The 72,089-nt window shown below is 45.1% G+C and overlaps 1 long non-coding RNA gene across 6 annotated transcripts; it reads left to right on the top strand.

Moving 5' to 3' along the window:
- The first annotated feature begins 22,682 nt into the window (after positions 1–22,682).
- On the top strand, positions 22,683–61,220 carry LOC122233662. 6 transcript variants are annotated; one of them, XR_006211322.1, is made up of 6 exons: positions 22,683–23,169; positions 24,019–24,094; positions 25,561–25,746; positions 30,937–30,997; positions 53,133–53,204; positions 60,959–61,220. It is a non-coding gene; the product is annotated as an uncharacterized LOC122233662 (long non-coding RNA). The 6 variants fall into 6 exon arrangements; XR_006211325.1 differs by lacking the exons at positions 53,133–53,204; positions 60,959–61,220 and adding an exon at positions 43,009–43,605; XR_006211323.1 differs by lacking the exons at positions 53,133–53,204; positions 60,959–61,220 and adding an exon at positions 41,785–42,235.
- The last annotated feature ends 10,869 nt before the right edge of the window (positions 61,221–72,089 follow it).

The raw sequence follows: 72,089 nt of genomic DNA, 5'->3' as shown, positions 1-72,089 counted from the left end.
GGAGCAAAACTGACTACAGCTCATAACTTCTGGAAACTCCCCCTTCCGGCCCCCCACCCCAGTGCCTCCCCTGATGGGGTCGTAAGCTAATAGTTTCTCCTGTGATTTGCCACAGGTTGGGACCTCACGATGCTCGGTTGAATCCAATAGCAAAGAACAAAGACTAATATCTAAAATTGTGCCTCTTTTGGCCCCACATTTGGGCCAGTTCCTTTGTTGTTTTACTGTGGAGCATTGTGCTGACTCCCAGAATCTTCAATGGAGCTGTCTGTGGAAGACAGTTGGGTCCACGCTCTTTCCCCCACACCCAACCCCCAATCCCAAACTAAGACTTTGCTGGCTCACCGTAATAGGTCTCATGGGCCTGCTGGCTGGGTTGTCACTAACAGGACTCCTTGCGTCCCCCGGGCCCCTTGGCTTCATCTGGCTCCATCTGGGGAGGGTAATAGGGTTGAGGACCAAGTGCCCAGGAGGGTCTTAGCTGGAGAAAGAAGCCCACGTTCTGGATTTGGATGGAGATTTGGATCCTTCCAGGGCCCTGGACCACAGCAGGACGGGACTTACAGGGAGGCCGCAGCACAAAGACTGGACGGCCAGCCGGATAGGAGAACGCCGACAAACATTGAGGTGGCTGTCTAAATACAAGAAGGTGACTTTCAGGAGGACCCGAGGGGTCTGGGAGACTCTAGGAGCACCATAGGTCCAGGATTAAAGGCAGACTCAACCCCAGAAGTTAGCTGGGACAAGACGTGTCACACAGGGCACCATGTGCCCGGGGCCAGCAAGATGCCAAGTTCACGCCAGGAGCAACAATGGGTGGGACCACTGAGTCAGAATCAAGTCCGTGGCTCTTTTCCCCATGAGCTCAAGGAAGGCTGGGGAGGAGACAGCAGTGTCTGCTAAGGTGACACAGCCGAGCACTCTTGGCATCTGTGACCCAACAGTCAGGGCAGGTGCCCAAGAAGGTAAGACTAGAAAGGGAAGGAAGCCAGCTACGGGTGCTGATTGGAGAAAGCAGCATTTCCAGCTCTGAGGTCAGGACACAGAGTTGAGGCTGGGGGCAAGGGCGTGGTGAGCCGTGGGGTCCAGGGCGGCTGGAGAAGGACAGTCTCCTGGTCAGTGATGGAACAGCACACAACTTTCAGTATGTAAAGTACTGATGGTTAGATAACGTGCCCGATCAGAATGAAGCCAGAGATAAAAGTCAGGAAAGAGCCTAGACCTTTCTCGTCCCCAGTTTCCTTACGTAGCTTTCTGAATGGACTTTCATGGATGGCGCGTCAGGACAGGGACACGTTCCAAAGACTAATTTTCTCAAAAGCACGCCGGTTGACAGAGTAGAAGAAGGAAGGGGGTTTGGTTAGATTAAGGCAAAGACAGATGAGTATAAATTATGTGGTGGGTAGTTGATCAGTTGGAGTGGGAGAATTAATCTATGGCATGCGTGTCTCTGGATGCGCGTGGTGATATAATTCAGAAATGACAGTGAGGCAGCATTAAGGTTGAGAAATGGTACAATTAGAAGAGCCAAGAATCACCTCTGTGAAGGCTCCTGCATCGTCATTAATTCAGCCACATTACCTTCCGCAAACACTGCACAAGGTCCTGTTTGCAAGCCTTCCAATGACTCACAGAGGAAGGCTGGCTGCCAGTGGCATTTCTGGGGCTCCTTGGGGGAAATTAGCGATTTTCCTACTTGACCAGCCTCTAGAGTTAACCAAGTCCTGCCCGGAACAGATGCAGACGGCATGTGTTTAAGCACTGCAACCCTGGATGAGCTGGCAGGGTGGGGTGGGAGGGGTGGGGGCGGTAAGAAAAATGAGAAGGTGATTAGCTACCTAGTGGTAGCCGGCGTTTCTGTTTCTGTAGATCTGGGCTGGGGCCTGAGATTCTGCATCTTTAACAAGCTCCCAGGGGTGCTGACGCTGCTGGTCCCAGGACCGCCTTTGAGTAGTGAGGGTCTAGATGCTCTGGATGAGAGGCACGGGCGTCACCTGGGAGCCTGTTAAAAATGCAGACCGCAAGTCCCACCCCCCAGCCCCCTGAATCAGGGTCTGCGTTCAGACCTGCTTTAGAGGACCTCCTTGGTTTCCTTAGAAAGATCTGGGACACCCCTAAAATGGTATGCAAAATTGCCCCGACACGCTTGTGCGTGTTTAGGCCACAGATGGCGCTCCAGTCCTTGAACCCTGCAGTGCATTTCTCCTCCCTCCTGGGTTCTCGACTGAAGGAGAGGTAGTGACGGAAAAATAGCCAAATAGAGAACTCAATACAGAAAAAAAAGAAAGAAAGAAAGAAAGAAAAAAGGCTGTAAACCAGAGCCTCTGAGCCAGTGTTTGGTGTGTCCCAATGTGCCAGTTCTCTACCAGTACAGGCAGGCGTATAAGCCCAAAGAGACCAGCAGGATTTCCTTGTCTGGTAGAAATGCTCTCCTGTCCCCTCCACCACAAGAACAAAGGTGGCCAGTCTGCTTCCCCCTCCCAGGTGCAGGCGGAGACACGCAGGTTCTGGCCAGTCAGCCCAGAAAGGCAGATGGGACCTTATGCATGCTTGACCTCATGGGGAGAGGGCTTGTGTGTGTGTGTGTGTGTGTGTGTGTGTGTCTGGGGCAGGGAGGTGGGACTCCAAAAGTAAAAGAAGAAAATGATCTTGGTTGCTGTCACTATAGTCATTAAACACATCCAGATGTGGGACAGTCAGATTAGTAATTCATTGCTCTTGTGACAAGTCTCTAAGTGGGTTTGGCAGAGAGATGAAGTTCCTCTACCCAGCCCTACCCATCATGGGTAGAGGGAATAGAAGTTTCCATTCCCTGTGGGGTGAAGAAGAGATACTGGGAGGGAAGCTACCACTGTAAAAATGGGGAAAGAGTCTATATGCCCAAAGAGACCCATGCAGGAGAAAAGCTTCAGATGCCCCCATCCAGAGCCTGCCTTGGCTACCACTTGAAGCCTGGAATAAAGAGGTACCAGGGTCTTGAGAGATGCCCTCAGCCAGCTCAGGCTGCCGGTGGGGGGGGGGGGGGGGCAGACTCCTGAGCAGAGATGTCCAACCAGTTCAGTATGTGACCAGCTGGGGTGGGGACAGCTCACCACAGCCTCCTCCCCACGGCCCAGGGATGTTCCGGAGGTAAGAGGAAGGGTAATTAACCCCTCTGACACACCCTCTTCCCTACAATCCACTGGCAACCAACCTATCAATGTCTGTACATCTCCTGAGAAGCCAATGGGTGCTTAGCCTCCAGGGCCCCCTCCCCTTCAGAGACCTCAAATGCTGGGAGCCATTGAGGGTTGTGGAGTATTCCAGGAGGAGTGGGGACACCAGCTTTGTCATCGGAAATTGTTTCTATTCAATTCAAACTGCAGGATTTGGGGTTTTGAGCAGTTTGGGGGGGGGGTTGTTTGTTTGTTTTGTTTTGTAAATTGAAGAGAGATTTCAAAAGAAAAGTAGTTGAGTTCCCACGGCTCCGGAAATTCATTTTGGCTATTTTCTCATTCTAATATCTGTTCTTCTATCATTTTTTCTTTTTCTTAAAGTGGCCTTCCACCCAGCACTGATACTCTAACGTTGCTGCAATCATGAATAATATAAAGTGGTCTCTCACCACAAAAAGCAGAGAAGGTCGACTCCAGATTCCTCTCCCCCCATTCTTGTTTAAACCAGAATGAGTTTTGTTTTTGTTTTTTTTTTTTTCAGTGCACCTTCACTTCTCGGCCATGATAAGAAGGATAGAAGCCAACAGTGTCCTTAAAGGGCTTTTGGCAGATGCGTTGAAACTCAAGTTCTCCTAGAAGCAATGCAGGTCTGCTCTACCCCCCTGGAACATGTCTAGTTAAAAACAAATCAAAAAGAAAAAAATCAGCACATTCCACTTTATGTTGCTCATGGTTGGAAGACCTAAAGTTTGTTCCACACTCTTTAAAGCTCAAGCATGCAGCTCCCTCCCACCCCTGTCACAGTCACCTGTAAGTCTGTTCCCTTTTACCCATCTCTTTTAAAGCCCCATCTTCCTGCCTTGGTTCCAGATCACATTATCTCCAGGAAGTGGGGGACAGCAACAGTATAGGACTCACTCAGGGCAGTGGGGAAGGACGGTAAGCCTATGACCCCATGATGGGCTTCCCAGATCTGAGAGGGGAAGAGAAATTGCCTTAAGTTGGTTGAGTGAATCTCAGATGGATAAACGTTGGGTATTTGGGTCAAAGGTCTAGGGTAGAGGTCTACCAGTAGAATCGGTAGTCATTAATGCCAGGGTTTTCACCTGGGGATAAGGTCTGGGCAGCTTCTCTCTCTCCCCCACCCTTCTCTCTCTCTCTCTCTCTCTCTCTCTCTCTCTCTCTCTCTCCATCCATCCATCTACCCACCCATCATATCTACCTACTTACCTACTTACCTACCTACCTACCTACTCTATCTATCATCTATCCTTTGTATATCTTAACTGTAACTAATTCACAGCATTGATGTTAAGATTAAGTGAGATTTTGTACATAGAGACTCTTTATAAACCCCAACGGTCTTATATTTACAGGTGTAGCCTACCCCACAATTTGGGGACTTTCTCAATGACAACACGACCTTGGTAGAGAGATTCTGTTATTTTCGGTGTGTTTTCTTCACCATCAACTTCACCATTCTGTCCACTAGACATTCTACATATTTGTCTCAGAAGAAGGTTGGCAAAATGGCTAAGCTTTTGCGATTTGAAACGCAAGGTCTCAGGAAGAAGGGGGGCAGTGCAGGATTATGGCAATAGATTTTGTACAGGCTGCATCAAAGCAAGGCTTCTCTCTACCTCACCACCACCACCAAAGAAAGGAAAGAGAAGTGACAGAGTATGGATGACACCCAGAGGGACCAGGCAGAAAGATATGGAATCAACACAAAGAGCTTCCCAAACTTCACCCTGTGTCAGAAAGAAAGCTTTCAATATTGCCAAGACTCAGGAAAAACGTGGGAGCCAAGTGAGTCCTTGCAGGGGGCATGAGCCCTGTAGAGAAACTCTGTGGCTGTCCCCCATTTTGATGTCAGCCGTGACCAACAGATCATTTGATGATCATCCTACAGAAGTGACACCTATGATGCACACACTTATTTTTGGTTGCCATCTAACTTACTCCATTTGTAAGCCCTCCTTTAAACACTGCAAGACACTTCTAAGACCCATACTCAGAGGATGGGATGAGGACATACTAATGAGCTGGGAAGAGGCATGGAAAGGCATGCCCCTGCACCCATGCCTCAGTCAGACTTCGTAAGAACAATTGGAGATCTTCCTTGGATTGAATACAATGGCAAGAGATGTACCACCACCCCCACCTCAGTGAAAAGAGGAATTAGAGAGTCCCCTCCCCAAAAAACAAGTCCTGGAGAAATACAAAACCCAGGAAAGCAGCAATAGCATGAATTGTCCCGGTAACCAACATGAGTGTGCTTGGTGATTGATCCCCATTCCCTGTATTTCTCTGAAGAATGAAGAAAAATTTTTTTCATCTAACATATTCCTTTTTTTTTTTTCAGATACAGCATACGATTTATACTTCAGTCATCCCTGATCCCATCCATTCTTAACACCTCCACCACTTAACTCTTCAAAACAAATATATTTTGGAGGTAGAGCTGGTAGAACTTGCTGATAGATCACATAGAGATATTGAGGGAAAGGCAGGAGTCAAGAATGACTTCAAGCATGTGGGCCTCAGCAAGTAGCCATGGTGATGTCATCTACTGAGATGTAGAGGGAGGAATAAGTATTGATGCCTGAATTATGTGATTTATCGAGCTTATTACTGCTTTATTTTCTGGTTTTGCTACTAGAGTATAAGCTTCATGAAAACAGGGACTTCGTCTTTTTTTCTTTTTGCCCCATGGACTAGAATAATGCTTGTAATAATGATGACACTCAGTAAACATATGTTGAATGAATACTCCATGCGAATGAAAGGTAAGTCCAATAGCAGTGAGGGAGACAGATGGGCTTGGGATGGGGGAATATGGTTCAGTTTGGGAAATGTTAAGTTCAAGGATCCTTGGAACCGTTGGACTGAAAACATCATATAGGTTGTTGGATGTTGGAGCTTGGTGCTTAAGAAGGGGGTCAAGGCTGAAGAGGAAAATGTCAGGGTCGTCAGCATCCTGTTGGTACTCAACACCGTGCAACTGATGAGGTCACCTAGGATGAGGTCTCTTTGGAGATGAGAGGGAAGATCCCTGAGGGCCACCAATACTTCGAGATCTAGGAGAGCATGAGGAGTCATCAAAGGAGTTCATGATTATGTAGGAGCTAATAGATGGTACTGTCTCCAAAACCAGGAGAGGGAAGGGTTTTAAGAAGGACGAATCACACAGCTGTGTCACAGTCTGCTGAGAAGATGCACGAGGTGGGGTTGTTTCTGCATCTACCATGGAATCACAAGCTCACTGAGAGCCATGATTCTGTTGTTGGGTCACTCTATGCCCCAGATCATGTCATCCCTGCCCATGTTGTGATAAGGTGCACTAGGGAGGCTGATGTACAGAGTACAAAGGGCTACCTCAGGGAAACACGAGAGAGGTGTGGGTCTTGGTCCCGGCTGACGACACTGGCTACCTTTGATGGGGAGGGCTGGGCAGATGGAAGATTATTTTCCAGTTAGTATTCATAGTTCTATATTGTACTTATACTATGTCCATTTCGCACACTTCCCAAAGCCAGGGTGTTGGTCAATACTAGAGAACAATACACCTTACAGTGTGGGGGTTAAGAGGATGGACTTTGGATTCAGACAGACCTGGATTTGATTCCTGATGCTGCTGACAACGAAGTCTCATCTTTCTGGGTCTCAGTTACTATCAGATTGGATTAGAAAAAAAATCACCTTTGTCCCTTTAAATACCGCATCCTATGATCATGGGATTCTCTGAAGGCACAATGCAAAAGGGGTGAGTTTCTGAGGACTTCAACCCATGCTTGACAATTAGTCAATACCCAAAGGTGTATCCTGTCTGTCACCAAACTGTCACCTAGTTGCTTTCCCAAAGTCTGTGCCAAGACAGACGAACTTTTGCTCCTGTCGCTGGCATGACTACTGGGACCAGAGGACCAAGTATGGCCTCATAGTTGTTGCTTGCTTGACAGGTGTTAGGCAGCGCATAAGCTGATGGTGTGGAGGCCAGGCATTTCATTCCTGGTGGCCCAATGCTGAGTCACTGGAGGGGGTGGCTGGGGGAGCAGCATTCCAGAGTCGTCTGCCCTTTTCTGGAAAGACTCTGATATAAACGCATCTGTTTGTTAGGAATGATGACCATATCATCTTGTCATACATTTTAAGGGAGGACAGACAAGTTTGGTCTGGAGTGGAAGGGGCCTGAGGGAGCATCACAACTGCCTGTGGTGTTCCCAATCCACTGAAGGACGTCACGTATGTTCTCTCCAAGGTACGGGGCTGTGAAATGGAAAGGGAGTTGTGCCTCTACTGCTCCAGAGAATGAATGAGGATAGAAGTCACCAGGGAGGTTAGTTTCAGCTTCGCATGAGAGACAAGACAGCAGAGTAGCTGAGAGCATGAACTTTGGAGTCGACAGGTTATACGATCTTAGGCATGCAATTTGACTTTCCTCACATTGATTTTATTGTATATAAAATAGGGAACAAGTATTTAAGGTGTTGAGCATTGTGTCCAGGCCATATTCTCTTTGGTTTCACTAGGATTAGAAAAAGAATTTCAACAGAGTGCTCCAATAGTGGGCAAGGACCACTGTTCAGGGAGCCAGCCTCTGACACTGGAGGGTCTGGGTGAAGCACCGTCTGATGAAGAAGAGAGATCTCAGCATAGAGGCAGGCTCTGTCTCAGTTTGGGACCCAAAGTCTAAGCAATGATTCTATACGTAGCTCATCAGGTCCCCTCTGATTCTGACTTCCAAAATGGAAGTCCGGCTTTGCTTTGCTTTCCTGAAAAGGGCAAGTGAGCTGAAAAATACACCGGAAGTACGAGACATTCTTTTACATGGATTCTCGGGGCAGCAGTTTCCAAGGAATCTGAATGGGAAAAGACAAGAGCAGAATACACTGTCTGTAGGAACATACCTGCCTTAGGCTGAGCGAGGGGGAGCCTCCTGATGCAGTTGTCTGTACTACTGAGTGTCTTGTGACTGTCACTATGGCAACCCATGGCTGAGAGGCCCTGGCTGCCAGATCACAGATGGGCACAGTTAACCTCTCCCTCACCAGTGGCAGAAGACCCAGACACCCCAATAGATGCAAAACCTTGGTCTCCACGCCTTCTGAAATAAAGTATCTGAGGAGATACCGCAGCCTGTTTAACTAACACACACATACACACACACACACACACACACACACACACACACACCCTCTTTTGTTATAGCAGCAGAACCTGTTCTTTGTATATGGAAGCACGTGAAATAGGACAGTTGTCTTAGCTGTTCTGGTCAAGGACAGGATGGAGAGATTGCACATCTTCCCTCTTCTGAGATAGTTCACAAGGTATTTCTTAAAAAATTTTTTTACATGTTTATTCACTTTTGAGAGAGAGAAAGAGACAGAGCATGAGGGGGAAAGGAGCAGAGAGAAAGGGAGACACAGAGTCCAAGGCAGGGTCCAGGCTCTGAGCCATCAGCACAGAGCCTGACGTAAGGCTCAAACTCACAGACCATGAGATCATGACCTGAGCTGAAGTTGGACGCTTAACCGACTGAGCCACCAAGTCTCCCCATTCACAAGGGATTTCTGGAGGACAGGAGGGCTCCAAGACCCCATAAGGAATTATGTTTGAAGTCCCATTGATCTATAGTCTCAGTGTTGTAGGACTTGGAAGAAGAAGACTCCTGAAGACTGGAGAAGTCAAGGAAGGCTTCATGGAAGAAGTAGGATCTGAATTGGTCCTCGAAGGATGGATAGGAGGTGGTAGACAAGATTTCCAAGGCACTGTGTCTGATGGGTCTTCAGAAAGTTCTTTACCCTGGACTTCCCCATCAACTTCCTGTGTCCAGATCATTCTCATTTTCTCCTTGACCCCTCACTCTGTCTCCATTCCTGCTTTAAGGTGATGCTCTTCTGAGCTTCTCTGACAGCTAAGGAGGAAAGAGCCTCCATCTAATCATTCATTCATTGAACACATATTCTTTGAGCACCATCTGTGTGTGACAGATCTGCGTGAGAGAAGCAGAAAGCAAAACTCGGCCTTCAAGGACTGTCAACCTATCAGACGACCCACTCAGGGAAGCACCAGGGTGAGAAAGAGCACATACACATATTTATTAAAAATCGCACTTTTGTGTCTATAAGAATAACATACATTCATGGTGAAAAAGAGTCAAATGATGAAAGAACTAATATTACCATTCAAAAAAATTGTACATATTATTCATATATAAATATTATAGATTTACTTTCAAAAGGATATTGTACTTTTTAAATGTTTATTTGTTTTGAGAGAGAGAGAAAGAGCATGTACATGTGGAGGAGGGGCAGAGAGAGAGAGGGAGAGAGAGAATCCCAAGCAGGCTCCCCACTGCGAGTGCAGAGCCTGATGTGGGGCTTTATCCCACAAACCGTGAAATCATGACCTGAGCCGAAACCAAGAGTCGGATGCTTAACCACCTGAACCCCCAGTGCTCCTATCTAGATTTATAATTTACATCTAATGCATATTATAGAAAACAGCAAAAACTCTGTGGCTTAACTCAACAAAAATCTGTTGTCTGTGCCGCAAGCCCCACTGTTTCGGGAGGTGGTTTATTCCACATAACCACTCCACACTATTTATTATGCCTCTATCTGAACATAATGCTTTAGGTTTTTTGAGAGGAGGAGAAAGCAATGGAAAGTTGGCCACTGGCAGTTAAATGCTCCGCACCTTTATGGAAGTTACACTGGCTCACATTTCCTAGGCCAAAGGTAGTCTTGTATCTGATTTAACATCAAAGTTGGCAGGGAAATACAATCCTTCCTTGTGTCTGAAAGGGGAGGGGGCCCCATACTGGTAAGCAGACTGCCAGGCAGAGTGTTCCAACACGTACATGTGCCATATTTGTCCTACCGATTCCCCTGCCCTTGAAAGAGCTGATGACATAGTTCACAATCTGTGCCAAACCTTAGGGCAGACGTCATACTAGAGGCCACTTGGGTCTGAAATGCCAGAATTGAAACCAGGATCCATAACCAAGGATGGGAAAGCTGGAGTGTTCCCAGAAGTAACAGAGTTCTCAGCTATATCCACACATTCAGGAAGCTGTGCAGGTACAGTGTATTACTAAGAGGTAATTTCACAATCAGGTGACCATGAACTCAACCAGAGTAGAGGTGGTCCCAAACAAACTTGTCTATTGAGTCTCATTTCAGTCCCTAGGGTCTTCACAGAAGGATGTCAGGGGTCCCTTCCTTCCCTGATCTCTCCCAGCTTCTTTTTCTTTCCTCCCTAAATGATCTCCTTACTTTTTGTACACCTCTACTTCTCCTTCCCTAACAGTGTCCCACTCCATCCTGGAGACAAGTCCTGAACATTTCCCCCAAGACAGTCTTGAAGCGTCATGAGCTGTTCTTACGACACATAAGCCCATTGTAGAAGGACTTAGATATTTTTGATTCTTTATAAAATGGAGCACCTTCACCCTTCCTCTTGCTGAATTTGCCCACTCATGAGAAGGCACAGAGGGCATTGTTAAGCGGCACCTGAAAACGGAACTTTCCAGGCTCTTGGATCCAAATCAGAACACAGGTGTTGAGTATGGAAGAGTCACTTCAAAAATCGGATTCCATGGATATGTGATCAGTAGTTAAAGGGTTAAAGTCACATTTGAAAGAAAGGTGACCCTCCTTCTCCTTGCTAATGTAATTGGCCAGAGTCCAAGCCATTGGCCAAGCCATACATGAGTGGGGCCACCTGATTTGAAAAAGGTAAGTAATAATCTCTCTCCTCTCCCGCCTACCCCTCCCATGGGGTAGGATTGATGCGTGAACTCAGAGCCTGCCTCATCAGGCCAGGACTGCCAAGTCTCTCCTTCATCCTACACAAGTGAATGCACTCATCATTGCCATGTTTAAGGGGGCTAAGACCCCAGGACTTGGATTCTGGCTTTAGGAGGAGATAGAAACCCAATTTGGGCTTCAAGTTAAATTTTATAATCTAGTTCTGCTCTTTCTGAGAGCTATACATTGAGGCGTTGAATACAAATGGGATTTTTGTGCCCCATATCACTTCTCTTTGTGTGTACCTCTTTTGGGGAAAAGGTGATGGGTCAGAAGATTGGAATTTGGGCAGGGCACAGACCCTTAGCCAGAACAACATTAAAATCTACTCTTGACCTAACAACGTGCTGTTTGGAGATGGGTGAAGGCATCACAGAAGAGGGCATTGGAGCTGAGTCTTGAAAGATGAATGGAAATCTGACAGGCAGATAAGGGTACTTATGCCTTAGGTTACCTGAAAGGTGCGGAGGAGGGGAGTACCTGGAGCAAAGTTTCCCAGGAGCTTTCCTACAGCCACAAAGGCAGACTCTGCTTCTTTGATGTTCTCACCATCTAATTTGAGTTGTCTAAGTGATGGATGGGCTGGAAGGGTTGTTTCTCGGCGGGTAAAAGATTCTGCATCTGCTGGATCGGCATGTTTTTGGCAGGCTGTCTATCTTGATTTGTTGCTTTGAAGGGCCATTGCTCAGAAAGCCTTTGTTATCAGCAGAGCCTGGGGCTGCTGGGTCATGTCTGTTTCTGTGCTCTAGCTGGCATGCCACGCTTTGTTATCTTTATTATCCAGCCTTTAGTAACTCCAAGCCTGGAGGAAGGACGGATCCAGCTTTCTGCTGGGCAACTCTGTGCATTTGGTGTTTGGTGAGCTGGAGATGCTGAGATGGGTTGGGAATCTTTGTGTTCGCTGCCAGGGACTTGGTGAGTAACCTGTGAACTCAGGGGGAGAATGAGGCACTTTATGGAGACAATAGTGATGGCAAGTAGGGTCGCCATGGATTGTACTCCACTTACGCATTCAATCACTCATGCAGCAAACATTTACCAAGCTCCTATTTTACTCCAGGTGCTGGACACAAGTAAGATATGGCACCTACTCTCCCCAGGAATAAACCAATGAACATAGCATGTGAATGTGCTGTGTCACAGGGAACCTCGGAGGCCCCTTGGAGCATGGAGAAGGGTTTCTGCCTTAGCCTATGGTATGACAGGGTCAAGGAAGACTCAACCTCTAAGCACTTAACACGCCAGATATGATCGTCATGAGGATCACCCAATGACTATTTCAAGGATGCATCAACGCTGTGTAGATGGTAAAGAAAAAAAGATGAACAGAGTTATCTTTATTGTTGCTCTCTATGTCCACAGCACAACAGAATCCTTCAAACAACTGTGGTACCTAAAGATTTGACTCAGGTTGCCTGTGATGTGGGTTCACAGCATTGCTTCCCCTTTCTAGATGCTTTCCTCCCAATCTTCTTCTTTACTCCTCCCCAAACCATATTTTTGTCAACAACCTTGACCTAGCTTCATCTAGAAACCTCTTCTGAGCCTGATGAGTTCAAGGTCCCCTGCCCCCCACCCCACATTGGGTTCCAAACGACTACACCTTCCAACCACACTTTAGGAAGAGATGGCGGGCCAGGAGGAAGGGGATCTTCCCAGGCAGTTCAGAGGCCCGCTACAACTAACATAGCTTTCAAACATTCCTGATGTTGTCCTCAATTTGTTTTGTAAACGGGAATCTTATCTTTCCCACTCTATCACAATCTACTCGAGGGCAAGGCCAATGCCCTTGGATGCTTTTCTTTGCTCTACGTTGGCTGGTATGGTGAGAAGCACTCAGTGTTTGTCATCACTTTATCAGTGAGGCTGATAGAAATGAGGCTGTTAATTTCATCTTTGGGACTTCATTTGCAATTAAATGGATGGTGATGCCTTGGTTATGGCTTAATTAATAAATTCAATAAACATGAATTAAGGATCCATGATGAGTCAGACACTCTGCTAAGCACTGGCTCCACAGAGATGAATGGCAGGTCTCCGCTCTCAAGAATCTCATAGTTTAGTAAGAGACGAACATACGTCAACAGATATTTATAACGCCGGGGGTAATTGCTAGAGAATAGGTTTGCTTAAGGGACTGTGAAAACCCAAAGGAGAGAGCAAGAATCCATGCTTGCTGATTTTAAGGATGCAAACATAATTTCCAAAGAGGCAGAGGAAAGCTCTCCAGGCAGAAGTATTTCGGGCGCAAAGACACAGGAGCATGATGAGTCGGGAAGCCATCCCAGAGCAATGTGTACATCTCAGTGTGTCTGCGATATGGGCTCTGTGGTGGGGAATTGGGTCAGACTGTGAAAGCCCTTTTATACCAGCTCAGGAATTTGGGCTTTATGGGGTACCCACAAGAGCCGGAGGAGAGGGTTTTTTTGTTTTTTGTTTTTTTGTTTCTTACGTTTCATTTATTTTTGAGAGAGACAGAGAGCAAGCAGGGAAGGGTCAGAGAGAGATGGAGACACAGAATCCGAAGCAGGCTCCAGGCTCCGAGCTGTCAGCACAGAGCCCGACGTGGGGCTCGAACTCACGGACCTCGAGATCACGACCTGAGCTGAAGCCGGATGCTTAATGGGCTGAGTCACCCAGGTGCTCCGACCGAAGGAGACTTTTAACACACGGAGTACCACCGTCCTACCTGCCCTTTCAAGAACGTAGCCTTTGGTCTGGGTCTGCCTGGGGTGCCAGGATGGGCTACACAGGAGAGCTTGGGGAATCAAACGGATGGAAAAGAGAAGCTGGGATGCTTTTACTTTTTAAAAGATCTTCTCTATGAAAACAAAAAATACAGATTTTAAATAGCTACACATAAATATCAATTGCACTGGCTGCATATATAAGCAGGAAACCATTTAGAGAGTAAATGGCTTAAGGGTCACTTCTACCTGCTCCATTAATGTTTAACCACATCCTTGCATATTTAACCTGATCTTCTCCTGGGCAAGGGTAGAATTACTCCATGTTAAAACTTTTCTTGCACCAAAACCTGAAGGTTTGTCCACAGCCCATAGTCCACAGTTAACCAACTTCCTGTCTTGGCCGTATTTTCTATGGCATTCGTGACAGTGACCATCGGTGGAGGTGAGGAGGGTGGCATCCCAAGTGTAAAGCATCCCAGGAGGCTTTCCAGGAAGCGCCAATACCCCATTTGGGTCCCCAGAGTCCGAAATCCCATCCCCAGCTTCGCAGATCCCCAAAACTAATTTCCTCGGTGTTCCAGAGTTAATGGAGTTCAGAAAGGCTGAGCTAACAAAATTTTGCCCATTCTTTAATTTGCCCTGAGAAACGTAACTGCCGGGGGGAACAGTTACTCACGTCCTCTAGCCCAGCTGGCACATTTACTCCGTTTTGACATTTGCGCAAGAAGCGAAATCACAGCTTGAAGCCTGCGTGGGGAGATAGATGTATGTGCACGTAACTGATGCACCAGGTATGGCTGCCTGATGCCCCCATGTCCCTCGAAGGAATTTTCCTACCCATATGCCTGGGCAGCCCCCATCTCCCGGTTGCAGTTCAGCCCAGTTGTAGACAAAGCCTTGAGGAGAAACTATGATCTGAGGGGCTCACAGTATTCACCGTAGAAACTGAGAGGTAGTGGGCAATATCAAGCCTCCGAAGTAAATCCGATTGAATCGGTCCGGAGTTCCGACAGGAATCGTTTCACTCTTCAACATGTGTCTGGCGTGTTCGAAGTGCCAGGCGTCACATGCTACATCAATAAACGAGACAAAGACTCTGTCAGGAGACTCAGAATTCGGTAGGAAGCAGACCCATTGGCTTGTGATGACCATGCAGGGTAATGTCTGCTGTGATGGAGGCTTGTTCTAGATATGGTGGGAGCCGGGACCAAGTGCCCTAGTCCTGCCTGGGGGTCCAGAAAAGCTGCACAGAGGCCAAAAAGCTTAAGCTCATTCTACTTCAGTATCTGGTTTTCATAGTGAAAGAAAATGCCATTTTTATGACGACGGTATTACCGAGAATATAATTATTATATAGAAAATTGCTATTAGCCTTGCGGTGTGTTTCTTTTTATGTTTAGGCATTAAGATTTGTGAGATTAAATGTGGAATCCTACAGGGTCGTGCGGATTTCATTTAGCATGGTAACACGAGACAGTTAGGTCCATCTTAAAAAAAAAAAAATGACTGCTTGGTATCCTATCCTCTGGATATACCACTGTTTATTTAACTAAACCCTGTTGTCAAACATTTTGGTTATTTTCTCTTTCTCTTTTTTATTAAAATTTTTTTTTAATGTTTATTTTTGAGAGAGAGAGAGACAGAGACAGAGAGGGAGTAGAGGAGAGGCAGAGAGAGAGGGAGACACAGAATCCGAAGCAGGCTCCAGGCTCCGAGCTGTCAGCACAGAACTTGATGAGGGGCTTGAACTCACAAACTGTGAGATCATGACCTGGGCCGAAGTCAGATGCTTAACTAACTGAGCCACACAGGCGCCCCTCTTTTTAAAAAAATTTTAAATCATGTTTTTATTTGTTTTGAGAAGAGAGAGGGGCGGGGGGAGAGAGAGATAGCAAGCAGGGGAGGGGCAGAGAGAGAGAAAGAGAGAGGGAGAAACCCAAGCAGGCTCCATGCATCAGGCCAGAGCCTGACGCGGGGCTTGAACTCATGAACTGCGAGATCATGACCTGAGCCAAAATCAAGAGTTGGACACTTAATGCATTGAGCCACCCAAGCACCCCAAACATTTTGGTTATTTTCAATCATTCTCTATTATCAATAAAACCTTAAAATGAGAGGACCTTAGAGATTATGTGATAAGATCCTCTCACTTTGCCACTGAGGGAACTGGTTTCCAGCGGCTTTAAGTGATTTTTTTCCCCAAGTCCTGTAACAGCTGGGTCTGGACTTCTGATGAAATGCATCCTGGGCTGGAAGAGGAAGAGGGGTGGGTTATCTGAGAGTCAATAAAGAGGAGAGGCACTAGGAAAACACCAGGGGCAGGCAGCATGGGGGACTCCAAAGGAGAGAGGAAGGTGAATTTCAAGGTTCTGAGGACGCCGGTGCACCGGGGTGAAACTGCGCACGCACAGAAACAGACACCAGGCTCTCGGCATGCAAAGGGGGGGGCAGGGTGGCCCTTTCGAAGGCAACTTGACAGCGCCTGACAAGAACCTGGAGAAGACCCTCCAATGGCGTGACCTGGCGAGTTCACTCCCAGGAGGCTGCTGTCCTAGGGAGCTGGGATGTGCACAGGCAGTCAATGAAACGTGGTTCACAGTGCAAACCAATGTCATACGATAGGCGCCAAACGACACTAGAGGTAACCTATCGTGTTAGACAATGCCATAGGACAATCAATCAATAGGACAGGTGGGTAGGTGATAGATACTAGAGATATAATATATATATTTTCTTTGGCATATGTAAAATCTCTTTGTATATTAGGCACACTCTTTTGATATATTACATACTCTTTTAATATGTAAAGGAGCTCATTATAAGGGACTGTCTCATACCGTTATGGAGGCTAAGTCCCACACCAGCCATCTGTAAGCCAGAGACCCAGGGAGGCCAGCGGTATAGATGTGGGAACCACAGGCAAAAGACCTAGGGCCAAAGACCAAGGTCAGCACCAGCCGTCAAGCAGAGACGGTAGATGCTTCCTTCCTCTGCCTTTTTGTTCCATTCGGGCCCTGAACACATTGCACGATCCCCACCCACTTGGGGAAGGGCAATCTGCTGTACTCAGCGAGTTAGAAAAGCTACCCAGTCCTCCTCCTGACTATGTCTCCTCTGCTCATACAGAACGCGAATGGGGTCACCTGGGTAGCTCAGTCCATGAAGCATCCGACTCTTGGTTTCGGCTCAGGTCGTGATCTCACGGCTGGTGAGTTCTAGCCCTGCGTCGGGCTCTGCGCCGACAGTGAGGAACCTGCTTGGGATTCTCTCCTTCCCTCTCTCTCTGCCCCTCCCCCACTGGCTCCCTATCTCTCTCTCAAAGTAAATGAAAATAAACTAAAAAAAGAAGACAAAAAAAAAGAACGCTCCTAACACTCGTGGTCACCAAATGGGTGTGGGATATACCCCACACCCAACAATTCTCCCCGACACCAGCTGAGTATCCTACAGTTGAGCTGCGTTCTGACATTGTCTAACGTAGCATGAGGTCCCACAGGTAAAGGGCTCAGTCGGACAAGACTGCACACCACCCTCTTCAGATGCCAACCAGGAGTCGGGGCTGTCACCTGGGCTTCTGGCCAATCGGCTGCCAATCGGAGCTTCCTACAGTCCTCCCCTTGGGTTGGATTAATTTGTTGGTGACACTCACAGAACTCAGGGAAACGCTTATGTTCACCAGTTTGTCCAACGACACAGAGGAACAGCTAGATGAAGAGATACATAGGGAGAGGTTCTGGGAGGGTCCCGAGCACAAGGGTTTCTGTCTCCCACGGAGTTAGAGTATCACCCTCCCAGTGTGGAGGTGTTTACCAGTCTGGAAGCTCCATGAACCCCTCCAGATCCTCTCCCTTCTCTGGAGGATGGGGGTTGGGCACGAAAATTCCAAGCTTCTAATCATGGTTTGGTCCTTCTGGTGACCAGCCCCCACCCAGCAGCCACCCAAGACCCCACGAGAGTCGCCACATTAGAACAAGGTGAAATTATGAAGGTTCTAGGAGCTTTGTGCCCGGGGTCAGGGGCAGAGACCAATTAAATACATTCTATTGTTTTCTATTATTTTACAGTCGGTCTACCGACTCAAACGTAATCTCTTCCAGAAACACCCTCACAGACACACCCGGAAGTAATGTTTGGCCAAATATCTAGGTACCCCAGGATCCAGTCAAGGTGACACATAAAATGAGCCATTACAACATTCAATGCTGGGGAAAGGTTAAGCCGATTCTGGTACATTCACAAGAGGCTGAGGTGTGTTCTATGATTTCCTCTTTTTTCTTTTCATTGTTCTAGTTTTTCCGGTTCAGCCGGCCCCTCCTCTCTGCATCCCCAGAGCCTCACCACATGGTCTCTCCAGCAGGCTACAGCCTACCCCTGTGTTCAGTCCCTATCTCGAGCCCTCCAAACACGTATTGTGCTCTCCAACCTCTGTCAGTTTAGTGGGATCTCGGGAGAACAAAGATACAAACACACAAACACATGTGATCAGTCTACATTATTTTATCGAAAGACCATTGCTTATTATTTAAGTAAAAAAAAAAAATATGTAAGAGTAATAAAAATACATATACTCTTTCATCCAGGAATCCTGCTTAATGCAAGTGAGTAAAAGGAATAAAAAAGAAGCCAAAATGATCAATATTACCATAGTACAAAATTGGTAGCAGTTTAAAGTCCAGGAGTCTGTGATTAGTGTGTTTTGTTTTGTTTTGTTTTGTTTTGTTTTTTTGAGAGAGAGAGAGAGTGAAAGCAGGGGACAGGGCAGAGGGAGAGGAGAGAATCTTTTTTTTTTAAATATGAAATTTATTGTCAAATTGGTTTCAATACAACACCCAATGCTCATCCCAACAGGTGCCCTCCTCAGGGCATTAAATATTTTTTTAATTTTTAAAAATGTTTATTTATTTTTGAGAGAGAGAGAGAGACAGAGCATGAGCAAGGGAGGGGCAGAGAGAGAGGGAGACACAGAATCCGAAGCAGGCTCCAGGCTCTGAGCTGTCAGCACAGGGCCCGACACGGGGCTTGAACCCACGAACCGTGAGATCATGACCTGAAGCTTAACTAACTAAGCCACCCAGGTGTCCCTCTGAGAGGGAGAGAATCTTAAGGAGGTTCCAAGCCCAGTGTGGAGTCTGACACAGGGCTGGATCTCGCGACTGTGAGATCATGACCTGAGCTGAAATCAAGAGTCAGACGCTTCACCGACTGAGCCCCCCAGATGCCCCCGTGATTAGTAATTTAAAGTACAGTGAATGCATATGAGATAGCATTGGGTAACTTAAAAAAAAAAATAGGTCATAAATAAGACCAAGACAAAACTCAAGAAAATTCTTATGTTAATAATATTAAGTCCAAAGACCAGTTACAACTGTGTGAAAAGGTAAGAAGCACAGGGAAAAAAGATCGCGAGTAAAGACAAATTATAGAAATCATATTGGGGCGGTGACATTTCATGTGATGTGTTTTCTCTAATGTTGTCATATTGGTTTTGCAATTAAAGAGAAAAAAGTATTCGGGGCGCCGGGATGTCTCAGTCATCCTGTTGAAAGCTTTCTTTTCTATAACTTACTGATTTTTCTTTTCACTTGTCAAGAAGTGACTTGGGGGCATATTATTTAAAATCACGGGGGTGCCTGGGTGGCTCAGTCGGTTGGGCGTCCGACTTCGGCTCAGGTCACGATCTCACGGTTCGTGGGTTCGAGCCCCGCGTCAGGCTCTGTGCTGACAGCTCAGAGCCTGGAGCCTGCGTGGGATTCTGTGTCTCCCTCTCTCTCTGTCCCTCCCCTGTTCACACTCCATCTCAAAAATAAACATTAAACATTTTAAATAAAAAATAAACTTAGAAAAAGTCTACTTGTCATTTCCCTGCTTAAAACCTTCCAGTGATCTCTGCTGTCCTCAGGCCTCTTTTTCAATGGCCTATGAGGTCCTATATGAGCTGGCCTCTGCCTGACCGTCTGACTTGGCTGTCTACTCTTGATCACTAAGTTTCTTGATCACTAAGTTACCTTGATCACTAAGTTTCAGTGACACTGGCCTGCTTCCTGGTTGCAGATGATACCAAACTGCTTTCTTTCTTGCGGCTTCCCCCCCAACCCCTCACCCCTACTATTCCTTCTTCTTCCCCCCACCTGCCCCCACCCCGGGGCTATTATCGGACTGGTTGCTTCTCATTTTTCAGATTTCAATTCAAACTCACCTTCCCACAATCACCCTATCTAAACTCGTGTCTCCAAGACACTCTGTTTCCTGTTATGTCCTCTTCCTGTTTTATTTTTTTTATGATACTTATCGCTAATTGAAATTATGTTCGTGTTCAGACGTTCTGTCTCCTTCCTCGGGAACCTCAGATCAAAACCCCTGATCCTTCTAGCTGCTGAATCCCTGGAGCTTAACACAGTGCCGAGTTAAAAAAGAAAAAAAAAACCTTAAAAAATTTTTTTAAAAAAGGAAAAAGGATGCACCTGGGTGGCTCAGTCGGTTCAGCGTCCGACTTCGGCTCAGGTCATGATCTCACTCATGGGTTTGAGCCCCACGTCAGGCTCTGTGCTGACAGCTCGGAGCCTGGAGCCTGCTTCGGATTCTGTGTCTCCCTCTTTCTGCCCCTCCCCTGCTCATAGTCTATCTCTCCCTCAAAAATAAATAAACATTAAAAAAAAAAAAAAGTATGGGGGCGCCTCCCCCACTCACTCTCTGTCTCTCATGCTGCTCTGCCTTGACAGCATCTTCCCGTCTGCAGGCGGCTGGTGCGCGTGAGAGACGCAGCCCGGCAGACAGAGTGGGTTTGTGCCTGTGAGCTCGTTGTGTCAAAACACATCGTACTTCGCGCGTTTATGCCTCCTCGCGCCGAGAGACACGCAGCTCCTTCCTGTGCGGCTTGCTCCAAGCCTTTGTTGTGGTGGTTTTCTGCATGTGGAGTTTCGCAGACCCGGAGGGCACCAAAGCTCTGCCCTGAGTGCGCGCTGAAGGGAAGACTGTTCTCGGGCCCAGTCCAGAGTCTGCCGTCCATCAGACCGACGAAGTCCCCAGGGACCAGGTCCCACCGTGGCCAGGCACGTGAGACGCAGCGACAGACTGCAAGCCAGCACGCCAGGCCTGTCTACCCCGCTCAGGAACCACGTGTCTCAGACCTGAGCCCCTTAAGTAGAAGCGAAAAGGGGTGCAACGTTTTCTAATCCCGCCTCCTGTATTTTGCATGCACCTGCCCGTCCCCAGGAAGCTGTCAGCCAGCTTCTGCTTGACCCCTGCGATCAGGAATCCAGGTGGGTTAAGTGACTTGCCCAAGGTCAAAGTCATGCAGCTGGAAAGCCGGAATGAGGGGGCTCAGTTCCAGGCTGTCCTCCAGGACTCCGGAGACCATGATTGCACTTGCCCTGTTCTGCCCATAGAGTAAAGGTCCACCCGTAACACCTGCGTCTGGCTTCTGGAGCCAGAACGAACATGAGGGCTTGCGCTCCCCCCACCCACCCGCCCCGCCCTTACCTTCCAATGGGTAAGCTTGGTCAACCTTTGGACGTCTAGTAATAATTTTAAATGTACCACCATTTTTTTTTTCATGCAATTACAAAGGGAAGTATTTTACATCAACAATATTGTTTTGCATCACAATGTGACATGCTGATGACAATCTTGCATTTAGCCAGCAGTGCCCGGTTCACTGATGGCTCAGTCCAGTTCTTCCTTCTATCTCTCTCTCTCTTTTTATTTTATTTTTTCCTGTGCACCTGATTTCTCCCAAATTGGAAAGCTCTAAATCTCAGCGGTGGGTCATCATGAGTGGCAGTTACAAGCACTTGCTTGTTTTTAAGAGAATTGGGTGGACCCAAAAAGATTTCTCACTGAAAACTATTCCCACATCGTGCCATGAAGACAACAAAGTTCAAACTAGAAGGTTGGGTGTCTCAACTCCGGAGATGATGGTCAAGAGCTCCTAATCTATGCTTTGACTGGACCCAGTGATCCGTATTGGTTTACATTTGTGGCAGCCTTTGTACATGATTGTATTTAAAAAAATTTTTTTTTAATGTTTTTATTTATTTTTGAGACAGAGAGAGACAGAGCATGAGCAGGGGAGGGGCAGAGAGAGAGAGAGACAGACAGAATCCGAAGCAGATCCCAGGCTCTGAGCTGTTAGCACAGAGCCCGACGCGGGGCTCGAACTCACGGACCGTGAGATCGTGACCCGAGCTGAAGTCGGACGCCTAACCGACTGAGCCACCCAGGCACCCCCGTGATTTTAAATAATATGCCCCCAAGTCACTTCTTGAGAAGTGAAAAGAAAAATCAGTAAGTTATAGAAAAGAAAGCTTTCAACAGTGGAGCTGTTTGTCCCAAGTTAGGTCTCCTTGGAAAATCCCGATGTTTGATTTTTCATCCTTAAAATTAGGATATTTTATCCCTAAGGTGATAGATATTTCAAGCTATACCCAAGACACTTAATAAATCATCGAGAAACACCACCAGAGGCAAACCTCTTGAAGTTTCCAAAGTATACCAACTTTCCATTAGTCAATTTCTCTTGGTGTATTTATTTGTTTATTGAATAATTGTTGAAAAAGTCCAATGGTTCTACATGACTTAAAGCAAAACAAAACAAAATGAAACGAAAAAAAGAACTATGCTTTACCTACCCCTCAACATCTCTAATCCCCATTTTCTAGAGACAACATCTTTCAGTTCCTTTCATTCTCCTTCCCCTCCCTCCCGCCCCCGTCCACACCTGCTGTATTTACCTCTACCTTTCTAAGTAACATGCTATCGGTCTTTGATTTTTTCTTTTCAGTTTTTAAATATTATCTCTTGAACTACCACTGCAGATGATGAGAATTTAGCTCTCCGATGCCAGGCTCCCTGTCTCTATAGACATAGAGATTACCTCTCCTTCCAAATGTAGATTTATCTTGCTTTGGTTAGACACATTTATTACCTACCATATTTTTACTATATGACTGTTATTCACAGTTGAGCAAGATGGTCCTTTCTTGGTATCGTGTTACTTTTTTTCTGAGCCTCGTTTGCTTCATTTTGCAAGTGTCCATAACCAGTTCATTCCCGAGTTCTCTACCAATTGTGCGCATCCTCTCGTGGTACATTTCAACACGTTAGTAACTGGCATGCTTGATCCCAGCCTCCTCCAGAGCCTTCCCCCCCTCTCCTGCTCCAACCTGAACTGGTCGTTCTCTGTCCCCAAAGCCCCTGGGAACTCTATTTACCATCATCCAAAGGGCTGCCTTTATGTTTCACGTGTATCGGATCCCCTGCTTTCCAGGATCATGTTTTTTGTTTCTCTCCCTTTTCATCTGCTTCTTTGTTTCTACAGGCTTCATCTTCTAGTAACCCCCTGAGAAAGTGGGCCAGTGGGCACAGGAGATAGAACGTGTCAGACATTTCACATCTAAGATGCGTACATTCTACACTAACACTTCATCAATAATCTGGCTAGCTACAGAAACTAAGCGGCAATTTTCTCTCAGAATTTTGAAGGCACTGATTGGGTTGCCATCCAGCCTCCAGGTTAGTTGAATAGTTACAGTGTTAGTCTGATTCCTGATACTTTGTATATGATTTCTCACTCCCCTCCTCCTCCCCCTCCTCCCTGTCCTCCTCCTCTCTCCCTCCCTCCCATCCTCTCTCCTTCTCTCTCTCTCTCTCTCTCTCTCTCTCTCTCCCCCTCTCTTTCTCCTTCTCTCTTTGTAAAGATACAAGACAGATACTTGGTTTGCCTTTCCAGTCTGGAAAGTCATACACCTCCGATATGTGGAATTCTATTGATATATTTCTTCAAAAACATTTTCCACCCATTTTCTCAGTCCTCTCCTATTCTCGGCTGTCAAACCCCACCAAACTGGTCGCCTATGTATTTTGTTTCTTTTAGCTTTCTCCTCTATTTGTGAGGGAGTCTTTCAACATCATCTTCCAAATTTTATATTGAATTTTTCATCTTCTATCATATTTTTAACTCCCCAAAGCTTTTCGTTTCTCGTAAAATATTCCTTTTTTATAGCAGCCTGTTTCTGTTTCACAGTACAATATTTTCTCTTATGTCTCTGTGGAGATACATAAAAGGATTTTTAGGCTTTTCTTCACCTGCCGGTGTTGCTGCTGTCCCTCCTCTGAGATTTTTCTTTTCTACTCTATCATGTCTCTCATGATACAGGTTTTCCTCGGGGCTTGGTGATCTCCGTAGCGAGGCACCTGCTGGAGTTAATAGGAACCCGTGTGTGCCTGAGTAGAGCTTTTGACTAAGGCATTCTGGTTAAGGTTGTTTTGATGAGAAATTCCCTTTACCATCAGTTTCGGTATATTCTTTCTCCCGGTTATTTCATGTTCCTGAGGAATGATCTTGCTATCTCCTCCCTGCAGGTGTAGCCTGTGGGACGGCCTTCCACGAGCCCAGGAGAAGAAGGAAGTTGAATGGTCTCATCATTCAATACACAGGGTACCTTCTCCCCTCCAATTTTTCAGTATCCATCATTATAATATACAGAATAGTTTCACCACTCTAAAAATATCACCTATCCAACACCGTACCCCCTAATCCCTCACAAACATGATGTTTACTCTCTCATAGTTCTGCCCCTTTCAGAATGTCATCTTTCACTTAACAATATGCATCTAGAGGGGCACCTGGGTGGCTCAGTCGGTTAAGCGTCCGACTTCGGCTCAGGTCATGATCTCACAGTCCGTGAGTTCGAGTCCCGCATCAGGCTCTGTGCTGATGGCTCAGAGCCTGGAGCCTGTTTCAGATTCTGTGTCTCCCTCTCTCTCTGACCCTCCCCCATTCATGCTGTCTCTCTCTGTCTCAAAAATAAATAAACATTAAAAAAATAAAAATTAAAAAAATTAAAAAACAAACAAAATAACCCCCCAAAACAATATGCATTTAGATTCATCTTTGTTTTTGTGAATCTTGATAGCTCATTTCTTTCTTCCCCCCAGGCTTATTGCGGTATAATTGACAAATAAAAATTGTATATATTTAAGATAGGCAACCTGATGTTTTGATACATGTATACATTGTGAAATAATTGCAACAATCAAGCTAATTAACATATCCATCACCTACAGGGTTAGCATTTTTTTCTTTCTTTCCTTTTTTTTTCTTTGTTGTGAAAACACTTAAGATCTATCCTCTTAGGGGCACCTGGGTGGCTCAGTCAGTTGAGCCTCCGACTTCAGCTCAGGTCATGATCTCACCGTTGGTGAGTTCGAGCCCAGCGTGGGGCTCTGTGCTGACAGCTTGGAGCCTGGAGCCTGCTTCGGATTCTGTGTCTCCCTCTCTCTCTCTGTCCCTCCCCTGCTCGCATGCTCTCTCTCTCTGTCTCTCACTCTCTGTCTCTCAAAAATAAATAAACAAACATTAAAAACAAAATTTAAAAAAAGATCTATCCTCTTAGCAAGTTTTAAGTATACAGCACAGTATCGTTAGCTACACTCCTATTGTTGTACGTTAGATCTCCGAAATTAGTTCATCTTGTGTAGCTGAAACTTTGTGCCCTGGACCCATTTCCCCCTCCCCTTGGCCCCCTGGCAACCACCATTCTCTTCTCTGCTTCTATGAATTTGATTATTCTAGATTACACATGTAAATGAGAACATTTCAACACTGTTGTCTTTCTGTGTCTGGCTTATTTCACGGAGCATAATGTCCTCCAGGCTTGCCCGTGTTATTGCAAATGGCAAGATTTCCTTCTGCGTTAAGGATGAATAATATTCCACTGTATATGTGTACATTTTCCTTATCCATTCATCAGTGGACATTTAAGTGGTTTGCATATCTTGGCTATTATGAATGATACAGCAATAAACATGGGACTGTAGACATCTGTTTGAGATCATGGTTTTGTTTCCTTTGGATACACACCTAGAAGGATCATAAGGCAGTTTATTTTTTAATTTTTTGAGGGACCTTATACACGAACAAATTGGATAACCTAGAAGAGATGTACAAAGACCTAAAAACACACAACCTATCCAAACGGAATCAAGAAGAAATAGAAAACCGGAACAAACCAGTAACAAATAAGGTGATTGAATCAGTAATCAGAAACTTCTCGACAAAGAAAAGCCCAGTGCTATATGGATTCACAGGTAAGTTCTATCAGACATTCAGTGAATAATCAATACCAATCCTTCCTAAACTCTTCAAGGAGTAGAAGAGGGACCACTTTCAAATCAGTTTATGAGACCATCATCACCCTGATAATAAGGTCAGACAAAGAAACCAGCAGAAAATAAAACTGTAAGCAATTTCCTCCATGAAAATTTCAAATCAGTTGGATACATACTGACAATAGAATGGATCATATGGTAAGATTATGTTTTAATTCTTCTAAAGTGACTGTATCATTTTTCATTTCCACCAGCATTGAGTGAGAATTCCTACTGCCCCATAGCCTCCCCAGTTAATTAATATGGTCAGTTTCCTGGATTTTAGTCAGGAATCCCGGATTGCACAGATCTTCCCAGATTTACAACGGGATAACACCCTGACAAATCCATCACATGTTGAAAATATCAATCATTAAGTAGAAAATGCATTTACTACACCTAACTTATCAAACACCATAGCTTACCTTAACCTCCCTCAAACATGCTTAGAATACTTATATTAGCCTAGGGTTGGGCAAAATCATCTAACACAAAGCCTATTTTATAATATAATGTTGAGGGGAGCCTGGGTGGCTCAGTCAGTTAAGCGTCTGACTCCTAATTTAGGCTCAGGTCATGATCTCATGGTTCGTGAGTTTGAGCCCCACGTTGGGCTCTGTGCTGACAGTGTGGAACTTGCTTGGAATTCTCTTTCCTTCTCTGTCCACCCCCCTCCACCTCTCTCTCTCTAAATAAATAAATAAACATTTAAAAAGTTTTATAATACAATGTTGAATATCTGATGTAATCTATGGAATACTGTGCTGAAGGTGAGATACAGAATGGTCGTGTGGGTACAGAATGGTTTTACGTATATCGAGTGTTAGCCCTTATGATTGCAGGGTTGATGGGGGGTCGGCTGCTCACTGTTGCTACCCAGGATCATGAGCGGGTCCCCTACAGCATGTTGCTAACCTAAGAAAAAAATCAAAATTCAAAATTCAAAGTACAATTTCCACTGAATGTGTATCACTTCCACACTATGGTAAAGTTAAAGCAAAGAAGTAAGTCAAACTATAGTAAGTTGGGGATCTTCTGTATGGTTGGTATCTTATTATTGCTTAAATTTGCAAATCCCAGGGCACCTGGGTGGTTCAGTTGGTTGAGTGGTCCAGCTCTTGATTTCTTCTCAGGTCATGGTCCCAGGGTCGTGGGATCGAGTCCCACGTTGAGCCTGTTTGAGATTCTCTCTCTCACCTTCTGCCCCTCTCCCCTACTTGCACATGCTCTCTCTCTAAAATAAAAAACAAAACAAAATTTATTTTTTTATTTTTAAATATTTATTTATAATTGCGAGAGGAGAGAGAGAGAGAGAGAGAGAGAGAGAGAGAGCAGGGGAGGGACCAAGAGAGAGAGAGACACAGAATCTGAAGCAGGCTCCAGGCTCCGGGCTGTCAGCACAGAGCTCGATGTGGGACTCGAACCCACGAACCGTGAGATCATGACCTGAGCCGAAGTCGGATGCTCAACCGACTGAGCCACCCAGGCACCCCAAGAAAACAAAACTTAAAAAAAAAATTGCCATTCCCTAATGACTAATGATGTTGAGTATCTTTTCATTTGTTTATTTGCTATTTACATATCTTTTTTTGGGTGAAATGATCAGATGTTTTTTTCCATTTTTTTAAATTGGGTTGCTGGTTTTCTTATTGTTGAATTTTAAGGGTTCTTTTTATATTGTGGATATAAGTCCTTTATCAGACACGTGCTTCGAGAACGTTTCATTATGTGGCTAGCCTTTTCATTTCTGTTACCAATGTCTTTCCCAGAGTAACAGTTTCCACTGTAATAAAGTCTAACTTAATTGTCTCTTTCTTGGATTGTGCTTTTGGTGTTGTATCTAAAAACTCATCGCTAGCCAAAGGTCATCTAGACTTTCTCATAGGTTTTCTTCTATATGTTTTACACTTTTCCATTTTGTATTTAGGTCTATGATACATTTTGAGTTAATTTTACTGAAAAGTGTAAGATCTAGGTCTAGGTCTCCCCCCTCCCCCTACCCCACTTTTTTTTTTTTTTTAACATATGAACATTCAATTGTGCCAGCCAGCATCATTTGTTGAAAAAAACTATCCTTGGGGCGCCTGGGTGGCTCAGTCCGTTAGGAGTCTGACTTCGGCTCTGGTCATGATCCCATGGTTCGCGGGTTCGAGCCCCGCTCTGTGCTGATGGCTCGGAGCCTGGAGCCTGCTTTGGATTCCGTGTCTCCCTCTCACTCTGCCCCTCCCCCACTCACACTCTGTCTCTCTCTCTCTCAAAAATAAATAAACATTAAAAATTTTTTTAAAAAGAAAAACTATCCCTTCTCCGTTGAATTGGCTTTGCACCTTTGTTAAAATCTAGTTGACTATGTGGATCTATTTCTGGCTTCTCTCTTCTCTTTTGCTGATTGATATGCCCATACTTTGCCAATACCACACTGTCCTGAATACAGTAACTTTATATTAAGTCTTGGGACAGTTAGTGTGAATCTTCCAACTCTGTTGTTCTTCGATAGTGTGTCCATTTTTCTAGATCCTTTGCTTTCCCATATAAATTTTATTGTATTTTAAAACATGTTTTACTTATTGAGAGAGAGAGAGAGAGAGGAAGGATGAGAGGGAGAGGGGCAGAAAGAGAGGGGGACAGAAGATCTGTAGCGGGATCCGTGATGACAGCAGCGAGCCTGACGCAGGGCTTGAACTCACGAACCACAAGATCATGACCTGAGCCAAAGTCAGTCACTCAACCGGCTGAGCCACCCAGGCACCCCTGCCATATACATTTTACATTAAGTTTGTCAATATCTATAAATAGTTGACTGGGATTCTGGTTGCCTTTAACTTATTGCCTTTAATCCACAGATTAAGTTGGTTTGGAAAACTGACATCTTTATAATTTTGACTCTTCTGATCCATGAACATGAAATATCTTTCCATTTATTGAGTTTTTTAAAAATTTCTTTCACCAGTGTTTTGTACAGCATACACATCCCATACATACTTCATTAGAAATATGCCCAAATACTTAATTTTTTGGTGTGCTTATAGATAGTATTGATTCTAAATTTTAATTTCTGATTGTCCATTGCTGGTATATAGGAAAGTAATCAACTTTTATACATTGACCATGTATCCTGTGACCTTGCTATACATGCTTAGAAGTTCTATCAGTGTTTTGGTACATAATTTAAGTTGTTCTACACAGATAATAATGTCACCTGCAAATACAGACAATTTTATTTCTTTCTAACCCACAAACTTTCAATCTCTTCTTCTTATCTTATTGTACTAGGTAGAATTTCCAAGACAACACTGAACAGGAGTTGAAAGAGGACATTTTTTCCTTATTCCCTATTTCAGAGAAAAGCATTCAGTTTTTCACCATGAATTATTATGTTAGCTATTGTTAGGTTAAGGAAATTTCCTTCTGTTCCTTGTTTTTTTGTTTTTTTTTTTGAGAGTTTTTGTCACAAATAGGTGTTGAATTTTGTCAAAAGTTTTTTCTGCATTAATTCATATGATCACATCGTTTTGATTTTTCTATTAATAGGATAAATTACATTAATTTCTTTACAAATGTTAAACTGGCTTTGCATCCCTGGATGAGCCCTACTTGGTCACCATCAAGTATCCTTTTTTATATGCTGCTGGATTTGATTTGCTATTAAAAAAAAAATTTTTTTTTTTAATGCTTATTTACTTTTGAGAGACAGAGACAGAGTGCAAGTGGGGGAGGGGCAGAGAAAGAGGGAGACCCAGAATCCGAAGCAGGCTCCAGGCTCCGAGCTGTCAGCACAGAGCCCGACACGGGGCTCGAACCTGTGAACCATGAGGTCATGATCTGAGCTGAAGTCGGACGCCCAACCGGCTGAGCCACCCAGGTGCCTCATTGATTTGCTAAATTTTTAATGGATTTTATATCTATGTTTATGGGAGTTTCTTGTAATGTCTTTATCTGGTTTTGGTATTAGCCTAATACTGCTCTCATAGAATGAGTTGAGAAGTGTTCCTCCCTCTACTTGTATTTTCTGGAAGAGATTGTGGGAAATTGGTGCTACCTCTTCTTTAAATATTTTATAGAATTCTCCAACAAAACCATCTGGTCCTGGTGTTTTCTTTTTGTGGAAGCTTTTTAAGGATTGGTTCTATTTCTTTAACAGATACAGGAATGTTCCTATTGTCTATTGCTTCTTGAATGAGCTTTTGTAGCTTGTATCCTTCAAGGAACTGATCAGTTTCATTTAAGTATCAAATGCCTGGTCCTGTACATGCTCTTCCTGTTCTGTTACTTTCTTAATGTCCACGTGATCAGTCACGTTGATTCCTCTTTCATTTCTGGTATAGTTAATGTGCGGCTCCTTACTATGTATCTTTTTTAGGTTAGCCTGCTGGAGATTTATCTGTTTATTTGTCTTCTCAAAACAAAAACACTTTTGGTTTTACTGATTTTCTCTATTGTTCTTCTGTTTTCAACAAGTCAACATAAAACAGATATTCTAGGATCTCCTATGAAGCAAACTAAATTGTTGGTGTGGTTTTGAGCATTTGGTGGAGAGTAGGAAGGCAACTTTACTTTATCTTGAAGATAGGAACAGTCTCCTTTGAGGAGCATTAAACCCTTGAGGAAATTAACATAATTTTAAAATGCTACTTAATGGGGTGCCTGGGTGGTTTAGTTGGTTAAGCATCCGACTTCGGCTCAGGTCTTGATCTTGCGGTTCGTGAGTTCAAGCCCCGCGTTGGGCTCTGTGCTGACAGCTCGGAGCCTGGAGCCTGCTTCGGATTCTGTCTCTCTCTCTCTGACCCTCCTCTGCTCATGCTCCGTCTCTCTCTGTCTCTCAACGATAAATAAACATTTAAAAAAATGTAATGCTATTTGATTCTTCAATTAAAGATATTATATTTATAAAGTCATAAAAGTATGGTAACTGTAATTTCAAAAGGAAATAAATTATAATAAAATTATATTATTTTGATACATAAGTATTTTGTGGGTTTTTTTTAAAGAAAATGTATTTTTGATGTGGCGAAATATACATAATGTAAAATGCATCATTTTAACCATTTGCAGTGGCACCGAGTACATCCACACTGTTAGAAAACTCCATACCCATTAAATAATAACTATTCTATTCTTTCTTCTCCCCAGTCCCTGGAAACCACCATTCAACTTTCTTGTCTCCATGAATTTGCTACTCTAGATGCCTCGTGTAAGTGGAATCATACAATATTTATCCTTTTGAGATGGGGTTATTTCATCTAACATAATGTCTTCAAACGGGAGGGTATTACACTAAGTGAAATAAGTCAGTCAGAGAAAGACAGATCTCATACGTTTTCACTCATATGTGGAACTTGAGAAACTTAACAGCAATCCATGGGGGAAGGGAAGGGGGATAAACAGTTACAGACAGAGAGGGAGGGAGGCAAACCCTAAGAGACTCTTAAATACAGAGAACAAACTGAGGGTTGATGGGTGTGGGGAAAACGGGTGATGGGCACTGAGGAGGGCACTTGTTGGGATGAGCACTGGGTGTTATACGTAAGCGATGAATCACGGGAATCTACCCCCAAAACCAAGAGCACGCTCTATACACTGTATGTTAGCCAACTTGATAATAAATTATATTAAAAACAAACAAACAGGCAAATAAATAAATAAAACCATTCTAAGAAAAAAAACAACAAAAGCCATAATGTCTTCAAGGTTCATCCATATTACAGCATATGTCAGAGTTTCCTTCCTTTTTAAGGCTGAATAATATTCCTTTGTATATCTATCCATCTATTGATAGACACTGGAGTTGGCTATTGTGAATAACACTTCCATGAATATGGTTTACAAACATCTTTTCAAGTATGCTTTCAGTCCTTTGGAGTATATATCCAGAAGTATAACAGCTGGACCATTTTTGCAATCCTATGTTAAGCTTTCCGAGGAACCACTATACCCTTTTCCACAGTGGCTATACCACTCTACATTCCCACTAGCAATAAACAAGAGTCCCAGTTTCTCCACATCCTACCAATCCTTCTTTCCTACTTTGTTGATAATAGCCACCCTAATGGGTGGAGGGTGGGGTCTTGTGGCTTTGAGTTGAATTTCCCTAATGATTCGTGATGTTGAACATCTGTGTCTATGCTTCTTGGTCACTGGTTTATCTTCTTTGGAGAAATATCTATGCAAATGTCTTTTGCCATTATTTAAAAAAAATTTTTTTTAATGTTAATTTATATTTGAGAGAGAGAGAGAGAGACTGCAAACAGGGGAGGGGAAGAGAGAGAGAGAGACACACACACACACAGAATCCAAAGCAGGCTCCAGGCTCTGAGCTGTCAGCACAGAGCCTGACACGGGGCTCGAACTCATGAACTGTGAGATCATGACCTGAGCTGAAGTTGGCCCCCGGGTGTCCCTATGTCTAAAATGTTTTTAAACAAACAAAAGACAAAAACAAAGGCTCATGCTGTTTCCGATTCCAGAGAGAACTGGTTTGAATCCTGGCTCTTTTTACAAGCTGTGTAATGCTTAACAAATTACTGAACTCCTCCTAATATTGGTTTTCTCTTCTGTAAAATGGGGTGACAAACAGAAGGTACTACATAGGAATGTTATAGGATATTGAAACGACAGGATACACTTAAAGCTCTCAGCTTATTGCCTTCTTCTGGAATAAGTACACCCTGGTGCCATTATAAAGAGGAATAACCTGTTTAAATATGCTTTATACAGTCTCCATGATTTTTAATAAACAATTTTATCCTACCTTGGGTCTGATTGGTGTCAGCCCTTAATGGAAAGCCCACACAGATGCACCCTAGCTGCTTGTCAGATAACTCTGTTGTCCAAATCCCATCAAAATCCTGTTTATGAGAACAGATATTTATGGAGGATTTGCCTGAAGGACATGTTATTCATCTATTCTCTGGAAATGATAAATTTTACCCTTGGATCAAATAACACCATCTGAGAGCTGCATATCGGAATGGCATCATTCTGACTGTTGTCAAATTTACTTGACAGGATTGAACTTCACTGTTGTGAGACTGGCTTGCATTGAGGGATGCTGTAAGAAGCAGCCGGGCAAACTTTACTCTTGTATTTATTGCTGGGCTGGAGTCCAGGATGTTCTTGTCTGAATTAAAAAGTGTTTTCTTTATGAAGACCCGAGGGAAGAATTTTTCTTAGGTCAGCAAGATGAGAAAACTTTAAACAACGGGTTTGTCTCTATCTTGCGGACGATCTGGATCTTTTAACAGCACGTATTTCCCTACTTACTTTAGTTTCCGGGGAACATACAACCCCATCAGTGGTCCACCTTGGGTGCCTCTATAAGACAATGTGGCAATGAGAGGTAGGTAAATTTGCCCTCGGATTGTTTTTTCACCCACATTATTTCTTTGTCTCAACATTTTCCATGATTTATTTTCCATATATTTTTGGAAGCTGCCTCTTACTTATGAAACAAGATAAGAAGAGAGAAAATGGAAAAATGAGGCTAGTATAAAGGAAAGTGGAGTATCGACAGGGGATAAATCAAGTAGGCAAAACTCTCTTATTACTTTCACATTTCCCTGGGCACCTTGCATAGAACTTCACAGCTAGTATATGGTTAGTGAATGTTTGTTAAGGAAAGAAAAAGAAAGATAAGATCTATCAGGCCATTCCTTGTCCTGCTTGTGCACAGATGTAAGGTTGGGTTAGACGTAGGGGAGGCTTGATGAGTCCCTAAGAGGCCAAAGAGAATACTTTGATGCCTTCTGAGTGATATCTGACATTTCCTGAAGCAATGCCCTAGCCGTTTTTCAAGGCTCACTCCAATGCATCCACCTTACGAAAACATCCCCTGTTGTAAAGAAATACCTCTCTCTCCTGGGAATGCTCTCAGAAACTACTGTCTCTAAGTACCCATTTCAAATGTGCTTAAAATAAAAATAAAAATAAAAATTTTTATGATAACTTACGAGATACAGATATAAAGATGATAGATAAGGAAGGAAGGAAAGAAAGAAAGAGAAAGAAAAGAAAGATTAGTTCAATAAATATTTTTAAACAGGTAAATGAAAATCCATTGTATTGATTTTTTTTTTTACAAACTTGCATTAAAACTCTGTTCCCATGAGCAGTATGGATGACTTCTCAAATGGATTATAAGTAAGTAAAAGTAGCCAGACTGAAAAAGCTAAACTTTTGATTCCATTTACATAACTCTCCGGCAAAAGCAAAATTACACAGGGAGAAGAAGGGCTGGGAGACAGGAACAGGCACAGTGGAACGTGGGGGTAATGGAACTCTTGTGTCTCGTGATTGTGTGGTGTTGGTCACATGACTCTATAGCTTTGTCAAAACACTCAGAATTCTGCCCTCAAAAGTGTGGATCCCAGGGGCACCTGGGTGGCTCAGTCAGTTAAGCCTCCAACTTGGGCTCAGGTCATGATCTCATGGTTCATGGGTTCGAGCCCCGTGTCGGGTTCTGTGTTGACAGCTCAGAGCCTGGAGCCTGCTTCAGATTCTGTGTCTCCCTCTCTCTCTGCCCCTCCCTCCCTCATGGTCTGTCTCTCTCAAAAACAAGTAAACATTAAAAAAAAAAAAGAATTATTATAGGCACACATGACAACAGAAATAAACTGTGCTATTCAGAGTGACAAGGGGGGCCATACAGTGGAATTGGATGAGATGGGTAGAGGGGAGCCCAGCAGAGTTCTTTTGAACAAGAGGTTAATCATCTGAAGGCCGCAGGAAACAGAGGTATTGACTAAGTGGGGCGGATGAGGACATCCCGGGCAGAGGCCTGTGCTCAAACATTGGAGCGGGAAAAAAAGTACAGAGCTCTGGCCGAAAGGAAGACCACCAGTGTTTTAGGGAATAGGGTGAATCAAGTGCAGGCAGGGGAGTGGGGCAGGGGCCAGATCACACAGAGCCCCATAGGACACTCAGAGGATTAAAAAAAATTTTTTTTTTATGTTTATTTATTTATTTATTTATTTTTATTATTATTTTTTTAACGTTTATTTTTGAGACAGAGAGAGACAGAGCATGAACGGGGGAGGGTCAGAGAGAGGGAGACACAGAATCTGAAACAGGCTCCAGGCTCTGAGCTGTCAGCACAGAGCCTGACGCGGGGCTCGAACTCACGGACTGCAAAATCATGACCTGAGTCGAAGTCGGCCGCTTAACTGACTGAGCCACCCAGGCGCCCCAATGTTTATTTATTTTTGAGAGAGAGAGAGGGAGAGAGAGAGAGATACAGAGAGAGACAGGGGAATGGCCAGAGACAGAGGGAGACACAGAATGCGAAGCAGCCACCAGGCTCCGAGCTGTCAGCACAGAGCCGGATGTGGGGCTCGAACCCACGGACCGTGAGATCATGACCCGAGCCGAAGTCGACACTTAACTGACTGAGCCACTCAGGCGCCCCCAGAGGCTTTTAAGTATATCCTGAGAACTCTGGAAAGCCATGAAATCAAGGTAAATCATCATGAATACTCCAGGCTAACCTCCATGACAAAACTTCAAGGGAGGGAGGAGAAGAAAAGCTCCAGAATACTCTCTAAAATGAAATAAAATGAAAAAACTAAAGCAACATGAGCTTTCACGGCATTTTATAGCTACCATATGGGTATCTCATTTGTCACCCTGGGTCAATATGGTATTTACCTGTGTCCTTTCTGCTGGACCAAGTGCTTCTGGCAATTAGCAACATCTTACAAATTATTATGCCTTCAGGATCTGAAGCTTAGTTAAGTGTTCAATAAATATCTGTTGAGTTGAAATAAATTAAACAAAATCTCTAGGTATGCAAATACATAGCATTCCAAAGCCAAGTCCAGATACTAATTCCCCGGTACGTCCAAAAGTACTAAGAGATGCAAAGTTACAGGTGCGTCTGCCGAAGCATAAAATAACCTTTTTTTTTTTTTTTTGGAGCTGTCATGAATATATGCTGATCAGAATTACTCAGAATCTTCTGTCATGGTTCCAGAAACGTGGGGAAAAACAAAAGACAACACAGAGATAAAATTACAGGTTACCAAGAATTATTTTTGGAATTTTTTCAAAGCCAAGACAAACAACGCGGCCAGAAGATGAGAACAGCCAACTCGTGATAACATTTCTCTTCAGTGGATCAGGAAAGAGTCACGGAAGGTAATGACAGCCCAAGAGCAGAGAATGAATGAAGCCAAAAACTTCTGAAATAGGGAAAGGTGTGCAAAGCAATGACTAACTTTTACAGAGGTCCCTCAGTCTCGGCAATAGCAGGGTGCAAGACGGGAAAGGCATAGCAGCGGGAAGAAGCTACTGGCAAGGGGATTGTTACAGGTTGAACTGCGTCCCCCCAAATTCGCATTTTGAATCCCGACGCTTAGTACCTTCAGATGTAACCTTATATGGAGATATGGTCTTAACAGAGGTAGTCAAGTTAGAGTGAGTTCATCAGAGTGGTCCCTAATCCACTCTGATTGGGGTCCCTTAAAAGGGGGAAATTTAGGCACAGGGGTATCCATAGAGGGAAAATGCCATGTGAAGAGACAGAGAGAAGATGGCCATCTTCATGCCAAGGAGAGAGGTGTGGAGCAGATCTTCCCCTGGACCCCTCGGAAGGAACCAACCCTACCAACACCTTGACCCTGAACTTCCAACCTCCAAAACTGTGAGAAGATGCATTTCTGTTGTTCATGCCCCTAGTCGGCAGTCCTAGGTTGCAGCAGCCCTAGCAAAGTAATACAGAAATTAACCTGAAGAATCCTCATTTCCTGGAGGGTTCTAACATTAAAGGGCGAAAAAGTAGTTGAATGAGTAGATCAAGGAGATAAAAGGTCTCCTCGGGCTCATATTTACACGAAGCAGGCTTTTCTATTATATTTACCAGAAACGACACGAGGTTGGAGCCTGGAATGGGAACATATAAAGTAGTGGCAATGAGTGACCAAAATAGGTCTTAACACGTGCCAGGCACAGCATCATGTGTTTTACATGAGTCATTTGACTTGATCCTTACACCCACCCTGTAAGGAGGTTGAATTATTTTAGAGATGAAAATACTGAGTCTCAGGGAAGTTTGGTTTCCTCACCCAAGGTCAGACAGCAGTAAGAGATGGGAAAGAGCTCCTCCTGGCTCTGGCAGGGTAAGGAGGAGAGTGATCGCTGTGAATGCACCGAGACCCTTCGCCATCACAGGGACTATTCTCCACAGGGAAAGACACATCCCACTCAGGGGAAGGGCATATCTCTAACTCCAGACCCTGTAGTTTTCTTCTGTCACCTAAGAAGTAAAATAAAAGCTATGAAAAACTTGTAAAGGTCACAACCCAGGACACAGACCCACTGAACACTGAGATTTAATCCTAAGATTATAGAATGCTTCCCTCTCTGATTTTTTATCACCACATCAACAGGCCTCCAATATAATAACATTTTACAGCTAAAAGGGCTGCAAGGTACAGACTCTATTTAAGGAGGAGTTCTTAGTGGGGGCGCCTGGGTGGCTCAGTCGGTGAAGCATCTGACTCTTGATTTCGGCTCAGGTCATGATCTCATGGTTTGTGGGTTCGAGCCCTGTGTCAGGCTCTGTGCTAAGAGCATGGAGCCTGCTTGGAATTCTCTCTCTCCCTCTCTCTCTCTGCCCCTCCTCTGCCCACACACACTCTCTCTCTCTCTCTCAAAAATAAATAAATAAACTTTTTTTTTTTTTTAAAGAGGAATTCTTAGGGAAGCGCAAAGATAAAGGAGGTGACAAAAACAAGGGCACGAGAGGAATGTAAAGCTTCTGGTACTTGTAACCACAAGCCAACTCCTAGCCAGGTTAACATAAAACCTCACTCCAAAGCCTTATTTACTCAGGCCCTCTTATCAGATTTATCATCTCTGCTTCACAACTAAAAAGGATAACGAAAGCTACAAGACGTCTACACGGTCTGACGATATGAGACAAGCATGAGAACCAGACACAGATATGGCACAGATTGTGGAATTATCACCTAGGGGATTTAAAAATACCTGTGATTCATATGTTAAAGGATTTAATGGAAAAAATTAACAACACGCGAGAGCAGATGTAATGTAATCAAGAGAGGTGCAATGTTAAGAAAGAATAAAAAAGCAAATGCTAGAAATCAAAAAACTTTGTAGCAGAAACGTAAAACGTCTTTGATAGGCTCGTCAGTAAAATTCTTTCCTCTGATATCACCGAGGAAAGAATCACCAACCTGAAGAGAGGTCAAGAGAAACTTCCCAAACTAAAATGCAAAGGGAAGAAAGGATGAAAACAACAACAACAACAACAACAACAACACAGCATGTTCAAAAACAGTAGGACAATTTTAAAGGTGTAACATGCATGCAATTGGAATTCTAGAAGGCAAAGAAAGGACAAAGCAGAAGACATATTTGAAATAATAATAACTGAGAACTTGTCAAAATTAATGGCAGACACCAACCCACACATCCAAGAAGCTCTGAGAACACAGCAAAAAGAATACCAAGAAATCTACACTTAGGCATATTGTGTTCAAACTTCAGAAAATCAAAAGCAAAGAGAAAAATTTTGAAGCATCCGTATCTACATGAAAAAAGGAAGAGCTTTGGAGAAGGAGTAATTGAAGGTGAAATAAAGTGTTATGTTTTTTCTTATGCTTAATTTATCAACAAGATAACTGTTTAAAGTAACAACAGTATATATACTGGGTATTTATGACATATGGATATGTGGATTGAATGACAGTAATACCACAAGGGATAGGAAGGAGGAATTGGGATTATTCTGTTATAAGGTGGTTGTACTAAATGCCAAATTGTATAATGTTATTTGAAGGTGGGATTAGGTTACTTAAATATATATATTGCAAACTCTAGGGCGACCACTATTTTTTTTTTTTTTAGTAAGTATAATTGGTATTCCATGAGACAAAATGGAATCATACGAAATGCTCTATTATAATCAGAGAAGGCAAAAAAAGAAAATTTCTTAAGAGGGGAAAAAGTGTAAAAATAATTATGTACCACAATCTCGTGGGATTTATTGCAGGTATGAATGCTGGTGTAACATTTGAAAATCAATCAGTATAATGCAGCACATCAACAAAGGAAGAAAAAAAATCACAAAATATCAACTAATTCAGAAAATGTTCTGACAAAATCCAACACCTATTTATGATAAAAACTCCCAAAAAACTAAGAATATAGAGAAACTAACTTGACCAAAATAATCTATTAAAAGTGCACAGCAAACACCATAATGGTGAGCAACTATCCAGATACTTCTCTTTTAAGATACATACAAAGCAAGGATGTCCCTTCTCACCATTCCTATTCAACATCATACTGGAAGTGTTAGCCAGTGTGTGGGGTGAGGGGAAAGATAAGGAAAGGAAACAAACGGGGTGCCTGGGTCGTTCAGTTGGTGAAGCGTCCAACTTCAGCTCAGGTCATGATCTCACGGTTTGTGGGTTCAGGCCCCGTGTCGGGCTCTGTGCTGACAGCTTGGAGCCTGGAGCCTGCTTCCAATTCTGTGCCTCCCTCTCTCTCTGCCCCTCCCCTGCTGGTGCTCTGAGTCTCTCTCTTTCTCAAAAATAAATAAACATTAAAAAATTTTAAAGAAAAGGAAATAAAGAGTGTACAAAATGGGAACGAAGAACTAAAACTGCCTTTGTTCAGAGGCGATATGATTGTCTACGTGAAAAATCCCAAAGAATCAGCATATATTCTGGAACTAATAAGCAACTACAGCAAGGTCACAGGATAAAATGCTAACACACAAAAGTCAATTGCTTTCCTATATAACAGCAATGAACAACTGGAATTTGAAACTAGAATTATAATACTATTTACAATAGCACTGCAAAAAAAACAAGGAAAATATTAGGTATGAGTCTAAGAAAATGTACAAGAAGTACATGTGGAAACAACAAAACTGATGAAAGAAATCAAAGATCTAAATAAATGAAGAGGTGTTCCATGTTCATGGATTGAAGACTCAATTTTATTAAGATGTCAAATTCTTCCCCACTTGATTTATGGATTCAGTGCAATCCCAATCTAAATCCCTGAGTTTATGTCCACCGTTGTAGTATTGGGCTATGCTCTCATTTGGGAATGAAGACACATTCAGGTGTTTCAAGGTCAAAAAGGAGGATTAAGATTTATTGCTAAATACCACCCACGATAGTAATTAATTTACACATTAGAGCTATCATATAATCCTCATAACAATCATGTGATGGAAACTCACACATGCTCTCTGACAAAACTTTTTGACTTCACCAATCCTTCAGAGCTTCTTTGGTCATGGCTAACAATTTTCTCCACACCAATGGTCAATTCTTCGCATTCCTCTTACTTATATGGCACCAGTGGCAATATTTAACATACTTTATCATTCTCTCGTCCTTCAAGCACTCCTTTTCTTGGCTTCCAGAACACCTCACTGGATAGTCTTAGTCTCCTTTGCTGCTTCCTCCTCTCCTCTCTGACATTTCCACATTGGAGAGTTCCAGGGCTCAATTCTTCATCCTCCTCTCTTCTGCAGGGTTACCCTCTCCCTCCTTGGACTCTTAGAGTTCCAAGGTTTTCAAAACTCATCTGTGCTGGATTCCAAATTTACATTTCCAGCTAAGAAACCTCTTCTAAACTCCAAACCTGAAACCATATAAGCAACACGTGCTCAACATCTCCACTTGGAGATCTAATAGATATCTCCAATTTAACATGTCCTAAACTGGGTTGCTGATCTTCCCTCCAAAACCTGCTTTATCCACAAGCTGATCACCTGTCTCCATATATGGTAGCTACATCCTTCCAATTTCTCAGACCTAGAATTTGGAGTCATCCCTGGGGTGACTCTCTGAATCTCAGTATCCCAACCCTCTGCCTGTGAGATTCTAACTCATGAGCACTAAGTCCTGTTCTTCCCTCAGTACTTGCTCAAATCACCTTCTCAATGAGCCCACCCTGACCAGCCTCATGTACCCTGACCACCCCCATCACTCTCAATCCCCCTTTCCTTTTGTTCTCTTTTTCTCCCGGCACCTATTAATTTGCATCACATGTAACTTACCCATTGAACTATTTTTACAATCTGTCTCTGCTGAACAGAGATCTTCATCTGTTTTATTCACTAATATATCCCAGGCATATAATATAGCACCCAGTACCTGGGAAACATCCCACAAATAATTATAAATACTCTATGAATATGATTGTTTCTGTTTCACAAAAGAGGTCAACTTTAGTGTTGCGGATAAAAGGATGAATCTGGGGTCCCAGATAGGCTTGATTTCCAAATCTTGGTGCTTTCTATCATTGGGTTGTTTTTTTGTTTTGTTTTGTTTTGTTTTTCTCCTCTCTTTAGATTAAGTGCACCAGAACTGGCTACACAGCCAAATCACCGGAGGAATTTTCATATAACACTAGATGCCACTCTGAGTTTCATTCAGTCAGAGGTGGGGTGTACGTGTCTGGGCTTTCACTTTCCCAACCGATTCTCATGAGCGTCCAGGTTTGTGGACCACTGCCACAGATCCCATTCTCCGATGTGGGCATGTTTTGCTTCCAGAATTCTTAAAGAACTTGAAGGGGATGTCCAGGAATAGTTAGCTCATCAATACAGCAGTAGTTAACTATATGGCATCATAAGCCATAACTATACGGCATCATTACCCCACATTCTTCAATGAATGAAACGGAAGTTCCTCCTTTTGGACATCAATGCCACTTAAAAAAAAAAATGAAATGCGAGCTCGTTTTTATGTGTGTTCTTCCATGGCCTGGAATGCCCCCCATGTATCCAGTCAATTCCCACTCATCTGTCATGATTAAATCCGAGTGGTCTCTTTTCTTGGGATCTTTTTCCAAATCCCTCCCCGATTTTCTTTTTGGAGTGAGGCTCTCCCCTCGCTCTACTCCTATGGCATTTCTGTGCCTTTCGATTGAGACAGTGTGTTGTGGTAAGTAATCAACTCTTCTCGTAGTATTAGTAACAGGATTACTTTTATTTCAAAGGGAGAAACCCACCTCTACTTGGCTTAAGAAGAAAAGAGAATTGATTAGCTTGTGGAATTGCAAACTTCGTGGGTGGCTCTGTCACCATGGGATACAGGGGCTCCAATGACGAGTTCAGGAGTGTGACTTCCTTCTCAAAGCAGAAGGCTGCCAGGATGGCTGTGAGAATCTCCAGGCTTCCGTTCTGCCTTTTAGCAGAAGAAGAACACCTTAGTCCCCAGAGTCTTGATAAGAGTTCCTGGACTGACTCTCCCTGGGACCGCCCTGGGTCATGTTCCCTCCAGGAACCAATCACTGCAGCTTGGAAGGAGTGCAAATGTACTCGGACGGGCCAGGTCCAAAGTGAGTCACACACGGCAGAGGCCCGGTACACCTAGACGCCTTGAGAGCAGGGACCTTGTCTTCTTGTTCTCTCATGTATCTTCATTTTCCTCGCGTAGCGCTGAGCACATACAAGGCAGCTCGTGCTTGGTAAACGCATCAGCGTAACAAATGAACATAGTCTGGGTTGTCGTGAAAACCATCCATTATTACCCTGCGCCATGATATACGGTGTCCCCAGGGGCTGCAGATGCGGTCTAACACCGGCTGCCTACCGTGTGCAGCCTACGGTGTGGGCTACGTTACTGTATGGAAAGTAAGTCTCTGCAACAGATACAAAGATGCTTTTGTTGTTGTCGTCGGGGTTTTTTGGTTTTTTTTTTTTGTTTTTTGTTTGTTTTTTTTTTGCTCACCTCCGAACATGACTATTGGTAAGAACACTGTCAATTCTTTAATTAGGTATCCCAGGAGACCAGGCCAGGGATGTTGTAGGATGACAAAGCCAACAGGAGGGGAAGTGGAAATGTCACCCTCGTTAGTGTGGTTATTCACAGGAGGAAGGGCCCACCCAGGGCCCTGGGGAGTGTCAGAGGGCAGCTTCCTGCTAAGACACTGAAGTGAGTGGAAGAGATGGCAGCTGGCAGGGCCTTGGAGCGGGGGTGGTGGGTCACACTGAGAAATAAGGCAGAGGGAGGAAGAACCTGTCCCCGGGGGGATCTGTAGGACTTTTTTCCAAGGTGATCTTGAGATGTGCGTGTTGTGGTTATTGCTTATTTATTTCCTATTTATATTAATGTCCTCTTATTATGTGCCACTTCGAACCACCATGGGCTCGAGCTCTCTGACCAAGCAGAGGGCAGATGAAGGTACTTTCTGAAACGCAGCTCCCTTCTCTCCCCGAAGCCCTGCCACACGCCCCGGCCAGCCCCCCGCTGCAGAGGGCGCGACTGCTGGCTGTGTGCCTCTCCTCCATGCTGCTCGCAAGCCAAAGGGCAGACCGGCCACAAAGGTGCCAGAACGTTCAGCTGAGGCAGATGTGGGCTGCCGCGGGAAGAACTGAGACTCAACCCAAGTCCTGACTTGGCGTCCCTGCTCTGTCACTAACCAGCCACAGGACGCCAGGCGAGTCAACCCATCTCATTTCTTAGCTTCCCCACATCTTAAAAACGAAAAGCCAAAACAAAACACGAAGGATTCTGGAATTCTCTAAGGTCCCTGCCCTGGAATGAATAAAACCTGCAATAAACGAATCATTATGCCTTTGCTGCCAGGACCAGATGTGGATCTTTGCGGTGACAGAGTCTGCTACTTGTAGGGAAGAGCATCCAATTTGGGCTAAGTTAAGCTCAAGGGATAATGGGTCATAAAGGACTCAGGGGTGTTGGGAGAGTCGGGCTTGGGAATGGCAGAATTCCAGAGGCAAGAGGCCGGGGCCACATTTGTCCCATAATGAGAGTGACTGGCTGGCACCCTGTCCCTGGATGCAATGGAATGCCAGCCATTTTCGGGCGTCCTGTCTCTTTGCAAGGGGGAATTCACCTCCTTGGCTTAGACCGGGTCATGAGATGATGAACCTCCAATGACTTCTCCATCAGACTGCATTTAACAAGGAAGAAACTTTGCCTCAGAGGAAATCAGAAGGCGCTGAAGAACGGAAACAGATGCCAAGCATCCAGGAAACAGGAAAGAGGAGAGACAAATGCTGTTGTTCTTTGAGGAATGCTTTTTCCCTGCAGTCTAGAATCCCAACGGCCCTGGACCACACGTGCAACCAGAGAGAGCCTCCAAGTTCACAGCACGGCTACCCAGCCCCCAAACGACAGCGCTGGCTCCCCACTGTCCTCCGCAGCTTTCCATGAAGACCGAGAAAGAGTCCCTTGATCGTTGACCCCCCCTAACAAGTAACTTAGGGAGAAATCTTCCATACAATTAGTGGTTTAGCTAAACAGACATCGCAGGGAACACTGTGTTGGCAAGGAGTCTACCAAATTGCATTTACAAGTAATACATTAAAATGGTGATCTCTGTTGACCATGGACGGCCCCTCTGGAACTTGCCGAAGGGGTGCTGGGTGCAAGATCGGGGACTCAAATCTGAGCCCTCGCTCAGAGGGGGAGCCTCTGGAGGGTGGCGGGGGGAGGTCTTTTGCTTCTTAGCACCCAAGCTGGCTAGCAGCTCTTTTCTGCCATCCCATGGCTACTCTACCTTCTCCACCAAACCACACCCCAAACCTTCTCACTCCCAAACCACACCCCAACGCTCACACCTTCGCCCCCCACCCTGTTCTTCAGCCTCTCTGTCTGAATACAGCATCAGTCCATCAGGCTGAGCCAAGGAACTGCCTCTCTGGGTTGATGAGAACAGGCTCTCTCCACCCCCTGGTCTCTGAGGCTGCCCATAGCCCCTGCAGGTTAAGCAGAGAGGAGATTAGAAATTATCTAAATCACAACAATTCCCTGGCAGCTTTTGTATGATTACAGGCTCTGGTGAACTAAACTGTCCAGCTGGGTAATTGAAGGAAACATATTTATTGAAATTCACATCCTTACAGTTATACTTAGCCCCTGGATATCAGCAAAGCTAACCTGAAGAGAATAAAAAGCCCCTTGCAGCTCTCCAAGTAAGCATTCTGTACAGGCCCTTTGGGGTTTAACTCTCCGGTGGCGAGGGAGAGCTTTGATTTTCTCTGCTCTCGGTGCCTCTCAGCTGCTGCCAGCTGTCAGCTGGGTTGCCGGGGCTCAGGCAGGATATGGAAATGGGACCCACGAAAGCTAACATTCCCCCTTCATAAAAGGCTTTGCCCAAAAGGTGTCAGCAACATGGCCTTACTTTTCAGATTTCATTTTCTGCTCCGAAAGACGAGGCTTTCATCAGCTGGTGAGTTCGCTCGGAGTGACAGCTGCAGTTTGGAAGCAGATGAAGCACCTAGTGCAGAAAAGCCGGCCTGTGCAAGGTCACCCTGGGATCCACACAGCTTCACAGAGACCAGCTGGAAAAACAGGAAGCCCAGGCAAAGCACAGGGTGCATTCCACGCAAACAGATATACTTTCTTTCCACGCAAAGCAGGGCTCGCGGTGAGGGCGCCCCGCACCAAGTTACAGAATCGCAAAGAGACATCCAAGCTCATCAGAACCCATCCACTGCCAGATGTTGGAATCCTTTTCCTAACCACCACCCCACATGATCTAATTAATCTAGGGTTTTAATTCCGTTTCAATTAAACGTGATCGGTGAGTGCCTCTCTTAGTTGAGGTCTGGAAGGCCACATTTGAGTTCATCAGGAAGGAGTATCGTGTGACATCTGACGAAGGCCCCGGGTGGGAGCAAGTCACGGCAATTGTGCGAGGTGTTTGCGCTCTCTGACTGCAGCTGTGGGCAGTGTCGCTGGTGAGAAGATCCATTCTCACAAAATAGGCCTGGCCCCCGTAGCCCTGGGATGACACGTGAAGGCAGAAACCAGCCTGTATGGAGACCTGTTAAGACCGTTGGCCCCCTGGGCCAGCAGCTTGGGAGCAAGGAATATGACAAGTCCAGCTACCAGAAGTGAGTCTTGGCAAAGGTTTATGTAGGTCCTATCGCCCAGGTTTGGAGCTGTTTCTCCTTGGAGATCTCATCCGATACTCTCAGCTTCTTGTCGTATGCTTGTAAAGCACCTCAGAGCATAAGACAGCACCTCATTGTAAGTCCTGGCAAAACCTGGATGGATCCAGAATCGGATCCTGGATCCTGGATCCACGCATCATCGCCAATAGCAAGCAACAAAAGACAAGTCAAATGCAAAGGACACAAATCCTACGTATTGGGGGAACAGCGAAAGCAAATCCTGGGACATCAGAAGAAATGCAAGCTAGAATCTCCAGACAGCCCATCTGTACATATGGAAATGCAGAATTTTCTTGAGCAACAACAGGATTTAACCGAAAGATCAAAGAGAAGCGAGGGGGGCCTGGGGGGCTCAGTCGGTTAAGCGTCTGACTTCCGCTCAGGTCATGATCTTGCAGTTTGTGAGTTCGAGCCCTGCGTCGGGCTCTGTGCTGACAACTTAGAGCCTGGAGTCTGCTTCCGATTCTGGGTCTCCCTCTCCCTCTGCCCCTCCCCCGCTTGCACTCTCCCTCCCTCTCTCTCTCTCTCTCTGTCTCTCTCTGTGTGTCTTTAAAAAAAGAGACGTGAAGTACTAGCCAAGGGAGACTTGGTTTCAGACCCCTGCCCCTTAATGAAAGCCCAGAGTGGCTTACCCCAACTCAGACTGAATAGTCCCCAAAAGGAAGCACAGGCCCTATGATGGGAGAGTTAAGAGCATTCATGGATTGCTATTTGAAATTATACCTAAATCTTATTAATCGGGCTTCTGAATTGGGAGTAAAGCTCACACTTGCATTCCCTGCAACAAAAGAAGGTTTGCAAAGTAAAATAGATTGCATAAATCCCATTTAAGGGAATTACTAGGGCAAACTGATTATAAGGACGTCGGCACATTAATCGTTGGAATAAAGATGGATAGAGCCAATTACCAATGGGTTTCAGAGAGTTTCCAAAGTGGTCCTCCAGGGTCTCCACTCAGAAACACTTTGTCACCAATTCATGTTGTGCGTCTAAAATCCGGTATAAGAAGCTAAGGGTTGTCTTTTTTTTTTTTTTTTTTTTTTTAAGTAACTCAGATAGCCGATCCCCTAACGGGGAGTTTATTCCACTTTAAAGAAATCCAATCTATGAAGAAAATCTAGAATTATAAAACAAATAATATGCTATTAAAAACTGCTGCAATATTCCTATAAACAGAAAGTTCCCCTACTAAATCTAACATTTGACTCTTTCCATACAAAGAGGGAGAGAGGCAAACCATAAGAGATTCTTAAATACAGAGAACAAACTCAGGGTTGATGGGGGGGGGGAGGGGAGAGGGGAAAATGGGTGATGGGCACTGAGGAGGGCACTTGTTGGGATGAGCACCGGGTGTTGTAAGTAAGTGATGAATCATGGGAATCTACTCCCAAAACCAAGAGCACACTGTATACACCATTATGTTAGCTAACTTGACAATAAATTATATTAAAAATAAATAAATAAATAAATACATACATACATACATACATAAAAACGTTTAACTCTTTCCATAAAATAAACTTAAGGATGACTTTTTAAGAGGATGTCAGTGATACAAAGGGACCCATATCTTTGGAGCAGGTTTATGTCAGCAAGTCTGGGACATTTTATATGCTCTCTTGTGGGAGCCACTTGGTGCAGACAAGAGTCTGTGGCTTAGTATGGGTGGGGGTTGCCCTTGGTATAAACCAAGGGTATTGTATGGGAAAAATAGCCCATCCTGCTCACTGCTAATGGAGTATATGAGCCTCTGTAGGAATGTTCACCCATTTCTATACCCAACAAAACTGTACCTGTGTTGCACATAATACATTCATTTACATTTATATGAAATATATACACGCAGCACATGGAATGTCCAGGAAATGAGTTCCATCTCTAGGGACTGATAGTGCAGCTCGATTAATGTTTTTGGTGGACTGCTATCCGTTTCTACCTTCTGACAATCTCCTAATTTCCTTTTGAGGAGTCACCTCTGTCTTCTTGGATTCATCATGGAAGGATATGATCAGAGTATCTTCTGATATTCTGATATCTACCTTCTCCTGGTCAGGTGTTGAGCTGGGCCAGTAGGTCTCTCCCTATTGACAGCGTGGCTATTCCGTGCTATCTGGTACCAATTTTTTTTTTTTAAGTTTCTGTATTTATTTTGAAAGAGACGGAGCATGTGTGTGCATGTGTGCAAGTGGGGGAGGGGCAGAGAGAGAGAGGGAGAGAGAGAATCCCAAGCTGTCAGTGCAGAGCCCAGCGCAGGGCTTGATCCCATGAACCATGAGATCATGATCAAGCGTCAGGCGCCCAACCCACTGAGCCACCCAGGTGCCCCCGGATGCCACTGTTTTGACCAAGCTCTCTTTGACACGAAATCATAGCCACGTTTCTGCTCCTATCTGCCGGTGTTGATGGGGCCAGCTCCCAACCTTTTCTCCTCCTGTGAATCTCTAACAGTCTTTTGGTACTTTCCCTCTTGCTGAAGTTAGCTCTCTATTGCTTGCAACCAAATCATCCTGTGATGCTAGATCCTGAACCATCATGCTGTGCTTCAAAACTTCCTCCAGGATGGAAGCTAAGCTTCCCCCTCCAAAATCTGTGTGTTTTCTAGCTGCCTTAAGTCACCTGACTTGAGCCTCCTTCCTTACACTGTTTTAGGGAAAACAGTGTCCTTCCTCTTTCAAATTGATCCCTCCTCTCAGTAGAGTGACAGGTTCATCCAGGTTTGCCTGAGACTTACCCAGTTTTACCAGTGAAAGTCCAACATTCTGGAAACTCTTCCCATCTTGGCTAAGTGGACAGTTACCCTAACCTACAGCTTTCCTCTCCTCTCTTTCTGCACAATGGTGCAAATGTTTCCCTTCACCACTAAATCAGTCTTTGGCCCTGATTACCTCCCACTCTTCCCACGCTCTTGGAGATCTTACAGAATCACTCTAAAACTCCACATATCTAACCTTAAACCTTCACCCCATCATCTTCCCCAAACATCGCGAGGTACTCAAGTAGAGATGCTCTGTGCTGACTCTTCAGACTCAACATACTCTAAACTAGATCGCAAACACTGCCTCCGTGTGTAGGGGGGCACTGACACTTTCGAGGCAACACATCCAGATGGCAGGGTGATGGTAAATACTGACATTTAAAAGATGAGTGCCTCATTGATGTAGAGAAACACAGGCACGTGTGTACAGGAAGCAGGTACAATAATTTCATCATCATTCATAATGGCAAAATGGCAAGCACCCAATAATGTATCAGTAGAGAGTAATGTACCCATTAACTATGGCAGATTCCAACTGTGAAATCGCACACTGTCAGAAAGAACAATAATTGTTATTTTGTATAGAGCTTACAATGTTGGGGCACTGTCCTTCACTCATTAAGTGTAAAAAGAAAGGCTTAGAAAAACACATATGAAAATAATAAAAGTGTTTATATCTAAGCACGGTATTGGGTTTGTTGGAAAGTCATTGATAACGACTGTCATCGCTTCTTGGCCTTTTGGCTAAGATCAAGTGTGATAACGACTGTCATGTTGTCATGTTTTAGTGAGGATAATGTTTGCATATATTATTTGAGTAATAATTCATTACAAAAAAAAAAAAACCCTGATTATCCCACTCAATTTCCCATATCGGCTAATACTGCCATTCTTCTTTAATCACCCAGACTCAGATCTATAATACTAGTTTTGGACACCTCCCTTCCCTTTATTTCTTCTCTGTAATCAATGAGTTTTCAAGAACCATCAAACCCTTCTTGAGATCGATGTTGGGATCGATGTGTTGGAAATTGCCGTTAATAAGTAAATGTTACGTGAAAGGAGTAACAGATTAAATGTGTAAACATGCAAATCAATAACAGATACCCTGGCTGGAATTAGGTAGTTCCATCAGAGTCCCCAGCTTCAGCAATGGCATGGAGGGAAGGAAGCAGGTGGGAGATGGGGAGAGCGGCTGCCCCTGGAGCCCTGGGAACCTGATGGGGGTGGGGGTGGGGCTCCAGAAGGACAAAGAATGAGGGATGGGGGCTAAGGACAACTTTTGCGAAGCACCTGGAAAGAGAGGAGACTGAAGTAGAAGAGATCCTCTAGGAATTTCTCAGGAGGGTTTTCAAATCTCAGAATAGAACACATAGTATGGGACTAGAGAGGTCCAAAGGCTGTCTCCTCTGACCCACCATGGGGCACACACCTTGAAGCCAAGATTTAGTGCCTTTTATTCTTGGTATCCTTAACATCCGGCAGGGTCTGGCACAGAGAAGGGGCTCAATAAATACTGTTCAAATGGATGACATATATAGATAAGAAAACTTAGGCACAAGAGGTATAGACATTGGTTTCAGCCCACAGAGCAGGAGAGGGCAGAGCTGGGAGTCAACCCTAAGTCTCCCCATTCCCTGATCTGAGCCCCCACGTGATACGGATCCACTTCCCCAGTTGCTGCTTGCCATCTTCTACATACAAGCCCTTGACAGGCACGAGGCACACCCACGCAATTCTCTTCCACTCCACACCATCTTAAGACTCATTTGTAAAGCATGAGTGTTCACCCCTTTCAGTAGCCAAACCCCAGGGCATCCTCTACTCCACCCTGCAGAGGGAGGACGCAGCCTGCTTCGGTTATGCTTATCAGTATAGAAGGCAGTGCTTCCAGACTCCACAGGACTCCCTCAGAGTGCTTGCAAGGCTCCCCAGAGGCCCCAAGGTGACGGGAAATGAGAAAGCATATTCATTCAGTGAAATAAAATCTTCCCTCCCACCTTCTCCTGGGCTGTGATTTTCAGGCAGTGAGTAGAATCGAGGCTCTGTTTCTGGACCAGAGGCTCTGGCTGTGACGCAGGAGTTACAGAGTTTCCCAAACAGAACATAATATGTTCAGATTGTTCTCCCTGTTTCCTAACCTCACAAAGTCTTTCCTGTCTGGGCCCGAGGAGAGATCTCCATTCAGCCTTCAGGACTCCTCCCTCCTAAGAAGCCCTCCCTGCTTCCCCTCAAAGCCAAATGCACCTGTCCTCTCTGGGCACTGCTGAAGAAAACTGGCTTTCCTGGAGGTAGGACCTATGTCCCTTGGCATTTAGGGTTCATTGTGCAACCCACCTCCATTTTTCATGAGGTGCAAGTGGACACAATGTTTTAGCAACATTCCCATGAGAGCTGAGCAGAAAATGTTACAGTCTATTGAATGGTGAGCAACATAAATCATTGTGCAAAAGGCTCATTTCCTGCTTAAAAGTGGTGGCTTTGACCCAAATAGTCTACTCTAGTCCCACAAAGGACAGCTCCCTATCCCAGAGGTCGAGCAAGAGACTCCAGGCCCCTCTCCATAGATGAGAGGCTTCAAATCCTGCTCATCTTCACCTTTGCTTCAAGACAAGTCTTGGTGGTGATGGGGAGAAGGGTACAGGTAGAACTTAGCATCTGGTGAGGCTGTCACACCAATGCGTGCACTCCATTCCTGGTCCCAGGTCACAGAATTCAGTTCTCTGGTGCCGCCCACCCTCATTGCACTCCTCTGGTTGGTTCTCCTGGAACTCCAGGAGCACCCCTCAGTCTCCAGGAAGAAACTCAGCTAAGGGCCAGGGAGAGAGCAGTCTGCAGGAGTAAGACATATCCGTGGTGCAATGGCAGCCTGGATGCTGATCTAACAGGCATAATCAGTACTTCAAGAATCCCAGGCTTCCAGATGAAGAAAGAAAGAAAGAAAGAAAGAAAGAAAGAAAGAAAGAAAGAAAGAAAGAAAGATGGAAGAATGGATGAAGGAAGGAAGGAAAGAAGGAAGGAAGGAAGGATGGATGGGTGGATGGATGAATGGATGGAATGATGGAGGAAGGAAGGAAGGAAGGAAGGAAGGACAGATGGATAGATGGACGGACAGAGGGGTGGATGGATGGATGGAAGGATGGGTGAAGGAAGGAAGGAAGGAAAAAGAGAAAGAAAAAGAAAAGAAAAAAAGAAGCATTCTTAATTCCTAGGGCTGACTTTAATTTCTGGCTCTGAAACCTAACCTGTCCTGGGGCAGATAAAAATCATACGGTCCAATCAGAGTTTTCATATTCCAATGTGATATTTTAAAAATGAAATCTAGGGTCATTAACTCTTTCCCAGTCTGAGTTAGAAATTACAGCAAAGCCATTCCTTTCTGTAATTGCCTTGCATTTTTCGCAACCAGCTCTCAACTCCCTGGGGCTCGCATGGCCCTTCTGGCCTCACCTGAGGCAACAGCGGATGGATCTTTCCATTACCCCAGCACTGGTGGGGATGACGAGGGGCCCGGCTTGGGCTCTTCCAAGCTGGCTCCTGCTAGTACCTGCCTGCGTATTCTTGTCCGTACTTTCAACACTGGCCAGGGAGCTGGGCTCTGGCCAGTGAAAGTCAGCCGTGTCTCCTGGGGCAGACTGGTTTCCGCACGCCTCACCGGGCAAGACCCCTATCCACTCCTGAATGGAAAAAATTGTTTGCTTTGTCGATTCACAACACTCCTGGCACTAACCACCCAGAGTCAGCACAGACCCCACCGGTTAAGGGCTTAGTTCCGCCAGACTGTCCCCACCTCAGATGCCAATGGCAAGTCTGGGCCTTTCATACTTTGGAGAGACTGGCTGCAAATCAGGAGTTTCCACGAGCCCCTCACAGAACTCAGGAAAGTGTTTCATTTCCCAGTATCAGCTTACCATAAAGGGTACAACTCGGGAAGAGCCAACTGGAAGAGATGGACAGGCGAAGGCACGAAAGTGGTCTCCATTCCCTCTCCACGCAGGATGCACCGCCATGTCACCAGGAACCCAGAGGCTCACTGTTGATGGCAGCTCCATTATGTAGGCATGACTGATTGGATCCTTGGCCAGTGGTGATTAGCTCAATCCCAGCCCCTCCACCTTCCCTGGAGCTGAGAGTTCCCACCCACTCTCTAGTCACATGGTTGGTTCCTCTGGCAACCAGCCTCGTCCTCCAAGAGCCACTTCATTAGCATAAACTCAGGTGTGGTTGAAAGGGGCTTATTATGAAGAGCAAAAGATACTCCCGGCCTCCCATCACTCAGGAAATCGCAAGGATTCTAGGAGCTCTGTGCCAGGAAACTGGGGCAAAGCCCAAATCTCTTATTATATCACAACACCCACTCCAACTCCAAGAGATTTGGGGGTACCTTCCATCCTTTCTGTGTGATTCTGGCTGCATCCATCTTGAACGCCCATGTTGTGTGGCTCTGGGACCCCCCCTCCCCTCCCCGCTTGGCATTCTTAACAGACTCTCTATTACCCTTCAGATCACTACAACCAAGAGAAATGTGCAAACCGAAGAAGGGGTCTAGGCCCCAGAGTGCCTACACGCTCCACGACATCAGAACTTTAGTTGCCAAGTCAAGAAATAACCTGCTGTACAACTTCTGTTGTTCACGAATGTGCTCTCTTGTTCTCTTATATCACACAGGACCAGAGCGGCAGGGAGCAGGGTAGGCGAAGACTACCCACCAAGGTGTATTTGTGGTGATGGGAGCAAAGTGTAAGTAAGCTTCGATGCCTCTCACCTGCACAGACCCTCTCTGAGTTCCTGGGAGGTACCTAACAACACGCGCACACAGCGGTCACTTGCTATTGTCAAATTCGCGGAAGTCAAATATTTTCATCTCAACTGGTTATAAGGTCACTGTTTCTTTCTACCTCAACTTCCCCTCTACCACACCTCCTCTCAGACTGGATGGCGTTGGGATGACCATGAATGTGTGTATAGCTTGGGAGAAGTTGAGTTGGGAATACAATTTGGGTTTAGTGGGATATAATTATGAGGTTCACAGTCACTTCCGAATATAGCAAAGTCTTTGCCAACCATCCTGGTCCAGGAATGGCTTCCAGGAAGACCCTCTCTGGTCCACTGTGCCAATCACCCAGATCTTGACTTTGTACAAGGTAGGTTCAGGGCCAGAGTTGTACCACTATATGAACATGCCCTGCCTCTCACAGCAGACAGAATGTAGGCACGGTGCAGGAAAGTAACACCTGGGAATGTTAGGAGCCAGAATCCCATCTGTGGAACGTTCTCCCCATCCCATCAGGCAAATAACTTTATAAGTGAAGATTTGCTTTCCATCAGTGCTTGGTCAAGACAGAAGCCCTCTGCTATCAGAAATATGTGAATAAAGGAAAGCACATTTCCTTGTAGGAGAATACATTCTTTCTCTTAAAGTGGTCCCTGTTTCAGGTCCCTCGGGTGCCCCTGCTCTGAGTGTGTCTTTTTCTCTTCTGCTTTCCTCCATCTATCTCTTCGATCCTAAATTCTCCTTCTTTCCGTCCTTCAGCTCTCTTTATAGAACAGGGTGTCTCAGCCTTGCTGCTACTGACATCTTGGGCCAGATAATTCTTTGTCGTGAGGCTGTGCTGTGCACTGTGGGACGAGTGGCATCACTGGACTCTAGACGCTAGACGCCAGATGCACAAAGTTGGCACAATGCCTACTTCCTATTGTCACAACCGAAAATGTCATCTGACATTGCCCAGTGCAAAACTTTCCCTCGTTGAGAACCGTTGACCTAGACCGTAGGAATTGTAGAAGTAGTTCTATCTGAACGTGTTTGGGCGAATCTTGGGATCTTCTCTGAGCTGACGACAGGGTCTGGTGCCTTCACTGCTGGTGGTGGGCTGGCCCTGGGGTGGTGAAAGCCTCGACTCTCTTTCTGGGGGTGGGAGGGGGTCGCCAGCTGTACCACATCAGGTGGGAAGTGGGATATTTACTAATACTTGGAAATGTCATCCTACCACATCGCCAATGATGAATGAGCAAGTCCCTTCCTGTGTCCGGATCTCTGTTGCCTTGTCTCTAAAATAAGAGGGTTGGAATAACTCAAGTCCAAGTTGCCTGGCAATATTCCTCAGTCCTCACTGTGAGCCCTGCTGCAGGAAGGCAGAACCCCAGCTCTGGGGAGGGGTGGGAGGAAGGGGAAGAATTCTCCAAGATATCCATTGGGTCTAACCAGGTGGTAACATTCCTGCCACAACACGCTTACTCCCGTGCCTGGATTTCTGCTTCCATGGTTTGGTCTTCCTGTCTATTCAAGGACCATAACATACTGCTTTAACCATTGAGGTTTTCAAATATATTTCAAAGCCTGATCGTGCTTTTCCTTTTCAGAGCTGTCCTGGCTATTCTTGTTTATTTTTCTACATGAACTTTTCTATCAAATAAGCTAATAAATGGATAAATTCATTAGATTTTAATTCTAATCTTGAGCATGAAACTTCTCTCTTTTTAAAAAAATGTTTATTTATTTATTTTTGAGAGAGAGAGAGAGACAGCAGGAGAGGGGCAGCCAAAGAGGGAGACAGAGAGAATCCCAAGCCGGCTCCACACTCTCAGCACAGAGCCCAACATGGGACTTGAACTCACAAACCATGAGATCATGACCTGAGATGAAATCAAGAGTCAGATGTTTAACCGACCGAGCCACCCAGGTGCCCTGAAACTTAACCTCTCTTAACACTGACTTATCATCTGTCAACCGAGATCATAGTGTTTATCTTGCAAGGTTACCATGAGAATCCCATGAACTGACATAGCGAAGCATCCGTGTAAAGCATGGCACATATCTCATGCTCAATCAACAAAAGTTCGCGCGATCATTTCCTAGATGTCCAAATATAGCAAAATTATCAAACATGCAGTTAATTTCACCTAAAAGCAAGTCACTTCCAAGACATAGTTTCCACATCTGCACTGTTATCTAAAAGTGGACTTTCCTGTACCACGAAATGGGGATAAATGATGGCCCAGTAGAAACACTGAACCATGGGGAAGAAACACCGAAAAACCTTCTGGGGATGTGGTTGAAATTCCAGGCACAGGAGGAAGGGACAGAAAATTGTCCTTACATTTCCTCTTATTCAGAAAAAATGAGCTAAAGCAGGAAGCTTAGCTCTCATTGTTGAGAACAGCAGGGAATATTAGGAGCTGTGTGTGCTGAATATATTTTTTTACGTATTATCTTGTAAAGAGCAGCAAATTTGGCTTCATAACAGTGAGATCAAGCATAGCAAATTTACTTAAATTCTTGGAGTGCATTGCTGAATCACATAGCCTTTCTACATATTTCACCCCTAGAAAAGGATTTAATAACTTCTCTGCTGCGTTCTTTGTCTGGGTAAAAAGCAAGGGAAAAGAGTGTAAGTGGATTTGATGAATTACAAGTTGTCTTGGGCATAGGACAAAGCTCATTTGGTTGTTGCAAAAGTAGAAAATTGGCAACTCCTGTGAGTGAAAAAGCTAGTGTAGCTTAGGGAAAAACGTGAGCGTGCCCTCTTGTCCTCTGAAGGCTTGCAAACCCTGTCTGTGGGCTCCCGTGCTTACCGGGACAGGTGCCCACGGGACAAGAAAGTGGGCAGTGCCCTGTTTGAGCAGAAAGAAGAAAGACAAATGTCTGGTCCTTGACTTTGAGTGACTTGTGGGGCACAGGTGGGAGCCCACCCCATGGGCAGAGGTCAACAATTCTTTGATTCACTGGGGCTTAGGATTTGGTTGGTTTGTAACCCGCCAGGGTTGAAGCAGATTCCCAATGGCCAGCACATCACCTTCAGTCTCTCTCCTGATGATGTCTAAGTAAAGTGGGATCCCAAATGCAGGCAGACGTTGGGAATACCGGCCCAGAGCAATCTTCACAGAGGCTGGCACATGGCAGAACCCAATTCTCTGGAAACTCAGCTGAACATTTACTGCGATCTCCACCCTAACTCTACAGGTAGGAATACTGCCCTCTTTAGGGGAGATGTGCTCCCAACCAGCCAGAGGCTTAACGCGGCCCCAGCAGACAAGCCCAGACACCACTGCCCCCAGTCCTCCCTGGCTCATTCTGGCAAAGGATACATCAGCTTATCCTACAGCTGGAAGATTCTGGAATTTTTTTTTTTAAATCACTTTCTATAACACTATTGACAAAATCTCCGGATCTGCAGGTATTTCCTATTTCTGGAGGACTGGTTATTTAACTTGGTGAAGGTTAATGGCTCAGAGGGCTAGAGTGTACCTAGATCAGTAGCTCATAGTCCTGACCATCCATTAGAAACTCCTAGGGAGCTTTTAAAAAATGTCAGTGCCTGTGGCGCTCCACCACTGGAGGTTCTAATTCAGATGGACCGGGGCAGGGTCCGGGGCATCCGTTACTCTGGAAAGCTCTGCAGGTATCTCCAGTGTGCACTGCGTTTGCTAGAGTGCCTTTAGACAGACAGGGAGGGTGTAAACACAGGTGTAGACATCAGCCCAGCAGCCCCTGAACGGCAGGGTCACGGAGATCAGTTTCTTTTGAAGGTAATGAAGGCAAAGACATTCCCTGACATTTTTACTTGGAAGCCCTGAGTGTCCCCATCCACTCAGAACCAACCTCCTCTACTTAAGGGTGTGGCCTAAGGTGAAGACTGACCACGGAAGAAGGGACGCCATAGATTCGTAGGTTGGAGACATTCAGTAATAAACCCACGCCCAGCCAGTTGCATTAACTGAACTCGAAATACAGATGATGCCTCAACAGTTGCCAAGAACACTTCCGAGCTCCCTTAGGCTGCAGGCTCTCCTACTGTCCACAGAGACTAGTTCAAACAGCTTCTCCTGAGCCTCCTTCTTTCAAAGCTTGTTTCCTTCCTGTTTCTTATTTCAGTGAAAGGTGCACCATCCACCCAAGACCCAAGCTAGAAGCCTGGGGGTCATCAAAGATTCCTTTATCAGGCTTCCTCTGCCTAGTTAATCACTCACCAAGCCCTCTGGATTTTACCAGCAGAAAGTCTCTTAAATGTTTCGTCTATGCCGATACGACACTTCAGCCACCACTGGCACACACAGAATAATCTCAACGGTCTCCTAAAACATTCTCACTTTCCAAACCTGCCTCCCTCCAACCTCTTCAACATTATAGGTCAGAGCGATCTTTCTAAGTCTGATCAATTCACTCTTTCACCCCCTTCCTCAAAACCCTGGCTTGGCCCCCATTGTTCTCAAGATAAAATCCAAACTCCTCCACAAAGAGTCATACGGTTCTTTGTTCCCTGGTCTCTGCTTATCTGCTCCTGCTCCCCACCTCCCACCATGTTGAAGGCTCGTGCTGGACTTCATCTGGCCAATTCTATTCATTCCCCAAGCCTTCCGTGGCTCGATGTGGCTCACTTGGGCTGTCACAGTCCTTTATACTTACCACTCTTATCACTGTATCACTGGGTTACTCCTCTGCTTCCCAAGTTGACCGTGGGCTCCTTAAAGACAGATGATGGAGCATATGGGGGCCATTGATCATGCCCTTCTCTCCTTCACAGTCTGAACCAACTGAGACAAAAATTAGATGAGAACCACAACATTAACTCTATTATTAGCAAGTTGCCCTGGGGAACTAAATTTAGTCCATAACAATTATCCTTCACCCATGGAAATTACCTTGTGGTTTAACTTCAGATTTCCCTCTTCCCCACTCACCCCCCCCCCCCACACACACACCAGAGAGGGAGGCAGAGCAAGGCATTTACCACGCAAAGCAGAATCCAAGCGAGAAGCAGAAAAGGGAAGCGTGCTGAGCTACACAGGCAAGATTCCGTTCTCCAGTTTTGGCATTTGGATAAGTCACTCCTCCTCTCTGAAGAAGAAACAACAATAGAGCAGTGAAGAAAGATGGAAGTTCTCCTCCTAAGAGAAGAGGGAGTAATGGCTCCCATCGACAGCAGGTGTTGTGTTCATTGGGGTTTGCCCAGAGAACTGCATTGGGGGCCTGTGGAAGATACCCCCGGAAGGCTCACTGGATCAACAGAGGGAGCAAGTCACTGAGGGATTTGCATGAGAAGAAAAGAACTTGGCATTCTCCTTCCCAGGACAAAATGGCGGCCCCTTTTCCAGACGCAGAGGACGCATCAGAGTTGTTAATAGGTCATGCAGTCAGTGCTTTTGGAGATGTTGTACCCATTAGTGAGACGCACTGGTCGGAACCTGGTCTTCACTGGGCTTTGAGTTCAGTAGCCAGGGAAGTGCGTGCCTTCTGTTCACTCAGCTCCAGAAACAGCGCCTTTGGGAAGCCACGGCCACCCTAGGGAACCAAGGTCCACCGCAACCCAGAGAAAGTAACTTCATAGCACCCACTGGTTGGTGGTTCAGGGAGACTGCACGCCGGTGGGCCGGCCTCCTTCTCCCTGTTTCAAAGCTGGCACAATATTAACTACACCATTAATGTGATCATTCTGGGCCTTAAATTATATGGTCATTCTTCCAGAACTGTTTCATGTTCCTGTTCCTAAATTACTTCTCCAGCTGCGAATTGAAGCTGCCACATTACTAAAACGATTTCTCTCCAGATGGGAGGGAAAGTTTTATATTTTAACAGAAGGATAAGATAAGATAGATAAGATAAGATCGAAAATCTGTGCCTGCAAGGCTTCTCCTTCCTCCTTCCTCTGTGTGGGGTGTTTAAGAGAAAGGCCTGACCGGTATTCGGCCCACGCTTTCCCTGAAAATGAAATAGTCTTTATCACACATTCTGCAAGGCTTCACCTACAGGGTCGACTCTCAGAGACACCTCTCTTTCCCCTCCCCTCCTTCTCTCCCTCCTTCTCTTCTTTCCTTCTTCCTTTCTGTCTTCTGTCTTTTCCACAAGAGTTTTGAACCCCTACTATGTGCCAGCCACTGTGTTGAACCTAGTGATTTCACAGAGACTGTTCCCTGACCTCACGGGGACTCAGTGTAGGGACCAGAGATTCAGGTTCTCCGCAAACTCATCAACGCCTTACTGTTCTCTTTCCTTAAAAAAGAAGAGCCCTTTGGAGATTAGGTGCACCCCTGCCCCTTAACCAAATACAAGCCTTCAGAGTCTCCTCCCACAAGTTAAAGCCAACTCTCGAATGCATGCGGAGTCTTTTATTTTAATGTTTATTTATTTATTTATTTTGGAGAAAGGGGGAGATAGAGAGTGAGCAGGAGAGGGGAAGAGAGAGAGAGAGAGAGAGAGACAGAATCCTAAGCAGGGTCCATGCTATCAGCGTAGAGCCCGACGCGGGGCTTGAACTCATGAACCTCTAGATCACGATCTGAGCCGAAACCAAGAGTCAGGCGTTTAACCACTGAGCCACCCAGGTGCCCCTCAAGTGCACACGGAATCTGGAGTCCCAGCTGATGTGATGGTGACAGAAAGTGGCAGAGGTGACCCCATTCTCTGTCCCTGTGACTCCAGTTGAAGTGGCTTGGCCTTGTGGCCCGAGTCTTCAGACCCTGCCTCTCTTGGCATTTACCCCAGCACTTTTGCTCTCTTTCCTGTCTGGCCACCTCTTGGCAATGCAGGTGCATCCCCCCCGCCCCCCACCTCCAGGCCCCTCTGCCAGTGAGGGTGAACACCACGCTTTTCAGGGCACGGTGCTGAAACACCATCTGGAAGAGAAGCACAGTGGGGTCAGACAGACACACAGAGCTGGAGAGACAGGGAGGGAGCCATCTGGGGAACACAGACCCAGAGGTGGAGAACCAGTTGGCAGGGCCCAGGAACCAGACTCAGCCTGCAGTTGGATTTTGGCATGCAAAGTGTTTTTGAAGGTTTTGCATTATCGTTCAGTATTTAAAAATCAAGAATTTAGGGGCACCCAGGTGGCTCAGTCGGTTGAGCGCCCGACTTTGGCTCAGGTCATGATCTCGCGGTCTGTGAGTTCCAGCCCCCGTGTCAGGCTCTGTGCTGATGGCTTGGGGCCTGGAGCCTGGAGCCTGCTTCCCATTCTGTGTCTCACTCTCTTTCTGCCCCTCCCCTGCTCACCCTCTGTCTCTATCTCTAAAGAATAAATAAACATTAAAAAAAAATTTTTTTAAGAAGTTTCCCCTAAAATTTGAATTTCTAGTTTCTTTGGAAAACTCAGAAAATGGGTTGTGTCTGGCGGGCGACAATAGCAATGGATCGGAGGGGACTGGTTTTCTACCCCTTGCTGATAGACACCCGTTTTAGTCCCCACCCAGCCCTCTCCCCCTCTGTCTGATCTGTCTGGCCTCTGCCTGCACTTAGCTTGAATACGTTAATTACAGTTTTCAGTTGCAGGGAGTGTCCTGACCCCTTGCGAGGTAGGATGCTAGTTATAAGTTGCTAATGACAGGTTAGAGCATCAATATTTGCAAGTGATTCACTTTCAAAACTAATCAGAGTAGCACCAAAGTTACCCCTGGAATGACTTTGTGTTCTTGTTTACTTGTGTTCTGACATGCTTTCTGGAGAGTGAAAGCCAAGGTGTAGGCTAGGCATGGGTGCGTGAGCATTATCTGTGTTACAGCAGGAGCAGGGCGGAGACCCGCGGACAGAGACGGCCGGCCCCATTCCTTGGATGAAAATGCGGCAAGAAGCCACGAGACAGCCTTGGAGGGCAGGCTGAGCTGGTTGGCTGTCTCCCATGGGATGGCACCCGGAGGCAAGGACAACCGATCCCACCGTAGGGATGCAAGATTGGAGCCCTGAGGGCTGGATGAAGGAGGCGCTCTACCTCACTCGGGCTCAGGTCTGCCCCTAGGTGAGTCCTACAAAGAGTTGGCCTGAGATATTGCGCGGCTCAGGTAAGGCTATAAAAAGACCCAGAGTGGGGGCTCGAGAAGGCCAAGTTGAGAGAGTGTGCAAGTTGAGGTCCTAGGGCAGAGAGAGACAGAGCAAAGACCCCTGTCTGGTTGGTCACATGCAATCCAGTCCCCTCCCCACCAACCTGTCCCGTTCACGTGTTCCCGCAACCCAGCCAGAGTTCTTTGGCGGAATTCCGTATCTCTCTACAATCATCTGCCTCCCAGGCTTGTGAACATGCCTGGCTTCTTGGGAGCATCGCACCGACGTAAACCTACTTTCTCAGGCTCCCTTCCTTCACCTTTAAGTCTCAAAGTTTAAAACTATACTGCTGGTGTAAGAGAGGTCTGTACTCCTCTTTGCAGCCAACTCCTTGAAGTAACGGTCCAGACTCACCGCCTCCGTTCCTCAACCCATTCCGATTAGGCTTTTGCCCCAATCACACCATCAAAAATGCTTTGGTCAAGGTTATTGCTAAATCCAAAAAGGAGCAGAGAAAGAAGGTGACAGCGGGTGGGGGGTGGGGGGTGAGAATGGGGTCAAGAGAAAGTTTTCTCTTTCAGATGGACAGTCTCTTATTTATTTATCTATTTATTTATTTTTAAATTCTTTTTTAAATGTTTTTATTTATTTTTGAAGGAGAGAGACAGAGCATGAGTGGAGAGGAGCAGAGAGAGAGGGAGACATAGAATTTGAAGCAGGCTCCAGGCTCTAAGCTGTCAGCACAGAGCCCGATACGGGGCTCGAACTCACAAACTATGAGATCGTGACCTGAGCCGAAGTCAGAGGCTTAACCGACTGAGCCACCCAGGCGCTCCGAGATGGAACAGCCTCTTTAAGTAGGTGTCCTTATGCTCTGAATGGAACCGATCCAGTAGAAGGGGAACTAGATGTTAAAGAAGGCATGTGGCAGAACCACTAATGTGATGTCACGGGGTAGAGGGGGGAAGGGACCGAATTAATGGTTCGTGGATAAGAACAGGCGAGAAGGCAGAGTGCACAGAGAAGGTAGATTTGGTGGCGGGAGCCCAGGGAGGCCCTCTTCAAAGTGTTTCCCTTTCCCAGCGAGACAGGAAGCAAGGTCGTATCTGAGAGTGTGGGTGAGTGAGGAAGTTCCGGGGATTTCAAGGCAAGAGAGGAAGACGTAAAGTAGAAATCTGGGGGCGGAGGAGAGTGAGCGAACTGAGAAAATTAGGCATGGCTGCTGGCCACACTAAGTCTATAGCTATGAATAGGAAGAAAAGATTCCATGGGGCGCCTGGGTGGCTCAGTCGGTTAAGCGTCCGACTTCGGCTCAGGTCATGATCTCGCGGTCCGTGAGTTCGAGCCCTGCATCGGGCTCTGTGCTGATAGCATGGAGCCTGTTTGGGATTCTCTCTCTCTCTCTCTCTCTCTCTCTCTCTCTCTCTTTCTCTCTCTCTCCCTCTCTGCCCCTCCCCTGCTCACATGCTCAAAATAAATAGGTAAACATTAAATTTGTAAAAAAAAATTAATGGTAATAAAAAATAAAAGATTCTGTTTAGTTGTGATTTGGGGCTGCTCTCACGATGTGGCTGTAGGCATGGAGCGGGGGGGGGGGGGGGTAAAACCAAGTGACATGATGAGGGGGTTGGGGCACATGCTGCGTTTCCTGGCAAGGTGAATAGATGTGATGGCCGGGGTTCACTCTTGACTCCTGCGGAGGGAGAGGGAGGCCTTGCCTCAGTTTCCTTGCATGCAAAATGAGGCCTAATTATAACTACCACCTGAGGCTGTTGTAAGACTAAGTGCAAAAGAACGAATATAAAAAGCTTGGCGCCTGTCAGAGATTCCAGTGGTTCTCTTTCTTCTCGACCCCAGCACCGCCACAAAAGGGTGCTATTAATTGATGGCAGAGTTATGCTCAGTGGGGAACACGTACGGCTGAGCAGACACTGTGCTAAATGCCTCCGCTTCCTAGGTATGCATTTGGAAGGTCTAACAGCTGGGCCTCTATCAACAGGCTGCTGTTCTCCAAATGGAAGCTTATCAAAGTGCCCGGGAGGAATTAATCAGTCTCTGTTGGACGGGTCTAGGAACCCACACTTTTTAAGTGACATAAATTCCAACTGGTAGCTTACTAAATCTTGTTGATTGATTGGGAAGGCAGTGAGGGGCCGGAGCCCGGCTGATGGCTCTGTATTGATTGCAGCTTTTAGCCAAGTTATTAAGTGGTTGGAGATAGGGGGTTACGTGGCAGAGTCCCACATTCCCTCTCCACCCTCCCCCTTCGACATTTCAGCTGAAATCACATTTCCCAAAAGGGTATTAGCTCTTGTGGACAAAAGGGCCGCCTGCTTTGAGCAAGGCAGGCTTTGTAAAGCACACATCAAATTTTCATGTGCTGCGTGGGGCACTGGCTCATCCTCAGAGCAGCTCGCCCCTCGCTTAGAAACCTCAGAGGAGTCCAGGAGCCCGTGTGGCTTGAACATTTTGAGAAAGAGCAAAGAAGTCACCTTCTTTGGTAGATTTTTGGCCTCTTGGATCCGGGAAATTACAGGGTGTGAAACACTGCACGTTGTTCCAGAGATTCCTTCTTTCTGGGTCAGGAGGAAATAAATTAACCCGTGGGATTTTCCCCTGAGCAGAACCAGCTTCTATCTGCTTAGCGTTGATAAAATCAATAAGTCTATTGAGAAATAAACAGATGAAGGCACCAGGGTCATTGAGCGTGATGGCTGGGACTGGCCTGGACACTTTTCACATACAGTCTGTCAGCTTGGGTCTCTGCATGAGTCTATAAAAAAACTAGTCAACCTCACGCTTCTCCTTCTGTTAAAACTCTGTAAGGCTGTTATCTTGCCCCATCGGGTCATTCCGGTTTCTCTGGACAGAGGAGGACATATCCAGAATCTCTCCCAGAATTACAGTGGGTCCAATATCTAGAACAGACATAAATGCACCCTGCCCAGTAAGTCTCCTCTTGGAGATTGATTGAGGACTGTGCTGTAGGAAGATTCTTCTTTTATTGAGGGTAAACATGTTGGGAAAATGTGAACACAAGACTATCACACACACAAGACTATCCGTGGCACCCTTCTCAAGACCCTGCCTCTTTGTCCCGGCTGAAAGACTCCTTGACCTTCAAATGTAAAATGGCCACTTGTAGGTAAATCCCAGCTCCCCACCTTCTTATAAGGAGTAAAGCTCTTGGGGGTGATTTTGCAGACCAAGAGGACAGCATGGGCGAGTAGAGATGGGAGGAAACTCCAGACTCTATAACAGGGAAATGGGCTGAAATGGAACGGAGGTGGGATTTGGTGATATACAGCCTTAACTATTCCAACTGTGCCCTTTTGCTTCCTTTCTGCAGGATTTCCCATTTATTCCCATTATCTTGAGAGCCTCTCAAGACTCTAGGAGTTCAGGATGTTGGGGGCGAAACTCCAGAAGGATGAAGCAACTGGGTCCAAAAGATTCGAGGACTGGAGAGTGGGCAACAGAGCTTTTAGGACAGACAGCATTGAGCGGTGAAAGCCCACTGTTGACCAAATGCCCACCCAAGCTCCTTTCACATCAGGTGGTCTAATGTCAGAGGCAACTCTTCAATTCTTTCAAGAGAGTAAGAACTAGAAGAACAAAGATCTCCAGCAAATCTACCAAAAGATGTGGGTCATCCAAATGGTAAGAATGGGCATTTTTCCATGGGCCCATCAATAAAAGTTTTCATTTTTCATTGCTGTATTTAAAATGTGGCCCCTGAGTTGGGCCTGTGCAAGCAAGTTGCTCATCAGCGTAGGAACTCATGAAGACTCACATCTACCTGGACCCAAACTGCACACATTTTCTTGTCAGCAATTCCTGAAGGGGCTGCTTCTATGCTTAACTCAGGCGCACAAGTAGAAAGAGTCTTGGAGCAAGAAAAGCATTTTTCCGTTTGTGTAATTCTTTTCAGATTACAAAGCACTTCCACGTAATTCTCAGGAACACAAGCGTCTCTTCGAATCAGCATTATTTCCGGGTTTCTGCGTTCTTTCAAAATAGCATTTGATAAACGAATGTTTGATTCATTCAAAAAGTATTTATCAAGGGATCCCGATGTTCCAGGCATTATGCCATGCTTTGTGGAGACAAAGGCAAAGGAAATCCTCTCTACCTTCAAGTAGATCATAGTCTAATGGAAAAAACCAGTGAGCAAGTAGGAAAACAGCGAGATGAAAGTTTCATCCAGTTTGCTATGGGAACACACTATAGAGAGGCCATTCAAGTTTGAGTCTAGTCTCAAATGAATGAATATATGAATGAATGAATGGATCAAACATGTTTTGCCTTTAAGGTAATGCCCCACCTCCTTAACAAGAAGGAACAAAGACAGGTCCCTTCCTTACCCGAATTCCAGTACTGCTTCAATTCAGTGTAAATCTCTGTATACTGAGCACACATTATGCACCAGACATTACGCTAGAGTCTGTATGTCTGGGGACATGCTAATGAATTAGATCAGGAATCCGCGAACTTTTCCGGGAAGGTCGGATGGTAAACATTTTTGGTCTTGCTTGCCGTAATATCAACTCTGCCATCATAGTGCAAACAGCAGCCGTAGACAATGGATAATCAAATGGGTGTGGCTGTGTTCCAATAAAACTTTACTTACAAAAAATGTTTGGTCCTGGGCTATATTTTGCATGCTCCCTGAGTCAGATGAACCAAGCTCCCAATCTAATGGAGTTTACAACCTCACCTCATCTTACTTCCAATTGACTTGGGCGCCATTTTCTTCCATCTCTACACTTGTGCCCTTGCTGTTTTATTTGCTTCCAATGATGTCTCCACCATCTATTTCTTTCCTACCCCCCAGAACATCCCCCCAACCTCGAGCGCTACACACAACACACTGATAACTTTGAATTCAGAAAGACTTTCTTGAGCAAGATGAAAAAAAAAAAATCTTGAGCATAACAAGAAAATGTAACTGACTTCACTATAAAAATATAGATTTTTTTCAAAATTCTTCACATAGTAAAATACCCACCGACAGACTGGGGAAAATATTTGCAAGAATAGACTCAAGATTACAATCCGGAATATATAAAAAGTTCCCATAAATCAATAAGAAAAAGGCCAAAAAAAAAAAAAAAAACAGAATAAAAACAAGCAGAAAATATGAAAGGGACATTCACGAAGATAAATGTAAATGGAAGTCAACATATATATGAAATGTTGCTCATTTGTTAATGAGAATGTGTGAAATGAAAATTAAAACAATAATGCAGGGGCGTCTGGGTGGCTCAGTCGGTTAAGTGTCTGACGTCTGCTCAGGTCACGATCTCACAGTCCTTGAGTTCGAGCCCCACGTCGGGCTCTGTGCTGACGGCTCGGAGCCTGGAGCCCGCTTCGGAGTCTGTGTCTCCCTCTCTCTCTGCCCCTCCCCTGCTCACACTCTGTCTCTCTCTCTCTCTCTCTCTCTCTCTCTCAAAAATGAATAAATGTTAAAAAAATAAAACAATAAAAAATAAAATAAATAAAACAATAATGCAGTCTCATTGTTTGACCAAAAGTTAAAGAGATAAACAATGTCCTAGAAAAATGAAAGGTGATAAGTAATGTCCTACATTATACAAAATGGATGGAAACAGGTACTTCCATACATCAGTGATGGAAGCGTACTTTCATAAAGCTTACTGGAGACATAAACGGTGGTACCTGAACAATTGTAATTGTGTGTACCTTTAAACCCAGGAATTCTTTGCTTAAGAATCCTCCCTAATATATACATGTGTGTGCAAACATACATGTTAAAGAGTCTTTGAAATAATGAAAATCTGAAACCAATCTGGATGTCCAAGTTAAATTTTAATGCGCAGAGTATACGAAAATATGTAGCAATGAAGAAAAGTGAGCTAAGTCTATGTTAAATGGTGAAATGCAAAGATACTTAACGTATATTGATAACTGAAAAAAAAAATCATAGGGCAATAAATATTGTATGATTCCACTTTCTTTGTTTGCTTATTTATTTATTTAGGAAGAGAAAGAGAGTGAGTGCATGGGGGAGGGGTAGAGACAGAGAGGGAGAGGGAGAGAAACCCAAGCAGGCTCCGTGGAGCCCAACGTGAGACTCAAACTCATGAACCGTGAGATCATGACCTGAGCTGAAATCAAGAGTTGGATGCTCAACCGACTGAGCCATCTAGGGGCCCCGATTCCACTTAAAAAAAAAAAAAAAAAAAGAAAGACCTATGTGTATGTTTTTTGTAAAAAATAGATATTATCTGTATATGTGTAGCATATATAATCAATGTAAGGTCCACAAGACTTTTGTGCAAATTACAAAAGGTGCCTTCTCTTGAAGATAGTTTACTTCCAGCTGTCAGAAAATTATAATAATATTCTGATTTTGTTAGCACAAGACATTTTAATAAATGTCTGTTTAATGGATGTCCTGCTAACAAACTGGCATGATAACTACACAAATCTATGATATCTACATGAGCAGTTTATTACCTGCAAACTCACATATTTCAATGCTTAGAAGAAAATCTGAAGGCAAGAACAAGCATGAAGGTAGGGGGTACCATTCATGTTTACTTTCCCTCTATATTTTTAATGGTTGAATCTTTTGTGATGAGACTGTTGGTGTATTGCTTGGGTAAAATAAAAGACAATTTAAAAGAATCAGTGAAAAAAAAAAGATCCACAAAGACTCTAATTACCCAAACGAATATTTTTAAAAAAATGTTCTCTTTCTTATAAATCAGAACTAAATATTTGGAAAATGGAATGGGGAAAAAAATCCGATTTACAACGGTAACAAGAATGATGCAATTGGAAATAAATGTAACAGGAAGTTTGATCATATGCCTACCCTATGACTCAGCTACTTAGTTGGTAGGTGTTTACCCAAGAAAAGTAAAAACATGTGTCGGCAAAAAAAAAACCAAAAAAACTTGTATCAGTCTGTTTATAACAGCCTCATTCATAAAATGAAACAACCCAAATATCTACCCATAGAAGAATCTATAAAAAGTTTCATGGAATACTCATAATATGACACCATGAGAAATATCTACTTGGTCTCTGTCCCAGGTTCCTGAAACAGAACCCCCACAACCCTTGTAATTTCCTTTTAGGGACGCTAGGAGCCTCTTTTGCTCTGATAGTTGAGCTATGACCCTGGTTCCCTACACAGAGCTCCCAAATCCCTTGGAATTCTCTGGGGGATAGGCTCACCAGGAAATGAGGTGACTCTTGACCAGCTCCTAAATAGCATCAGGATGGGAGCTGGTCACCAGAAAGACCGAGCCATGATTAAAGCTTTTAGCCCACTGCTGTTCCCCATCCTCTGGGGGAGAGAAGAGGGGCTGGAGATTGAGTTAATGATATATTGTGCCTTGGGGCTCCTGGGTGGCTCTGTCGGGACTTTGGCTCGGGTCATGATCTCACGGTTTGTGGGTTCGAGTCCCGAATCGGGCTCTGTGCTGACAGCTCAGAGCCTGAAGCCTGCTTCGGATTCTGAGTCTCTCTCTCTCTGCCTCTCTCTCTCTCTGTCTCTCAAAAATAAATAAACAATAATAACAATAATAATAATAATAATAATATATTGTGCCTACCTGATGAAGCCCTCACAAAAATCTCTGAACTAGTGTTCGGAGAGCTTCTGGGTTTGTGAACACATCCATGTGCCAAGGGGAGGTGCACCCCAACTCCAGGGGGACAGATGCTCAAGACTTCCAGAACTTTCCCTATGTTAGACTTCTTCATCTCCCTGTTCATCTGTATCCTTTATAACATTTTAAAATAATAAACCAGGAAACATAAGCAAGCATTTCCCTGACTTCTATGAGCCACTCTAGCAATTTCCTGGACCCAGGCAGGGGGTTGTGGGAAACCCTGATTCTGTAACTGGCTGGTCTGTGTGACAAGCAGAACTTATGATTGGTATCTGAATGGGGCAGAGGGGCCGGTCTTGTGGGACGGAGCCCTGTAGGGCTTGCACCAACTCTGGGTGCTTAGTGTCAGAATTGCTTAATGTGGGGTGGGGGAGAGAAAGTCCACGCATTTGGTGAAAGAACATGTGTTCTCCCTTTAAGTAGCATTCCATGATTTAAAAATGTTGCGGACTAACACTTAGCAGCAGAGAGAACAAACCGCTTACATACACAATTACGTGGACGAGCAAAAGAAGCCATACACAAAGGAACATTCACCGTGCACGGTTCGATTACAAAGGACACAAAGGTTGCATTTACACGGAGCTCTCGAACCAGCAACACGAATCTCCGCTGATAAGAAATCGGAGCAGTGATTCCTTGTGAGGCAGGGAGGTTGAAGGGAATGAGACACACAGAACTGACTGCTGGCGTGAAGGAAATGTTCTGTCTTGCTGGGGTGTTAGTTCCATGAGTAGATACACTTGTTACGATGCCTCCAAGTGTCAGGTTAAGATCTGTGCATTCACTGTGCATTGTATCTCCGACAAACATCGAACAGAAAAGAAAGAATTGTGAAGAAGTACGTAATGGGGGAGTATTCGACATTTCCTTGAAGACATGTCAGATTTCTAGTTAGTTACAGTAGATGGAGGGAGGGACGCTGGGAAGTTTTCCTGCCTGTCTGCACAGTTTGTTGCAATTCTGTGTACGGGGAAGGCTGTTGGATCTCTGTCAGTTTAATCATCGCTTTCCAGCGTGGCAGGCCCTGGTCGACATCCTACACTGATTAGCAGGGACTGTTAGAGGCTTATGCAAATCCGGTTCACGGGGCATCAGCGAATTCCCGAGACACAGCCACAGCCACTGCTGTCTAATGATCCCAGATGGTGTTCAGCTGATCAAAGTGTGAGACTTCGAGAAAGAAACTGCCACATCGTATACAATCCATCCAGGAGTTTGTAAAGTAAATAAATGAATAACAATGACTACCATAGGAGCAAAATTTAAGTAGACGTGTCTTGTTTTTACAGCAATTCCCCAGCAGCAGAAAAGTGAGAGGAGAAAGATTATTTCAAAGCCGGTGCAGGGGCATCTGGGGGCTTAGTCGGCTGAGCATCCAGCTCTTGATTTCAGCTCAGGTCATGATCTCACGGTTCATGAGATCGAGCCCCGTGTTGGGTTCTGTGCTGACAGCTTGATTCTCTCTTTTCCTCTCTCTCTGCCCCTCCCCTGCTCTCTCTCTTCCTCAAACTAAAGGAATAAACTTAAAAAAGAAATAAAATAAAAGCCAGAGAAAATGCACTTCGAAATCTGCACGGCACAACCCTAGCCTCCCACCGAGGTCGTTCCTCTTCTCTGATGGCTCCGGAGAGACTCAGGAAGAGACTGAACCAAACACCAGCTGCTCAGACTCGCTCACCATCCTGTCCCCATCGAGATAATGAGAACATGACCCTGTCTGCGAGCAGAGTCAAACGGAAGTTAATCTTAATTAAAAAAGAAAATAAAAACACAAAAGTGCACTTTGTCTCATGAAGCCCACTGACCTGGTGAGCTCACTCCCTGAACCGGCCGGAGCGGAGCATCTGAAAATGGAAGACTGCACAGGTGGATGCCAGCCCTGAGCAAGACCTCCTCCCTCTGAGTCCCCTGTCTCCTGTGACACCTTCATGTCCTACAGGCGTCTGCATGGCATTCCAAGATGAAGCCGTCATTCCTTATTCCTGAACTATCTTTTAATTTTTTTTTGAAGGTTTATTTACTTTTGAGAGACAGAGAGAGACAGAGCACGAGCAGGGAAGGGGCAGAGAGAGAGGGAGACACGGAATCCGAAATGGGCTCCAGGCTCTGAGCTGTCAGCACAGAGCCCGACGCGGGGCCCGAACCCACGAACTGTGAGGTCGTGACCTGAGCCGAAGACAGACACTCAACCGACTGAGCCACCCAGGGGCCCCTTATTCCTGAACTCTTATTCCTGAACTATCTTACACAGTAAGATATATGTAGCTGGTGCTCATAAAATATGGAGTCTGCTCTGAAGGCTGACTAAAATATATATATATTCGAGGAATTTCCAAGAATCAAGGCAGCTTGAGCACAAATGCTTAACTGTACAGCTCTCCTCCTCTGCACTCCATTTATTTGTTTTAATGTTTACTTATTTTTGAGAGAGAGAGAGAGAGAGCACATGAGTGGGGGGGGGGGGGGGCAGAGTCGGAAGCAGGCTCCAGGCTCTGAGCTGTCATCACAGAGCCTGATGAGGGGCTCGAACTCATGAGCTGTGAGATCATGATCTGAGCCGAGGTCAGACTCAACCAACTGAGCCACCCAGGCGCCCCTCCACACCCCATTTCCGACCTCCCAAATCACAACTGTAATTATCAAGGAAATACCAAAGTACAAGGAAATCACACGTGGAAGGCTGAGAAAGAATGTCACCCACGTACCATTCACTTGGTAAGTTCCAGGCACGGTGCTAGGTGCTGGGCTGTGTGCTGTGAATGATACTTCTGCTGGATATGCGGGAGAAAGCACGACGCATACGGCTTTGAAACGAATATGCCGTTCCTGGGATCCTGTAATGAACAATGAGTCTGACACCCTTTCAGAGTAAGGGTGTCACATACCTACCCAGAGTAATAATTGTTTACTGTCTCACCTTAAAAAATTGGCAGAAGTAATTGAGGGCAGGGACTCAGTCAGGTATTTCTACGCCCACGTTCACAGCAGCATTACTGACAGTTGTAGAAACCCAGGTGCCCATCAATGGAGGGATGAACACAATGTGGGGTAGACACACAATGGACTATTTGTCAGCCTTTGCAAGGTACGAAATTCTGACACCTGCTGTAACATGAATGGACCGTGCAGACGCTGTGCTTAAATGAAAGAAGCCGGTCACAAAGGGCGGACATTGTATGGTTCTGCTTATAGGAAGTACTTAGGAGAGTCAGATTCATAGAGAAA

The sequence above is a fragment of the Panthera tigris genome, chromosome E1 (assembly GCF_018350195.1).
Source record: "Panthera tigris isolate Pti1 chromosome E1, P.tigris_Pti1_mat1.1, whole genome shotgun sequence".
Classification (NCBI taxonomy): domain Eukaryota; kingdom Metazoa; phylum Chordata; class Mammalia; order Carnivora; family Felidae; genus Panthera; species Panthera tigris.
This window is presented reverse-complemented; position numbering and strand designations above follow the sequence as displayed.